Below are 72,089 nucleotides of genomic sequence, written 5' to 3'. Positions count from 1 at the left end.
ACACATGACATCACTTCTGAAGTGGAATTCTGTCGTATGGGAAAATTCGTATTAAAATAACCTCTTCACTTTCCACATCAGACTAGCATGCCACAAAAAACGGACGACAGATCGTTCGATAATCTGATCGTGTGTACGGGACTTAACTCTGCAAACTTGGAGATTTATGTAACAGTAGAACTACTTCAGGTGCTTTTGACTATAAATATAAACAGCTACTGGAAAGTCATTTGAAGATTTTAGTTAAGGTACCAATGGAGTGCTTTACAAAATCAAAAAGGCACATTAATAATATTACATTTATTTTGCAGGTGAAGTACTAGGCCTATCAATTTTCAGTTAATACTTTCTCATTTGGAGGCCCAAGTCTTCTGCCTTGGGAATGGGACAATAAGATGTTACCGAATACATAACAATAGCAATTTTCATGCCCTTGGTTGTGTCATGCTATCATGTGCTTTCACTTGTTTAGATTATTATTCAGATTAGGGAAATATGTTGGGAAGGATATAATATAGTCCAAATAAAGGCAATTACACAATGAAGATGTGAAATACTCATAGGTCTATGCGCTGTGCCATTTATATACATAAGACAAACTCACTCCAACTGGCCCATTGACTGAAAGGTAAGCAATTATTCCAGTTTGGGAGCTTGCCTGACATAGAAGGACCCCTTTACCAGTTCACTTTAGAAATACCCTTCTCCAAATATCGACTTGTTTTAACTGGTCCTAATCTGGGCTAAATCCTACTTTGGGTAATCCTTCAGTCAATATTCTCATTTTTCATTTTGTATAAGGCTGCCCGTAAGTAGGAAGATTTTCCCTTAACAATGGTTAGCAAAACATTTGCCCTTCTTTAAATGGTGTATGCATGGATTCTAGGACAATATCCCCCCGGACAATATCCCCCCGGACAATATCCCCCTGGACAATATCCCCCTGGACATAATCCCCACTGGACAACATCTTCCCAGACAATATTCTCCCTGGACAATATCCCCCTAGACAATATCCCCCCTCTAACCCTAACCCTAACCCTCTAACCCTAACGCTAGCCCTCTAACCCTAACCCTATGTCCAGGGGGATGTTTTCCGGGGGGATATTGCCCGGGGGATGTTGTCCCGGGGAGATATTATCCTGGGGGATGTTGTCCCGGGGGGGATTATATCCAGGGGGATGTTTTCCAGGGGGGATATTGCCCGGGGGATAATGTCCGGGAGGATATTGTCCGGGGGGATATTGTCCTGATACCGTATGCATGGTACTTCTTTCTTTGCATCTTCTCCATATCTCTAAGCAAGGTAGGGACAGCAAACAAGTTTACATTTTCACTCATTACCTGTATATTTTATGGATTATTCGAAAATCTCTGCATGATGGATTCAATACTATCCTCATGCTGTTCCATAGACAGAAGGAAGTAAGGGAAGTACTGACCAAATGTGTGTGCCATTTCTGTCCATCTAACAGACAACATATTATAATGTAGATGGTCCTAGTGCAAGTGAGGACAGGTAGAGGTCTCCCTAGCCTTTGTTCTCTGGGTAATATATGCCTCTCGATTGCCACCCTTAGGCAATAATACTGTGACCAAATTAGGATCTCAATAGCCATTCAGTGATCAAGCCAAACAATTGAATCCTCACACTTTGCCATGGTTGTTGACAGCTTAATGCTACTGTCATTCTATGTAAATGAAGAGGAAGACAGCTTCATTACACAATCTATTAGGTATTATAACTAATTAAATATAATGGCACGTATTTGTCTGCTTTTTACGCTGCCCTAAATATTGTAGCCACACTTGTGATTTTGGGCAAAACTGTCTAATCTGATCAAGTGGGGAATGTAGGAAGTAGTTGCACAGTGACTGCAAACTTGCGTGCATAGATACCACCATGTTTTCAAAATGCACAAGTATTTAAAATTTGAGCAGACATTTGTTGGTTGACGAATCAGGCTATGTTTTTTTATGATCTTTTTTTACACATTGGCCTAGTACTGAATGAGTTTTCCTCGGCTTATCAGATGCTTTTGTGAGATAAAAATATATAGGTTGTGAAAAGTAACTTTTAAAGCTGAACCTATCAGCTATAAAATCTTCCCAGCCTGCCTTTTGATCTGCCTAATATACAATTGTGATCATTTTGTTTTATCTGTTCAATAACTACAAAAAATAGAATATAATCTAAAATAAAAATCTAAAGTTTGCATTCAAGGATTCATTATCACAATGTAATGTGATAAAGGAATCGGTAAAATGTACTTTTAGCTACTGTGTACATGATTAAAAGCACATTTCCACACATCGCGGTCCATTTTTGTAGGCCCACAGATGCTTTCCAGCTGACCAGAAGGACCAAACTATTATTTTAGGTATTCTTTTTTTTTAATTATTTAAAATCTCTTCTCTGCTTTTGCTTTGTGCATGAGTAGCATATCTGCAGATGTTGCAGAAACAGGCAGGGGCAGACTGGCAACTTTCGGCCCAGGGGTCAAGTACAAACCAAAGGTCCATGGTGCATCGACTCGGTCCCCTCCAACTTTCCCTCACTCCCCCTCTCCATTCTCCCAATCCTCCTCTTGACCCCCATTCAAAACTGAAGCCCTGCTCCAGATACTCTCTACTTACCGGCTGAATCAGGGTTTCTGACCTGGCCAGCAGGGGAAGGTTGGGGGGGAGTTGGGACAGCTTGGTTGGGGCTGGCCAGGGCAGAAGAGTCTCCAGTGGGACATGGAACCGGCCTCTGCTCATGCCTGCCTCCAAAGACGCCCAAAAAATGCCCGATAAATGCCAGCAAAAAAAAAGGCAAGGTGGAGAGAAGCCACTACCCTGCTCAATTAATAATTATAAGAAAATGTATCTTTTTTTTCTGGTTCTGGACATGCTACAGAGCTGAAACTTCACAGGTACACTTTTTAGACCCCCCAGACACGAAATCCAAAAAAGTCATGCCTACCTCCAAAGACGCCCAAAAAATGCCCGATAAATGCCAGTAAAAAAAAAAAGGCAAGGTGGAGAGAAGCCACTACCCTGCTCTATTAATAATTATAAGAAAAATTATCTTTTTTTCTTGTTCAGGACCATTTTAATGGAAAGTCGGATCACAAGTCGGATCACAAGTTGCTTCAAATAAGATAAGGAGGCGACTTCCATTGAAGTCTATGGGACAAGTCAGATCACAAGTCGCCTCAAAGTAGTACAGGACCCTTTTCAGAAGTTGGAGCGACTTCAGTAGTGCCAATTAAGACGGCACTGATTGATTAACATTGCTTTTGCTATGTCAAGCGACTTGGGGCGACTTGAGGGCACACACGTCGCCTCACAAGTCGCGGCAGTGTGAATGGGCTCTTAAATTGAGCACATTTTTAGTCCTAGGCGCGATCACATGAGTGACAATGGTCACCACCCCCTTTTTTTCTCAATTGTATTTTGATGGTCTGAGGGTAGAGAAACCTCCCGCTGTCATAATAAATTTGGGGGGGTTCTGTGGTTGAAGGAAAGAAAATGGCCTGCCTTCATAGAGCTCTCTGATTTCTGCATGTACATTGCTGGAAGCTTTGGATGTATAGAAGAATCAAATCCATGGTAAAGGGGAAAGTAATACGAAAGGAAATAAAAAAAAAGCAAACTTTGAGCATTTGGTCAATATTTGCTAGCAGGGACCTTTCTGTAAATATTCCTTTATCCACTTTTTCACTATCTGTGGCTCTCCATTTCATTTCCTTTCTCTGTTCCTTATACTGTGAGGCTGGCTGACGTCTCCCTCTCTCAAAGACTCTATTCAGGATTTGTTTGCCCACAACTTATATACCAGTTTTTTTTTCTTTTTTTTCCACCAGCAGAGCACGAAGGAAAGAAATTGAATTTCACATAAATTATCCAGGGCCAGGAACACCTCAATCAAACCACACACAGGCATATACACCAAGCCTGAATTGACTGGAATACACAGGACTCTGAAGAGAATTTATGTGAAGGGAAGTTTTTATTTATGAATAAACCATTCACGGAGCCTGCAGGACTTTGCCGAGTGATGGGACACAGTACCCCAAATGTTCTGTAAGAGGTAAAAAAAAAGTTAACAATGACCTCCTTCATTAAAAAACCAGTAAACCTACAAAGTGACCAAACTCTTCAGGAAGCATATTTCTAGAAGTTTCAATACTATACTTTCATTGCTCACAATGTACAACGTAGTTCTCTTGCCACTGTAGAAATGACTTTGAAGAATATATCATGAATGTAAGGTGTCCATAGATAGTAGATGACTTCTGATCTGGCCAATCACGTCCCTGAAGTATAAAGCCCCGTACACACGATAAGAAAATCTGTAGGGAAAATTCGTCCGACGACCGATCTGTTGATTTTCGGATTGTTAGTATGGTGCTTTCGACAGCCGACTCCGACTTTTCGGCTGACAAAATCCTGATGTGCAGGCTATAAAATTTCTGCCGTCCATAATACAACGTCCGATTTTCGTCTGATTAGTACAGATTTTCACGGAAAAAAATCTTAAGAGCAAGACTAGACATGCTCAGAGACGAAAGAACACATACAAAGCAATCCCACACATGACATCACTTCTGAAGTAGAATTCTGTCGTACGGGAAAATTCGTATGAAAAAAACCTCTTCACTTTCCACATCAGACTAGCATGCCACAAAAAACGGACAACAGATCGGTCGATAATCTGATCGTGTGTACGGAGCTTAAGAAACAGAAAGCTGCGCGCTGAAGACATCAAAATATTTTGAGCTTTATTTCACAAAACCACAGCGAAAGGTCCCCATCAAGAGGCCATTCATTTTGACGTATGTCACCCCTTTCGACTTAGTTGTAGTCTGTCTGTATTTTTAATGTGGTATATTTGGAGAACAGATGGCTCCCTACCAGCCCAGCGCCCGACTTCCAGGATACAGCAGGAGAACAGGCTTGGGAGTGGAGGATGGTTGTTTATGTCTCTGGAGTAGTCTCAAAGAGTCCCACATATCCATCATGGGTGGGGGTAGAATCAGATACAAATACTTCTCAGACCTCTATTGTTTTCTACAATGGGACAGTCTGCTGGCAATAAAGCCACACCTCCCCCTCCACCAAAAGCTAAAGCTGGCCATAGACAGATCAAAATTCTGCCAGTTCAGCACAGTGGATAGTGTGTGGACGGTGTCAGTAGGGAAGTGGATGGTGTCAGTAGGGCAGTGGATGGTATCAGTAGAGCAGTGGATTGTGTCAGTAGAGCAGTGGATGGTGTCAGTAGAGCAGAGGATGGTATCAGTAGAGCAGTGGATGGTGTCAGTAGGGCAGTGGATAATGTCAGTAGAGCAGTGGGTGGTGTCAGTAGGGCAGTGAATGGTGTCAGTAGAGCAGTGGATGGCGTCAGCAGGGCAGTGGATGGTGTCAGTAGAGCAGTAGATGGTGTCAGTAGGGCAGTGGATGGTTTCAGTAGGGCAGTGGATGATGTCAGTAGAGCAGTGGAGGGTGTTAGTAGAGCAGTGGATGGTGTCAGTAGAGCTGTGGATGGTGTCAGTAGGGCAGTGGATGGTTTCGGTAGGGCAGTGGATGGTGTCAGTAGGGCAGTGGATGGTGTCAGTAGGGCAGTGGATGGTGTCAGTAGGGCAGTGACTGGTGTCAGAAGGCCAGTGGATGGTGTTAGTAGGGCAGAGATTGGTGTCAGTAGGGTAGTGGATGGTGTCAGTAGTTTTTTATTTTTATCATTATGTTTTTAATTATTTTTTACAATTTTTTAAAATTATTTTTTACAATTTTAATTATTTTTTTTCAAACATTTTAGGAGCCCAGTTTGGGGGCTATGGTGAAATATCAGTGGTATAAACAGACCCCCAATGTCTCAGAGAAAGAGAGTGAAGACAGGGGTTCCCCAGACCCTTTCTCTGCAACTTCAGCTGCACTAGACTGTGAATGATTGGGAAGGGCTCTGTGCTGAGCAGCTTCCTGTTCATTCACAAACTGAAAGTTGTTATGAAGCTTGAATAAAAAAAATAAAATAAATAATAACAAACATGTTCCTCCTCTTCTCTGGTCTCCTGCTGATGCTTCTGGCTCCTCCTCCCCCATGAGTGCCCCCATAGGAAGCTGCTTCCCATGGTGGCATTCGTGCGTGCTCGACCCCAAGCTGTGCTGTTGGTGTCTATTCAGACACACAGCCTGACTCGGCCCCACCACCTACTCTCTGCTCACAGGTTTTGATTGACAGCAGCAGGAGCAAACGGCTCCCGCTGCTCCCTGCCAAGCTTGTTACTTTTACAGTTGGAACCTTGGTTTACTATGTTTCAGTTATGAATGAACACAGTCAGTGATCGGTACTGATCACTGACTGAGTTCATTCAGAAATTAAAAGGGCCAGTAAATTACATTCTTAGCAGTCCTTTCCCCCATACTCCATTTGGAACCATCCCTACTGCAGCCAATGGGAGAATAGAAGGGAGAAGTTGGCAGCGCTGTGGGGGGCCAAGGGAGCACACAGGGCAGCTGGGTATCAGAGGAAAGAGGAACCTGAAGAAGAGGGGCAGCAGTGGTGGCATTTAGTGTAACTGATCAGCTGTATTTTGTTCCCTGCAGCAGCTGAAAGCTGAGAGGAGGGAGAAGAGGAGAGGGGGGCTTTCAGCTGCTGCAGGGAGGAAAATACAGCTGATCTATTCCACTAAATGCCACCCCCACTGCCCTTCCTTTTCAGGTTCCAGGGTCAGCAACCAAGGGTATGTGATGGGTAGATCAGGATTGACAGGCTGCTGACCCCCGCTCTAATGTAAACACACATTAGGTGTTTCTAAACCTTTAGAAACCAATGAGAGACAAATCATAAGTGGCAGGATGGCTAAAAAGGCTGCCCGTCTCTCCCTCAGCAGCCAAAAGCAGTGGGATGTTGCTCTGTCACTAGCAATAAAGTGAAATCTTGATACCTCAGCTACTGAGGGAGCAGTTGTAAAGGTTGTTAAAGCAGTCATAACTACAATTTTAGCACAAAATGTCATGACTGAAGTAAAAAAAAACATTGTCATTGATTAACCACTTACTGAGCGCCCGCCGCGGATATACGGCGGCAGGTTGGCGCGGCTGTGCGAACCGACGTATGGGTATGTTGGTTCGCGGGAGCACTCCTGGGGGCAAGTATGCACCCGCCCCCACTAGGCAACAGGGATGCCGATCCATGGGGCCGGCGGCCGCGATTGCTGCCGGGCACCCGCAATTGCTCCCCGCTGTGAGAGAAGGACGGTCTGCTGTTGTAAACACAGCAGACCGTTGTTCTCTCTGAAATGAACACAGAGTGCCTGTGATTCTCCTATTTAGGATCACAGGTCTCTGTGTTCATTTCACAAGTCCCTCCCCCATACAGTTAGAAAACATTCCCCTAAGCTCGCATTTAACCCTTTGAGCACTCCGGGTTAACTCCTTCCCTGGCAGTGTCATTAGTACAGTAACAGTGCATATTTTTAGCACTGATTACTGTAGATCTGAGACGCCAATATGGGAACGGAGCCTAATACTCAATTGTTTGGTAAAATATAAAAGATAATGTTACGCCAAGAAAATAGATACCAAACATGTCACGCTTTAAATTTGCATAAGCCTGTGTAACTGCTCCAAACTACGGTACCTAAAAATCTCCGTAGGCGATTATTTAAAAGCCTTTATAGGTCTGGTGCTGGAATTATTGCTCTTGCTATAATGTTTCTGATGATACCTCACATACGGATACGTCACCTATCTATGCGGGGGTGCTTTAACATTTGTTTATTTTATTAGTATTTTATTATTATTTATTTTATTTAAAAGGTTTTTTTCACATTGTCTCTTGAGTTTTTTTTTTTTGTCAACTTTATTGCTATCACAAGGGATGAACAACATCCCTTTTGAGAGCATGGGCCATGACAAGTCCTCTTTATGGAGAGATTCTGGTGTCTATTAGACCGCAGATTTCGCCTCTGGCCCCCAAAGCAGGTAACCGGCCAGTAAACATGAAACTTAACCCGGAAGTGACAACATACTCATCGCTTCCAGGTTCTAAGACCATAGAGATGATCGGAGATGTTCTAGCCCTCAATCATTTCTATGGTCCGCCGGCTGCAATCCTTGGTTCCCCAGTGGAATGGTGGAGCCCGGGAAGGCGGCGGAAGGGGGGAACACATCCCACCATCTGTAAAAGGGACTAATTAGCCGCTTCTATTAATCTGTCCAATATAGAGAGAGACAGTGGCGGGAGTCACTGCGCTCGTGCACATCGCTTGGTCAGATCGGGCTCAGGTAAGGAATAGGGGGATCTGGGGAGCAAATTTTCTTATGAAAAACCTCCAACAACTGCGACTTAGAGGCACCAGCTTTTACAGACAAATAGAAAGAATCCTTAAACAAAATAAAGAAAAGAGCTTTTAACTCATTTTATTTTCTTTATAGTTTACTTTTTAGCCCTGATGAAGGGGGAGTGCTGAGCCCCTGAAACGCGTTGGCTATTACAAAATAAAAAATCTTTTAAAAATTCTGTACAAGCTGGTGTGGCACTCTCATTCCTTCAAAACTTTAACAAAGATTCTAATGTGAGCTGAAATTCATAGTTTTCCCTGACTGAAGTACATTCTCACTATATTTTCTTTATTAGTTCTCTGCGCATCCTACGCAAACCTATACCTGGGGGAGTGGGAAAAAGACTTCTTAACAGATGACTGATTATCTATGTACACTCGACGCATTGTTTTGTGGCAGAAGTACATAGATGACATACTTATCGTGTGGGACAGTCATTCAGTCTGAATCCAAATAAAGTCATATCTGGATTGCATTAATCATATGACCTAAACTTGTTTTTTACAATGACATATGATTTTTATAGAGTTAATTTTCGGATATCTGTATTTCCAATTAACAAAATGGTGCTCTATTACGTAGGCTCTTCAGGAAGGAAACTGCCGGCAACACTTTGTTGCATGCCGACAGTTTCCACCCTGAGCCTCTAAAAAAATCTTTACCCTATAGTCAGTTTCTGTCTATCAAACGCAATTGTACCACCAATGAAGATTTCCAAAAGGAAGCTAATGAACTAACCCAAAGACTACTTATCAGGGGTTATACTAAGTCTTCTCTAAAAAAAGGCCTTCAATCAGGTCAAAAACACTGAGGGGAAAGACCTTATCTTCAAATCTAAAAAGACTAATAAACAGGACAATGCCACAAGAATTATTATGAGATACTCAAATGAACATGAGAAGGTAAAGAAAATTCTCAAGAAACATTGGTCCATCCTCACCGAAGATCCCACTTTGGTGAGTTTGGTTACTAAAAACCCCCTTATTACATACAAAAGGGCAGGATCCAATGGAGAATGTCTTACTCAAAGTGAATACAAAGGAGAATATAGAAAATACCCCTGTAAGACACGGGGGACTTTTCCATGAGGGTCATGATCTTTCTGTCTAGTAATTAGAAGTGACAAACACACAACTTCCTAACTGTAATCGATTCTACACAAAGCATTTTGCAAACTGTAAAACTAAAACATTGTATACTTAATGCAATGCCAATGTGGCTCCTATATAGGGAAGACAGACAAGAATTGGGACAAAGAGTCAGTAAACATTTGCACAGTATGAGAATTGGGAACCTATACCTACCTCTTGGCCGACATGTCCCCAAATACAACAAATACAGAATGCCAGAGGTCAAGTTTATGGTGCTAGACCAGGTCCATATTCCAATTAGGGGGGGGGGGGGGGGATTGGAACAAGATCCTTCTCCATCGTGCAATACACTGGATTAGGTACTTGAATGCTGCAACCCCTCCAGCCCTAATTAAAATTAAAGTTTTTGACCCTTTCTTGAAGGTTTCAACTCCTGTAAAACGGATTAACTGACCTCTGTGAAATCAGGGCTTTAAATTCAGGACCTAAGAATCAGAAATTGTTTTTTTTCCTTCCTCACCTCCCCCTCATATGTTGAGTGTCCACACATTGGACCTCGAATAGGTGAGAGATTAGTTTAGCGTTCATATATACACCTTTGAGTTTCTATTATATGTATCTACTTGTTTTGTAGCTGTGCATACAAGTATATGCTTGTTGTCTTTTTTCAGGTGACCAATTGTACTGGTCTGAGTGCACCCATGGGACTTTAGAATCTTTCCCTCCCTTTGCTGCAAAAAACAGTGTTTTCACCCGGCACAGAAAGGCCCACACACTGGGGTGATGGGGGCTTTCTACTCTCTGGTGCAGATGTAAATGAGTTGGGAGACTTCTGTTTTCCTTCCTCGCTTCTAGGCACCAGAGAATCTTCCTTTGTCAGCGGCTTTTATCTTCAATATGGCCGCGATCCGGTCTCTGGATGTTGTCATCATGGAGACTGGATGTGACGCAGGGGAGCGCAACATCATCACGACATGCATGCACACCAAAGTATTGGGATACTGGGGATTGCTTCCGACGCCATTTCATTCCCTCACACTTGGATGAGGGGAAATCAAACTCTGCACCAGTGTAACAGGCGCAGGGACAGCTGTTGCAGTCCCCCACCTCCCCAGTGAATGTAACGGTAGGTGTGGGAGGACTTAAGAGATGTTGTTCCCTCAGTAAGTATTGGGCATTTTTTCCTTACCCTGTACCCCTGCATGGGATTATACTATCAGCTTTTTTGTTTTTGGGTGAGGCTCGTATATATTTCCCCTTATATAATTTTTTGAAGATGGGCATCGAAATTGGACATATTCCAGCGATCCCTGTTGCAACACTATGTGTAAATCGCATGTAAGAAAAGAAACGGCCGCACATCCAGGAATTCCAATTGCCTTTTATTTCCAAAAGTGATGACACCAACATAGGGTCACGTAGACGCGTTTCACACATACATCTTGTGCTTAATTATTACCCGTTGCAACACTATGGGTAAATCGCAGCTTGGAGGTCATTAAGCCTGTGGGAGCACTCAAACCAATAGGGTCATATACATTATGTAAGCTTTTTTTAACTTCTTATGTTGATTTAATGTTGGTAAATATATATTTTATAGCATGCATCTCTAATGCATCTATTATATATTGCAGGAGTGGTAGAAAAATCCCTGAAGAAGAATTTGTTACATATTTTGAAACACGTTGGATATTCTCCTCACTGTAAAACATCTATGTTGTTACCTTTTAATCAAATTGGGGAATGCCACTCTGTCACTGACCTTGTAAGTTTTTGCTCATATTGCTTCTAATGTTTACAAATGCATATGCCTTTTAAATATTTTCTTGTTTTAAAATATTAAAAAAAATATATATATTTGTTTTTATATAAAAACCCCACCTAATGAGGATTAATATACTTTTTGATGATTAATTAGGGATGTTGGCAATAACACCCATAGCCACCTGAGTCACTCTACTTGAATCAGTCCTCTAGTGGACCAGTGATGCTTGCAATATAGAGTGACCAGTCTCTTGTACAGTGCATTCTCTGTAGGAGTACATTGTTTTATAGAGAATATACTCTGCATAGGAAAGCAAAGATCAGCTACCAAGCTCAATTTTCCAACTGACATATCTGAGTCCAATATTTCTCCCCTGCAAAGTGGCTCCTCTACGCTAGTGGCTTTTGCTGTTTACCTGCAAGAAAAAGCCTACACGAAGCTGTCATTGGTAGAAAATTCTACATCTTCCATATTGTTTTACAACATAGGGGAGCTAGACTGCATTCTCATGGGATTTGGGGTACTTGTGTGGCTTTCCCAGGAGGCTCCGTGTCATTACCAGCACCCAATGGAAGTATTTTTTTTTCCTTCTAATATTTTGTCTTTTTTTTTTTAATTAGTGGGGGATGAACCCGGTTATATGTGTACCTTGCATTTTCCTGAAAGGTCCACTTTTATTGTGGGCAACACTAATGCCTAGTACACACGATGAGAAAAATACTGCTTTCTAAGTGATTGTATTATGATCTGATCGTTAGTACACAGCTATCCAGAGCTGATAACAATTTTTCTAAAGGGATAAATCCGAAAAATTTTCTCCTACAATACCAGAACAAACTATTTGTATTAATGTTGAATGACGAAGACCATGCTTGCTCGGAAATGATAGAATACATTACAACAGAATACATCGCTTCTGAAGTTGTATTCTGTTGTACAAGAATTTTCATAACATTAGTAACCTCTTAATTTTCAATATGCGATTGGCATGCAAAACGAAAAACACACACAATCATTCATCCGATATTCTCAACGTGTGTACAAAGCTTAAGTTGTGGTGGTGGTAGATTAATAACCAGAGTCTGAGAAACAGCAATCCACTGGAAACCAATGCTGTACAGATGTGTACATATATACAGCATAAAGGTTATTATCAGAGTAGCCTGTGAGAATGAAAGGTTTTTGCATGTGCATTGTGAGAAAATGCCCAGTGGCTAGATTTTTAGAGAAGACATTGTACAAAAAAAGACTGTGGAGAATGTCAAGGGTTAGGTTCACAATGAAGGCTGAAGACCTCAGGTGTTTGTTTGTTGTTGTGTTTTTAAAACAGAGAAGGACTTGACTGACCATTCCATTGTAAAAGTTACCTGAAATAGGGTGTTGGAATGTAGTCTGCACTGGTGGTAGGTCAGTGTTGAAACATTCTTTGATGGAGGTATAGAATTTTGTTTACCATGTGAACTACATAAGAATGCGCTATCCCATTATGAGCCCAGGGCTCATAATTATAGGCCCTTACAGCCCAGGGCTACTTTGCCCTTCCCAAAAAGGCACTGGATTGCTGCCCAATGTGGCTAAAAAGGCTAAATCAGGACACTGCTGTCTAATATCTATGGGCACCTTAGAGCCCAAGTCAAGGTTAGAACACAGTTTATCAAATGGCTTGAATGCTTAGTCTTAGGGGGGGCTGCAGCACTGAAAGGCAAGCAAGGTAGGAGATATAGGGCATTAGAGAGCTCTTCTATTCCAAGAACTTTCTGCAGGAGTTTTGAAACTTGACAGGGTATCTTTAGGGAAAATAATATATTTAAATATGTGAACTAAAAATTAAGATGTATGGTGTCACTTATGTTACTTTTTTATTCCAAAATCATTTTTATTAGTATTAAAATAGGCATAAAGTAACAACGTCAATGCAGACAAAGACATACACTTATGCTGTACTTATTCAGTCAAAGGAGTAGATAAGACAATATGGCATAAACAGAAGGAAGGTATCAAACTGTTGATGACCAATGAAAGAGAGACCTAATCACAGGAATAAGTGCAAAATAACATAGCAAAGCCCATATAACTAAATACCCCAGCCTGGACCTACTGTACACCTTAGCTATCAGCTTTGTGGCAGTAAACCATACCTCATGCAAAATGGTGCGAAGATAAATGTTTTATTCTAAACTCTCAGTAGGCATAGCTAAGGATCTAGCTGAATCCCTAACATCATGAAAAAGGGTATTTGTACAACAAAAAGGAGAAAGCTGCACTACCCACTAATAAAATTCTACCATAGTGCAGTGCAAAAAAACAACAAATAAACTTTGTGTTTGTAAACATATAAATTACGATACTAACATCAAACAAAATTGTGAAAAATTGTGATACATCCACTTCTGTGTATTCAATAAACATACAAATAAAGTGCTAGTGCTAGTGTAGTAAAAGCTTTAATAAATCCACCAAAAAGGGTTTCTGCAAAATCTGAATGATTTTCTTATTTTCTGGTGCCAAGTGCTTGTGCTATTCAACACAACTGCGTTCCAGTGTCCACCGTAACCATGCCACATCATTGGTGGTAATTGAACTCACCGGATACAATTGGCCCCCTGGGCCTACACCCAGGGTAGTCAGATCGTACTAATAATCACTTGTCCTCTTTCCAGTCTCTACAGTTTTATCAGTACTCCAGGCCCATAGTAAAAATAAAGGGAGGAACTAAAAACTGTAAAAACTGTAGTACCCTTTAATAAAATATTTTCAATATACATAAAATAGTTACACTGACAAGTTCTGGTGCCCCCCTGGCACCCAGATGACTTCCAGACTCAGCTACTCTGATCCGACCCAGAGCTAGCATGCTTTCCAACTGGTGGAAGTTGTGTCACCAGAAGTTCCCACCCCTATGCGTTTCGTCACTACCTAGACGTCATCAAGAGTCACCTTCGATCCACCTATGGCTAGATTTAATTTTAGTTTTATCATCGGTAAGCAGGGGTTCAACATTTGAATGTATATAATCTTTAAGTTCCCTTAAAATATTTATATTGAGGTATCTAATTATGCTAGTCTTGCATAACAGCATACAATGTTAACTCTTAAAAGAATGGAAAACAGACCAACATAACATAACATGCATGCATCATTGTTCAGAGGGGAAACATTCATATTGTTCTTTTTATTGTTGTATTATCTCTGCTGACAACCATTTATACCAATGGGATATCAAAGACCAGTAATGCTGAACCAGTGACCTTGTAGTGCTACTTTAGCAGTGCCTTTGTCCGTGAGTAAAATAGATAAGAAATGATAAATGCAGTTCTTCACTGCCTAGTCACTTATAAATTTAGACAAGGATGGAGCTAAGGATGAAATCACAACTAAACATATGACTGAGTATTATTCCTGGCACACTTGGAACAGTTGGTCTCATTGCATCTTGAAGAAGGTAAAGGTTCTACACTTAACCCAAGTTATAAAGCTGACAAGTAATATTGTTTCTTAGTGCCATTAATAATAAGCAATATTAAAAATAATATCATGTGTGGTCATTCTGAGGTCCTGAGGCTTCCAAAATCGAAGATGTTGCCAAGCACTCCATCAGACAGTAGCCAGTGCTCAGAAAACTTTTCAACTACTGAAAGAATCTTTTCATTCTTCATACGTGCTTGGATCATGCATGTAAGACTGAGTGAGTCACAGCACTACATTTCTTCCCTGACAGTGGAAAATGGTGGGCTGCGGCACAAAAACAATTCCAGGTAATGTCTAAAAGTCATACAACAAGGATTGCATTTATTTATTTTTTAATTTAGTGTATTTCTATAGCACCAACATAGTCTCAATTTTAAACAATACATAAAATAAGTTACCACACAAGTATCATAGAAAAAATAATACAGAAACCTCAGAAAGAGGAAGATGAGTTTGAATATTTGCCTTACTGCTTTTACATTGGATTACCTGTAGTAGGTTTGTTATTTCTGATGTGGACATTTTAAGCTCAGATAGAGATATGGTTATGCCTAGGTAGAATTTGATAATACACAAGTTAACTTGGTAGTGATAGAATATCACTCTATATGCAGAATTTAGAAAAGGTATGTACCTATGGGGGTCACCTAAAACAATGTGTATGAATGATTGCCTTTGTTTCTTAAAGGGAATGTGTCACATATGAAGGTAGATCAGCTAGTAGTAGTAGTGACGGAGCACAACGTGACAATACAAAAATACCAACATTTTTTAAGTTTGTATTCATATTGTAAGTAATGAGCATCATTTTAGGCCTACAATGTATAAATCTATACCCCAGGCGTATTGCTAATTTTAGACATATGAAGTCCCTAATCTCCTGCTCAGAGTCCTAGGTCAAAAACATGATACAGGGTGTATACAAGGGTTGATCTTCACCCAACATATTTGGGTCTGCATATTTTTTTATGCTATCATAGAAAAGGTGAATGTAACAGGAGCTTTTACATTGGCCACTACCGTAATGGGGCGTTACAAGCAGTCTTGCATTCTGCCATTGGTAAAGCATCAAGGCCGGATGGAACTCCTTAAAAGGTATTTAGATAATATTGCCCCTGTCCTAAAACAGGTCTGTAAGGAAGCTTTTACCCATGGGGCATTACCAGTAAATAAGTATGACGTGACTATTGCACTGCTGTTGAGAAAAATCCTGTGGAATGCACCCATTTCTATGTTGAATCTTGATAACAAAATATTACCAAAAATATTGGCTACTAACCTAAATACTATCATACCCTCAATTTTTTTCGATGCTCAAACGGGCTTTATGCCTGAAAAGTCCAGCACAATTCATATCTGCAGGATCAAACTTGTGGCTCTACTAGCAGAATACATTCCAGAGACATGTGCCTTGGCATCTTTAGACGCTAACAATTCATTTGACTCTGTTGAGCGGCCCTTTTTAAACATTGTTTAGAAGACTTTACTTTGGCCTACAATGCCAACAATGGATTACTGTTTTCTATGCCCACCTGAAGTCTAATATATTGGTTAATAGTCTTGTTTTCCCCATCCTTCCTTCTTTTAGGAAAAAGACTCTTGTCATTACCATCCATCAAATGGAGCACGTACCCTTGGACAGGCCTTACGTTTGGGCAAATAACTGAACAAATAGGCAAGGTAAAAAAAAAAACAGTTTGCCAGCTAGCCCTATGCCAGTATTTTATCTTCTATATGTACCATGTATGGTGAAATTGTACCTAAGAGCTAGATGACATCTGGGAGAGCCCTGAGAAATCAGACCGGTATCCTGCTTTCCCTTAAAGAGCCAAATGTTCTTTTAACCTCTATATGTATACAAGGTTTTTGGTAGATTTATTAAAGTCAGGTAAAGATTAAAAACACATTATGATAAAAACAGTGCATCAATAAATTATAGTCATTCAGCCTCACTGCATTGACAGACATTGTTTATCTAGAGATTTTTTATTGAAGTACTTTCATATTTAGGTTGTAATTATTTTGTCATTTATTTATAAGTATTATTGTATACAATCTTATGGGCTACAATTATTCTTTTTGGAGATTGGTCATATGTATATATATATATATATATATATATATATATATATATATATATGTATATATGTATGTATATATATATATATATATATATATATATATATATAGTGATATTTTTGTAATTTAGCTACGGTCAATTAATGATACACAAAATTTGCACGTTATAGTTTTTTATAATGGCATTGAAAGTATGTTCATACAAATTGCGCTTAAAGGAAAAATGCGGGAAGTAAAAAACGCACATACTCACCTATATGGTTGCAGGATCTGCCCCTGCCGGCCCTGAGTCAGAGGACTGAGTGATCACATGACCACCGGTTGCTCAGTTCTCAGTCTGATCAGTCTCTGCTCTGCTGTGAAGGAGGTGAGAATTGCTGGCTCGGGCTATCAGTGGGGCGCTAAAAGGCTGAGCAAGCTGCCGGTGTGGCACCTGGGTGGATCCCAACATTATTGTCGGGATGCATCCAGAGACTGGAGCGCCATCTCTGTGATGTTAGTTGGACTAAATTTTCGTTTCTGAGTTACAGGAGTGCAGAAGTAAGTGTACCCTTGTGACCCACATGAAAAGTATGATCAAAGAAGCTTTGGCCTTACTTCTCATTTAATTTACTGGATATGTGTATTGTGAAGTGTTTTTAAGCAGCATTCTAGTGTCATATATTTAACTGAAGAGCACAAAATTTTATTTCATTATTTACCCTCAGTGTCCAACCTGTGTCCTGTGGACCGTATGCGGCCCATTAGTAGTCATTGTGTTGCCTTTGGCCAAAACCATTCCTCAGGCCAATGAGGAAAAAGTATTAATTTTACTGGTATTTGCTACCTAAATATACTTTTTTTTATCATACTTTCTTCTATTTTCCATGCTATTTATTCCTGTCTTTTCTTTTTTTTTGCATTTTTTTGTTAAATGCGGCTACAACATTTTTAAGGGGCTGCACAAATGTGAAAGCACTGATCTGCAAAGAGAATGGCAGTGATTTCTTGCAATATCTATCTATCTATCTATCTATCTATCTATCTATCTATCTATCTATCTATCTATCTATCTATCTATCTATCTATCTATCTATCTATCTATCTAAATATATATATATATATATATATATATATATATATATATATATATATATATATATATATATCTCCAGACATCATCACATTCTTTCATTTATGAAGGCAGATTTGTTGACTAAAACGATGTCTTTATTGTCGGCAGACTATTGTTCTTGTGGCAAACAGGCATAACTTAGTTAAAAGAGTCAGTTGGCCACCTTTGTAACATATACCAGGAAAACATGTCTTGGTCTGGCAGACGGTGACTGATTTGAAAAGGACCACCCCTGCCACCTGCAGTGTCTTAGCTATTCATGCTCCTCATTAAATCCTCTCAAGACTCTGCTGTGTTCAAACAAACTTTACATTCCAAACCTTCTTCTAATGAAAAGAAAACAAAAGGATCACATTATGAAAATATTACACCCCAACACGCACTACCCCCTGTTTTCCTGTCATTAACGTCTTCAGCGCCAGAGACAAATACCAACGGTGTAAAATCAGTACCATATGTGGTAAGTATCTTACTAGAACATTTTGAGGGTAAATTGTCATCAACATATGACATGTAATTGTTTAAGTATACAATCTTAATGATATTGATACATGGATCAAAATTCCCAAAAATAGACCTATGCCACAATAGGAGTCAGTATTTGATGTAAATCTTTAACGATTAAATTGAACAAAGCACAACAGTTACTTGAGTGTGAGTCTATGGGTCTCGAGGTCAAAGGTCTAATGAACAAGAATGGCATACATGTGTGTTTTTGTATATTACACCCAGCACAGCAGCAGTGTGATCGCTATTTGCGATATATATTTTTCTATGGCTGTTAATGGCTTGTAATAAAGAAGAACATCGTTATTTCTGACATACTTGTCAGATGTCGGCAGCAAGTAAATCATTTCCCTAATTGCTTCCAATCCATGTGTATAATACAGGTCCTATGTAGTGAATACCAAATTCACATATATTTGAAGGATTCTTTGTTCTGGAGTTTGAAATAGCAAAAATTAAAATAGCTATTTAGAAATGCATTGCATCAGTCAAATGTAGGCAGTGTGAAAGGCATTTCTATGGCCACAGTGGACCATGCTATTGTTATAGGGCCCTGATGTACAGGGAGCCCAGTGCAACGTAGATACACTGGCATCTTTTTTTAATTGCAAGCAGAATTTGGCACATACAATTGAATAATGAAAAATAAAGGGTATGGAGGTGTTAGATAAATAAATGTGGGAAAACAGAACTTCCAATTTTCATACTTTTTCCAGGTTAGTGATTTAGAATGTTCTGAAGTCTTTAGATTTGAATACCAGAAAGACAGAAAGACAAATATAATTTTAATAGGAAAATATGCAATTGTAGCCTACAGTACATTCTAGATTTCCTTAGCCCAACTGCTACATGTGTTTTTAATGGAGCAGTGTAGAGGAAATTTGTAAATTCTGTATAAACTTGTATTTTATTTTGTATGCTTTGCCTATGTATTGGATACTGCACTTATTGTCCACGCGGCACTAGTAATTTTTTCATTCTTTCAAGTCCTGATTAAAATTAGCCTGTCTATGTTACGCCCCTTGTTTCCATAAAAGTACAATTGTAATAATAGTGTGACACCTAAGTAATCATGTGTAAGAAGAACCTCAATAGTGTTAAATAAACAGAACAGTTATTTTGGAAGAATGCTGAGTGTATCTTTTTGTGTCTGTTCCCTACTTCAGTAGTTATTATTATTTGGAACCACTAATTAATATGATGATAGGAGTTGCTTATCTATAAAATTTCCAGAACAGCAGGAAAGGGTTAGACTGACCATACATTATACAATATTCTTGTACAATTCTCCTTTAGATTTACCAAAACCATATAATATGAGGTCAGTCCTAAACACTTTCAATTTGTATGCAATCAGGCAGGCCCTTGCACTATTGCACTACATAGTTGAAGGTAAATTTTAAAGGAAATTGAACAAGAAAATTGTATAATGTATTAGATTTTAGAGTTAAACTTTCCCTAATAGGGAAGCAAAAAGACATAAAAATCTCATAGAATTTTAACGTTTAGCTACTCTATCCAATGCCAAAAATAGCTGTAATCAGGCTTTCCTGATTTCATAAAACATGTAGGCTAATGTCCAGTACACACGATCCGAAAATCGGACGACTTTCCGTCCGTTTTTGTTTGGTTGCTAGGAACTCTCAATTATATTCGCAAATGGGAGAGGTTACTTACGATACAAATTTTCTCGGACGATGATTCAAAAGCTTCCGGTATGCGTAACCACGATGTAGCGTGAGAGCGGAAATGATGTCTACTGCTCATGCGCTGTCTACTGCTCACCATTTTTTTCGGACGAACAACATACTGATAATACGATTATCGTACGATGTGTTATAATACGATCACAATTTTTATGCTTGCACGACCGGATAATATCGGGCGAACTGTCGTGATCGCCTCTCGTAAGCTGTGTACTAACGATCAGATTATCGTCCGATCCTTTCACAAGCGTTATTTTTCGGCCGATTTTCGGATCGTGTGTACGGGCCATTAGTGTACATATGTGATTGGGAAGAGATAAAAACAGGCGGTGAGGACTGGAGGTGGTGTGATTTTTGAGGGGATAAAACGGGTGGTGGTGAGATGACATAACGTGGATCACTTTTCAGAGAACAAGCCCTTACATTTTCATCAATGGATGACCTTGGTGTAAAAATTCTATTACATAAAATGACTTGTAAATAATATTCAACAGCCCTGCCCTACAACACCAATAGAAAACTTGCCTGAATCAATCAATCTGATTGCTTTTAATACAAAAGCTGATCGGAAGCTGTGGACTGATGTAGTGAAAGCAATGGTTTCATGCTTCAATTGTTTTGTTTGTTTGAATGGAAATATTGCTGGCTATGCACCAGTAGAATTGGGTTCAAACATTCAAAAAATAATTTACAGAGCTTTGATCTTGCCGTCATTGAGTCAACTAATTTAATTAGAAAAGGCATTGGGCAGGCCATAGATGATGTGATGATGCACGAAAATGGCTTGATTCCCCTATCAACATAGTTAGCGTTAATAGTGGAATCCCACCCGTGGAGCTATTGTGTTCTCCTGGTGGGGGTACATGGGGAGCTGTCCCTGCAGGATGAACACAGTGAATATTGCTAGCGGCTATAGCCACTGGCAATAATCGCATGTAAGAATCCACCATGCTGGTTGTACCCAAGTCGATCGATGAACTGGCAGAGATTCGAACCATCTATGGCCAACTTTAAAGTTTCACCCAAACCTGCTTCTTGAATGGGACCCCAGATATATTAATAAGGTTTCTTTTGTGCTGAGCATTCTGAATGGAACCTCTTTCCATCCTTCTCCTTTTAATTTTCTTGTCACTATAGTCGAAAACAATTGTCTAATTGACCCCACTAACCATTAGAAAAAGATTTAAAAAAAACAAACATTTTGAAAATAAATTCTACTGATGTAGTTTGAGTTGTGAGGCTTGAACAGGCAAAGATCACATTTTTCCAACCTATCTCATTATTTTCCATTGGTCATTGATCAAAAGAGATTAAAATACCGCTGAAAATAAATACTATTTGCCAGAATCAATCTCAATCAAAATGATTGATTTATCAGAGGATGAAGTCAATAAGTACTGTATATGGCCAGCATTTGGCAGAGATCTTTTCTGCTTTAACTAGGAATGCCTGCTGCCATGTGACAAAACTGTGGATCCCTGTTCTGCTGGGCCATCAACCAGCGGTTAGTGGTTTACCTGCTTAGGTACTACCTAAAGACACTAAAGGAAAAATAATAATTAGGCTGACTTCTGATAGGTAAAGTGGAACTTTAGTCCGAAAATGAAGTCCTGCTCACTTCAGGTCTAGCTCTGCAAAACATAAAAAATAAGTGCCTATACTGTTTAACCACTTGCCGACCTCTCACTGAGCTGGTACTGCGGCAAAGTGGCTCGTTATCGTCCAGCGACGTAGACCTACATTGCTGGACTCGCCGCCGGAGGCTCGCTCCCGCTGTATTCAGACACAGCGGGAGTCGGGCCAGGGGAGGAGAGGCGGTGACCACCGCCGCTCTTCCCTGATCGTCGGGGATCGAGTGAGGAAATCCGCCCACTTGTGTAAACAAAGCGGGCGGATCTCCTATGTGACAGGCAGGGACAGATTACAGAATTCAGCATAGCTGAACCTGCAATCTGTGCCTGTGTCACACAATCCCCTCCCCCCACAAACGTCAGTAAGCATGAGGCATACATTTAACCCCTTAATCACCAATAAAGTTAACCCCTTCCCTGCCAGTGTCATTGTTACAGTAACAGTGCATATTTATAGCACTGATTACTTTAGTAATGTCACTGGTACCCCCAAAAGTGTAAAAAATGTCAGTTAGGGGTCCGATCTGTCCGCCGCAGTCCAGCAAAAAAAATTGCAGATCGCCGCCATTACTAGTTAAAAAAAAAAACAATAAAAATGACATAAATCTTTCCCGTAGATAGTAGCTGCGATAACTTTTGTGCAAACCAATCAAAATACGCTTATTGCAATTTTTTTTAACAAACATATGGAGCAGAAAACAAATTGACCTAAAATGTTAAAAAATGTTGATTTTTACATTTTTTTTTAAAATATTGTTATTTTTTCAAAATTGTCGCTCTTTTTTTGTTTATAGCGCAAAAAGTAAAATCGCACAGGTGATCAAATACCACCAAAAGAAAGTTCTATTTATGGGGAAAAAAAGGACATACATTTAATTTGGGTACATCGTCGAACGACCGCGCAATTGTCCGTTAAAGTAACGCAGTGCCGAATCGCAAAATATAGCCTGGTCAGGAATGGGGTAAAATCTTCCGGTCTTAAAGCGGTTAAAAATATGCTCATTGAGAATTTATTTGTCAAAGACATTTAGATAAATACATTTTGGCCTAAATATATGACAAAAATTGAATATATTGGATATTTTTTAACTGTCAAAGTAGAAAATGTAAATTTTTTCGCAAAATTTTCGCTATTTTTTTTATTAATATCGCAAAAAATGAAAAGCGCAGAGGTGATCAAATACCACCAAAAGAAAGCTCTGTTTGTGGGAAAAAAAGGACATAAATTTTGTTTGGGTACAGCGTTGCATGACCGCGCAATTGTCAGTTAAATTCGCGCAGTGCCAAGTTGCAAAAGGTGGCCTGGATGTAAAGCAGGAAAATCCTCCGGTGGTAAAGTGGTTAAAGTCTAGTAATACAGCTGCAGCATCTAGTGGGCGGAATGTCTGGGACACAATGTGGCTCAACGTTGGCTGTTATGCTGTGCTTTAGTGGTGCTCCCCGGGTGACAGAGGGACTGGGGGTGCAAGTTTTCTCCAAATCCAATAAACAATATCCTACGTATAGGCTCCTTCAGAATGTATGGGATAAGGCCAAACAGCTACAGCGGGTAACTGGCTATATAATAATAATAATAATAATATACCACATATAGCCCGATTTGGAATAACCGTACGTATCCTGAGCTCCTTAAGCTACAACACACTGGCAGGTGGCGCTCCTTTGGGGTGACACATCTTAGGCCCCTTCCAAACTAGTGCGACTTGTCCCGCGATTTTGGACCGCAAAATCGCATGACAAGTCGTTTTACATTATTTTCAATGAGCCCCATTCATATCAGCGCGACTTGAAGTCGCACCGACTTCAAGTAGTCCCTGCACTACTTTGGCACGATTTTGAGGCCAAAGACATTCAAGCCCAGTCAAAATCGCGGTAAAAGTCGCAGCAAAATCACGGTAAATCGAGCGACTTTGAAGTCGCACTAGTGTGAAAGGGGCCTTAAACACATTTTTGACAATGGGGTCCTCCTCTCTTTTGAGCAATTACAACACAGGTTTGCCATTCCCGGGACCATGCTATTCTATTATATACAACTAAAGCATGCTATACTGGCCCAGGGTTCAATGTCCTCTACTCCTGTATTTTCACTCATGCAACAGTTTAGCTCCACTTAGGGATTTATATCTAATTGTTACGCTTCCTTGTTGGGTACATATTTGGAGAAGTTTCCTATTAGGGCCTGTGAAAATGGGGAAAAGATTTTGGAGAGATCACAGAGGAGCAGTGGGAGGAAGCATTATAGAATCTGTTTGGATATGCTCTCTTAGGCTGGCCATACACTATACAATTTTCTTATTCAATTTCCTTTAGATTTACCTTCAACTATGTAGTGCAAGGGCCTGCCTGATTGCATACAAATTGAAAGTTTGTAGGTTTGACCCTATATTACATGGTTTTGGTAAATCTAAAGGAAAGTTGCACAAGAAAATTGTATAGTATATGGCCAGCCTTAATGTATCACAGCAGGTGTCACAACTTTACATCCTTCTTAGGGTTCACCACACCCCACTATGGCTTCATGGTATGGGTCTACGCCCGGATAATTTGTGCAGTAGGTGTGAGAGGGATGTGGGGGACTTGGTTCATTTACTTTGGAGATGCCCAAAACTACACTGATACTGGACGGCGGTATCCAACACGATTAATCAGGTCTTGGGATTGGAGATCCCACTGGATCCTAGACAGTGTGTGTTGGATATACTTGACTCCAATATCCAGGATAAGTTTTTGAGGGAGGCAGCAGCAAGGGCCCTCTTTCAGGCTCACTTACTTATACTCAGACACTGGGTCTCACGGGAACCACCTACATATAAGATGTGGCTGGAGCAGATGGGCACTGTCCTTCGTATGGAAAATTATATTTATCAGCATATGGGCTCCCCTTCTAAATTCCTTCAAATATGGGGTGGATGGTTAGATACTCCAGGACTGGCACCAATGGATATGGTACTAGAGAGATTAATGATTTAGGTCCTCGGGGGTTGCAGAGACCATGAGAAATTCTGTTGTATGTAATAATATTCTTGCCTAACCATGAGTTTGTATAATGCTGGTTAGGGAAGCTTTCTTGCCTAGTTATCTGATTGTATTTTGTATATTTTTTTTGGTTACGAAAAAACACTGTATGTAATGGTGTGTGACTTCTCAATAAAACAATTTCTTAATTTAAAAGAAAAAAAAAATCTAGTAATACACTGTCTCACCCTGCTCTGCACATGCTCAGTTGCTCTCCAATTTTAGGTACTGCAGATTTAGTAGAGGCCATTCTGCTGACAGCCTTAAAGCTGCTTCTGTTTGATCTGCAACTGTCACGGTGCTGCACATGTGATCAGTTATGACAACAGCCATTTGGTGGTTTGACAGTTTGGTTGAGGTAACAAGCAAATGTGACAATTAGCAATCCCCGCATTCCAGGAATGTAACTGTTTTTTAAACTGCCAAATGGAAGGGTTTTCCGCTTTATAATTAACTGCTGTTTGGGGGCTCTGGGCTTCAGCAAAATGGCAGCCTCCAGCACGAAGAAATAGGAAAAATGCTGGTGGCAATTTACTGCAGACACGTATTTTGGTAGCATAAATATCAATGTGGAGTGTATGTTTCTTGCTAAAATAACTATTATAAAGTTGTAATGGGTAAAATTCTGCTTTAAAATGTTTAATTTGAATTGTGAAAAAAAAAAAGCCCATGAAGACTCCTGGGATGTATGACATAATTTTGGTTTAGGCCAGAAACCAGGAAGCAACTGAAGAAATGTAAAAAAGTATAAATCAAGTGCAGTAAATAAATGATACCTTCCTATTTATTTACTAATGCTAGCAGCATAAGGATTGAACATTTTCAAATCTCAATGAACCCAGCTGAAAAAACTGTCACCTTTATAGGGTAAGTATACCTTTTCAAAAATAAATAAATAAATGTACATTTTTTTGCAGGTTAAAAAATGTGCATTTATTATTTTTTGTTGCAGGAGCCTGTAAAGCATTGCATCAGTGATCAGCAGATTACCAGTGCCATGCAGGTCTCCTGCAGATTGTCAGTGTATCTGCTTCATCGTACCTCCTACATGCTGACAAGAAGAATGATTAAACGAACACAACGCTCACAGCCCCGTGGTAGTTCATTGAAAATTACAAGCCGCAAAGGCTTCCAGGGCTTGTAGTTTACCATTCACAGATGTGAATGAGTGATGCAGCCAGGTGGGCGGAGGCCCACATTGCCAAGTTTTAAAACATTTTTAAAACATTTTTCGAACTGTATGGCTGAATTTGCATCGCATTCGAACCAAACTTGCGCAGGACCCTTTTTTTTTGTCTGCACGGGATCAGATCACATGGGTGTTCACACCCATGCAATCTGATTCTACAAATTGCGCTGCGTTTTAAAAACTGGTTGCACGGTATCATTAACTTAACATACACTCCACAATAAATTTGCATTAACAGGTTGTGATTTTGATGTGGTGCAGATTTGCAGTGAATTGGCTGTGAATTCTAAAAAGTGTTCAAAAAACATGATCCAGTGACTTCAGTGACCACCACCTCTAGCTGGCATGTATGCTCACCTCGAAGAAATGACCCCACTACTGTAAAGAGTCACAATCGCCTGTTAATATGTCTCTCTGGATACCACTGGAGTGCTCCTCCACAAGATGTTCACGGACCAGACTGGACTCTTCTAGGAATCTCCAAGCAATGACCCCACTAGAGTCACAATCGCCTGTTAATATGTCTCTCTGGATACCACTGGAGTGCTCCTCCACAAGATGTTCCTGGAACAGACTGGACTCTTATAGGAATCTCCAAGCAATGACTCCACTAGAGTCACAATCCCCTGTAATATGTCTCTCTGGATACCACTGGAGTGTTCCTCCACAAGATGTTCCTGGACCAGACTGGACTCTTCTAGGAATCTCCAAGCAATGACCCCACTAGAGTCACAATCCCCTGTAATATGTCTCTCTGGATACCACTGGAGTGCTCCTCCACAAGATGTTCCTGGACCAGACTGGACTCTTCTAGGAATCTCCAAGCAATGACCCCACTACAGAGTCAAAATCCCCTATAATATGTCTCTCTGGATACCACTGGTGTGTTCCTCCACAATATGTTCCCGGACCAGACTGGACTCTTCTAGGAATCTCCAAGCAATGACCCCACTACAGAGTCACAATCGCCTGTTAATATGTCTCTCTGGATACCACTGGAGTGCTCCTCCACAAGATGTTCCTGGACCAGACTGGACTCTTCTAGGAATCTCCAAGCAATGACCCCACTACAGAGTCACAATCCCCTGCAATATGTCTCTCTGGATACCACTGGAGTGCTCCTCCACAAGATGTTCCTGGACCAGATTGGACTCTTCTAGGAATCTCCAAGCAATGACCCCACTACAGAGTCACAATCGCCTGTTAATATGTCTCTCTGGATACCACTGGAGTGCTCCTCCACAAGATGTTCCTGGACCAGATTGGACTCTTCTAGGAATCTCCAAGCAATGACCCCACTACAGAGTCACAATCGCCTGTTAATATGTCTCTCTGGATACCACTGGAGTGCTCCTCCACAAGATGTTCCTGGACCAGATTGGACTCTTCTAGGAATCTCCAAGCAATGACCCCACTACAGAGTCACAATCGCCTGTTAATATGTCTCTCTGGATACCACTGGAGTGCTCCTCCACAAGATGTTCCTGGACCAGATTGGACTCTTCTAGGAATCTCCAAGCAATGACCCCACTACAGAGTCACAATCACCTGTTAATATGTCTCTCTGGATACCACTGGAGTGTTCCTCCACAAGATGTTCCCGGACCAGACTGGACTCTTCTAGGAATCTCCAAGCAATGACCTCACTACAGAGTCACAATCGCCTGTTAATATGTCTCTCTGAATACCACTGGAGTGCTCCTCCACAAGATGTTCCTGGACCAGACTGGACTCTTCTAGGAATCTCCAAGCAATGACCCCACTACAGAGTCACAATCGCCTGTTAATATGTCTCTCTGGATACCACTGGAGTGCTCCTCCACAAGATGTTCCCGGACAAGACTGGACTCTTCTAGGAATCTCCAAGCAATGACCTCACTACAGAGTCACAATCGCCTGTTAATATGTCTCTCTGAATACCACTGGAGTGCTCCTCCACAAGATGTTCCTGGACCAGACTGGACTCTTCTAGGAATCTCCAAGCAATGACCCCACTACAGAGTCACAATCGCCTGTTAATATGTCTCTCTGGATACCACTGGAGTGTTCCTCCACAATATGTTCCCGGACCAGACTGGACTCTTCTAGGAATCTCCAAGCAATGACCCCACTAGAATCACAATCGCCTGTTAATATGTCTCTCTGGATACCACTGGAGTGCTCCCCCCACAAGATGTTCCTGGACCAGACTGGACTCTTCTAGGAATCTTCAAGCAATGACCCCACTACAGAGTCACAATCACCTGTAATATGTCTCTCTGGTCTGGATACCACTGGAGTGCTCCTCCACAAGATGTTCCCGGACCTGACTGGACTCTTCTAGGAATCTCCAAGCAATGACCCCACTACAGTGTCACAATCGCCTGTTAATATGTCTCTCTGGATACCACTGGAGTGCTCCCCCACAAGATGTTCCTGGACCAGATTGGACTCTTCTAGGAATCTCAATCATTCATGTATGGCAAAAAAACAATAAGGAAAAACAATAGTGCTCTCTGCTTAAAATAATTTATTAAAACTATTCATAGGGATTAAAAAAACTCACATAAAAATGTGATACACAAGCATAACATCAGCTGATACATACACAAAAAAAAAACAAAAAACCATCCTGAATAGTGGCTCCTTACGCGTTACGCTCCTTAATGAGCTTCTTCAGCCTTTTTTTTCGGTCCGTACATACAGTTACATAATTTCCTAAGACGGAGCCCACCTGCCGCAGTAAAACGCGAGCAGCGGGCGGTCTTTAAGTGGTTAACAGGTGATTGGGACTCTGTAGTGGGGTCATTGCTTGGAGGCCATACATGAATGATTGAGATTCCTAGAAGAGTCCAGTCTGGTCCAGGAACATCTTGTGGAGGAGCACTTCAGTGGTATCCAGAGAGAAATATATAAAAAGGCTATTGTGACTCTGTAGTGGGGTCAATGCTTGGAGGTTGAGCAGACATGCCAGCTAGAGGTGGTGGTCACTGAAGTCACTGGATCATATGTTTTTTGAACACTTTTAGAATTGCACGACGGTGGAATTTTTTATTATTTTATTATTTTTCATATATATATATATATATATATATATATGAATTGGGACTTATAATATTGATTGTGCTACACTTGATTTGTTATATACCTGTCATATTTGCTTATGCTCTTAACAAAACTGTCAAACCATCAAATGGCTGGTGTCATAACTGATTACATGTGCAGAACCATGACAATTTCAGACCAACAGAGGCAAAGATGGCAGCTTCCTTGGCTGTAAAGGATAAGAGGGTTTAGTTCCTCTTTAGGATTTTTAATCTGTGTGTTAGTTTGTAAACTATTGTCTTTTTTTTAATGATATTGATGGTTTTGGGGTGCATGTGGTTCTCCCACTCCTTCCTTGCACCCCCAACAACTTAGAAATGTAAATAGATCAATGTTCTATGTTGTTACAGTACTTTTGGTGTCTTAGTTCAGAAGATGGATTTAACATTTTTAAGATTGCAAACATTTTCCATAGTAATTTTGGACCTGGTTTAATTTGAACCATTAGCCCCAGTTCACATCAGTGCAATTTGACATGCGATTTGACAGTTTAAATCACATGTTGAATCGCAGCCTATTGCCGGCAATGGGATCGTCCCAATGGGTGCATTGCCACAATGATTTCCAAAAGTAGTTCCTGTACTACTTTTGGCGACTTCAATAGACATCTGTGCATGAACCCGCACAGATGTCTTTCAAGTCGCCCCCGAAGTTTCACTAAAATGCGGCTTCAAAATTGTGCGAGTTCAAGTGAAGTCGCACGATTTCAAAGTAGTGTTCAGGTGTGAACGAGGGCTTAGTCCTGCTTTTTTGTTACTAATCAGGCTCTAATATCAGGCTTGCTGCCTAAACTGAAATTTAAAAAAAAAGAAGAAAAGTACAAGATACATATTGGAGTCACATTTTTCTATTGCCTGTTCAAATCCTGAACAGATCGCATTTGTAAATTTACATTGGTTTTGCAGTTTAGTAGGTTTGTTTATAAAAGGTTTAGTTTTTATGTTGCAGCATTTTTTTATAGGAGAGGTCAGGTTTTATTCGCCTACTATTTCAGCTACTGCTGTCAGGATTTCCATATTCTGGCCATGCTAAAAATAACTCTGAAATCCTTTCTTCTAAATTGCCTTTACCAGTTCCTGAGGATTCTCATAATAATTACAAAAAAAGAACTTTTATGGTGGTCTGATTGTGACTTTTTCACTACAGTTCTGTTAGTTTTCCACCATTTTTAGACATCGCGTATTTCCACATCAAGCTATATTTTATCATGGAATAAAAGAAGGCAAAGATATACTAGAAGTCTGCTCAAAACAGTTTTTTCCTAGTTTTGGATATATTGTGAAAGGGTTGGAACCTGCAATTTTTTTTTATTGCTGTCTTTGTCTCTTTTGATTGGATTGCATTCACTTCCTGTTCTTAAATCACACAGGAAGTGAAGAAAATCATCTCGATGGAAGCACAAAGACCAATAAAACCTGACAGAGTTTCTGACCCTACCTTACTCAATCCAAAACTAGAATAAAAGTTTTGGTTTGATCTACTACTTTGCCTATATATATATATATATATATATATATATATATATATATATATATATATATATATATATATATATATATACAGTGGGTACAGAAAGTATTCAGACCCCCTTAAATTTTTCACTCTTTGTTATATTGCAGCCATTTGCTAAAATCATTTAGGTTCATTCTTCTTCCTCATGAATGTACACATAGCACCCCATACTGACAGAAAAACACAGAATTGTTGACATTGTTGCAGATTTATTAAAAAAGAAAAACTGAAATATCACATGGTCCTAAGTATTCAGACCCTTTGCCAGGGCCGGACTGGCCTAGCGGGATACCGGGAAATTCCCCGATGGGCCGCGGGCCCTGGGGCCGCTTTAAGATAGGGCATCGCGGCAGCGCCGCTTTAAGATAGGGCATCGCGGCAGCGCCGCTTTAAGATAGGGCAGCCGGCAGCGCCGCTTTAAGTATTGGGGCCGGCCGCTCTGATGATGGCCGCTGCAGCCCCGCCCCCGGCCCCCGCTGCGCTCCAGACAGGGAGTGACGGAGCCGGAGGGTCCATCCTACTTGTCAGCCGCTGTGAGCGGCATGACATCACGGGGCGGCTGCGCGGCGGGGTGGACCGTGGAACTGACTGGCTGTGGCTGTCACGGGCGCGCAGACGCCGATCCCTCCCACTGTCCCGACAAAACACTGACGTCACGCGCCGCGCCAGCAGCCAGCAGGTGAGCCTGAAGAGTGAAGAAGATGTGAAGAAGAGTGAAGAAGATGAGAGAGAGTGAGAGGGGGGGTGCCGGGGTGGAGGAACAACAGCAAAGAGGCTTCAGTCACTGCAGCAAGAGGTTAGCATAGTTTTAAATCTTTGGAGAGTTGACACACCTATTAAAAGTATTGATGCAACTTGTACCATGCCCACCACATCTGCACCTCCTGTACCATGCCCACCACATCTGCACCTCCTGTACCATGCCCACCACATCTGCACCTCCTGTACCATGCCCACCACATCTGCACCTCCTGTACCATGCCCACCACATCTGCACCTCCTGTACCATGCCCACAGCCTCTGCACCTCCTGTACCATGCCCGCAGCCTCTGCACCTCCTGTACCATGCCCACCACCTCTGCACCTCCTGTACCATGCCCACAGCCTCTGCACCTCCTGTACCATGCCCACCACCTCTGCACCTCCTGTACCATGCCCACAGCCTCTGCACCTCCTGTACCATGCCCGCAGCCTCTGCACCTCCTGTACCATGCCCGCAGCCTCTGCACCTCCTGTACTATGTCAGCAGCCTCTGTACCTCCTGTACCATGCCCGCAGCCTCTGCACCTCCTGTACCATGCCCGCAGCCTCTGCACCTCCTGTACTATGTCAGCAGCCTCTGTACCTCCTGTACCATGCCTGCAGCTTCTGCACCCCCTGTACCATGTCCGCACAGCCCCTGTATCTCCTGTACCTTGCCTGCAGCCTCTGCATATCTTGTACCATGCCTGCAGCACTGCATCTACTGTACCATATCCACAGCCTCTGCATCTCCTGTACCATGCCCACCACCTCTGCATCTCCTGTACCATGCCCACCACCTCTGCATCTCCTGTACCATGCCCACCACCTCTGCATCTCCTGTACCATGCCCGCAGCCTCTGCATCTCCTGTACCATATCCGCAGCCTCTGCATCTCTTGTACCATGCCTGCAGTCTCTAAAATCTCTTGTGCCATGCCCGCAGCCTCTGCATCTCCTGTACCATATCCGCAGCCTCTGCATCTCCTGTACCATATCCGCAGCCTCTGCATCTCCTGTACCGTATCCGCAGCCTCTGCATCTCTTGTAAAATTCCCGCAGTCTCTAAAATCTCTTGTGCCATGTCCGCAGCCCCTGCATCTCCTGTACCATGTATGCAGCCTCTGACGTGTCCTCCTGTACCATGTCCACAGCCTCTGACGTGTCCTCCTGTACCATGCCCACAGCCCCTGCATCTCCGGTACCATGTCCGTAGCCTCTGACTTGTCATCCATTACCATGTCCACACAGCCTATGACCACCTCCTATACCATATCCGCACTTTTACCACTTTTAACCAGAATTTGCGCTTATATATATAAAGCCATATGTGCTTTCATATCTGTCTTATCTATATATAATACACTCTTCAAATGTGCTTTAAAATGCATGGTTTTCCCTTTTATGAACAAGAAAATAATGACGTTATGCTGTTGGGTCGGTATAATAATGCTATGGGGCTGGTATGAAATTATTTCCAGGGCTGAATTTTATTCCCAGTCCGGCCCTGCCCTTTGCTGTGACACTCATATATTTAACTCAGGTGCTTTCCATTTCTTCTGATCATCCTTGAGATGGTTCTACACCTTCATTTGAGTCCAGCTGTGTTTGATTATACTGATTGGACTTGATTAGGAAAGCCACACACCTGTCTATATAAGACCTTCCAGATCACAATGCATGTCAGAGCAAATGAGAATCATGAGGTCAAAGGAACTGCCTGAAGAGCTCAGAGACAGAATTGTGGCAAGGCACAGATCTGGCCAAGGTCCAAAAAGATTTCTGCTGCACTTAAGGTTCCTAAGAGCACAGTGGCCTCCATAATCCTCAAATGGAAGACGTTTGGGACGACCAGAACCCTTCCTAGAGCTGGCCGTCCGGCCAAACTGAGCTATCGGGGGAGAAGAGCCTTGGTGAGAGAGGTAAAGAAGAACCCAAAGATCACTGTGGCTGAGCTCCAGAGATGCAGTCAGGAGATAGGAGAAAGTTGTAGAAAGTCAACCATCACTGCAGCCCTCCACCAGTCGGGGCTTTATGGCAGAGTGGCCCGACGGAAGCCTCTCCTCAGTGTAAGACACATGAAAGCCCGCATGTAGTTTGCTAAAAAACACCTGAAGGACTCCAAGATGGTGAGAAATAAGATTCTCTGGTCTGATGAGACCAAAATAGAACTTTTTGGCCTTAATTCTAAGCGGTATGTGTGGAGAAAACCAGGCACTGCTCATCACCTGTCCAATACAGTCCCAACAGTGAAGCATGGTGGTGGCAGCATCATGCTGTGGGGGTGTTTTTCAGCTGCAGGGACAGGACGACTGGTTGCAATCGAGGGAAAGATGAATGCGGCCAAGTACAGGGATATCCTGGACAACAACCTTCTCCAGAGTGCTCTGGACCTCAGACTGGGCCGAAGGTTTACCTTCCAACAGAACAATGACCCTAAGCACACAGCTAAAATAACGAAGGAGTGGCTTCACAACAACTCCGCGACTGTTCTTGAATGGCCCAGCCAGAGCCCTGACTTAAACCCAATTGAGCATCTCTGGAGAGACCTAAAAATGGCTGTCCACCAACGTTTACCATCCAACCTGACAGAACTGGAGAGGATATGCAAGGAGGAATGGCAGAGGATCCCCAAATCCAGGTGTGAAAGACTTGTTGCATCTTTCCCAAAAAGACAAGAGTACAGGCTTTAAACAGCCAAGTTAATTGGATAGTTGAAAAAGTAGGGGGGGGGGGGAAATATTGGGAGTTTAAATGAGGATGTGACATGGTAGGGTCATATACCTCCATCCCTGAAGCAATTAAATGAACACACAAGGAAGTTGGGACTTTAAATGAAACCGCAGGTGCAATCCTAGGGTATTAGAAAAATGAATATGTAATATACGTATACTAATATGTAAATGTATGGGGTAATAGCACAATAAACATATTGTATAAAAATAAAAATTATCACAATTTATTCATGTAAAAGACACATGGCATACAATACAGTAATAATAGTAATCGTGATTGAGACAGCTAATTCCATATAATACATAATTGTCAACATATTTGTACAGGGCGTAACATGATTGCACATAAAATATCAATACTGACCTAAATAGCTCTCTGATCAAACAACAACAAAGAGTATAAATAATGTTAAAACATATATATGTATGTATTTCATAGAGATATACTGGTAGTAGACGTATGATGGTATGGTGTTGCATCTAGAGTAGTTCTACGCGTTTCGTGAATATATTCACTCATCAGGAGCAGATGCGAAGTGTACAAATGTATATATCTACAATAGAATATAAACCAATTAAGTTAATATGCCAGTGGGCTAAAGAGGAAAAAGAAGAAGAAACAAGGCAGAGAAAAAAGCAAAAGTATTTCCCCTACTGATACTTACAGAGCTACCAGGGTATCATAGGTAAACCATAGAATTGGATAGTTACCCACTTCCCACCGGGAGGACGTCCATGGACGTCCTAGAGTTTCAGTGGTTATACCGGGATGATGCCTGCACTTGGAGGCATCATCCCTGTATGAAAATTTTCAGCCAGAAATTCTGTTTCCAGCAGAAGTGATTTGAGTGGCTGAATAGCCACTCGATTACTTCTGCGGATGGCGGAAGGGGGTTTAGGGTTGTCACCTCATCCCTTTAAACCAGGACACATATTAATTACACAGGTTCTGAGGCTAATATAATGCACATAAGGCACTAAGTGAGATTAATTACCACCTTTGTCAGCCTCAGAACCTGTGTAAATAATGTGTGTCCTGGTTTAAAAGGATGAGGTGGCAACCCTACTCCCGTCACCTTTCCCAGGCTCTGCTGTATGATCGTGGATCCTGGGAGCAATGGCTGTCCAGAACTCATGTTCCTCTCTCTATGACCCCGGAAACAGATAGTGACGAGTATGTTTTAAAGTATATATATATATATATATATATATATATATATATATATATATTACTGAAGTTGTCACAGTGATAAAAAATAACCTTAGTGCCCCTGTTCTTAGCCTATGTGGTGCTTCTATGAACTAAGTTATATAATAGAGGATGACAACGTAATGAGTGCACATGTGCATCCTGCCTTTGAGATGCAGTCACACCATATGTGCTTATCCTATATGTCTGGTTTCATATGTGGCCCAGCAGTCCCAAGGGAGGAGATGAAATCTTTCTATAATTAGTTCCTTGACTCCCATAAATCACCTTTAGTTACTTTTCAAGAACTAATTAGGGAAACCTGTGAAATGTAACACATTTCAGTATTTATCACCTGTTTATATCTGTGTTGTGTATTAAGCTCATCTTGTATTGAATAGGTTAATTAAAGGATTATTGCTCCAACCTTTATCCTTATGCGTACCCTCCTGTCCATGCTCAAGGAGTTCTCTGCTTTGCATTATGTGCTAACTTGGCCACATTAGTTACTGTTTTTTTTTTCCTTCGTCTTCTAGCAGGGGGTGTTGGCCAGAGTAAAGTCACTATGTGATTAAGCTATTCCTCTGTGCTGTTATTCTTACTAATGGGCCAAGCTCTATTGAAATTGTAATGAGTCCCAGACAAAAGCACTAATCAGAACTAGGTGTGGTAAGCAGCTCAAGAAGGTGGGGGATGGGGTACACACTCGGCTTGACCATTATTTTAGGACACAGAAGGGGTCACTAATCTTCCAAGTTCCTTGACTGCCAACTGGATAGAAGAACACCAGATTTGTCAATTAAAAACCATGAAATGTGGTGGTGTGCACAGCGATGCCTAATGCTCCATCCAAAAAAATTGCCACAAACATTGGCCAAAGAGCCCAAATACAAAATAAAATGAGTACGTACAAAGCAGGTGCATATAAGCAGTAGCTAATTGTGCATAGTCTATTTATTAACATTTGTAGACTCGCAGTCCTGCTGTGGGGTAAGTGCTACTGCTTTTACATGCATTGTTAAAAACTGTATGACGGGGCTATTTTTCTTTCTTATATAAATATAGGGCCCATTAATCTGACATCTTGTACCTTCCAGGTGATCATAGCTGTTACATTTTAAAGCGTGCCCGCGTCATCAGCTGTGCTTGTAATTTAGTCATACATTAGACAGATGTTATAAATGACCCCTAATGGAAACAGATATTGACAGAATGTCAACTGCATGAATAAAATACACACCTAAATGTAAGGATGGGTTCACACGTTTGTGGTGTGTTTAATGCATGCACGCTGACTCATGTTTGTATGACCTGTGTTAATGTATGTTGTGTTAGAGCAGTCTGTAGTTGCCTAACGCACCAAAAAAAGGTGCATATACTTGTAATACAGTACACCCCAAAGCATTGTAGTGCACTACCAAGCATTGCCACATGTTGGCACACATCCATTGGTACACCCCAAAGCATTGTAGTGCACTATTAAGCATTGCCACATGTTGGCACACATCCATTGGCAAGGTGTACTGGGGTGCAATTAAAGCGGAGTTCCAGTCTCCTAGCCAACATTGCATTATTAGCATTGCAGAGATCGTTGTAATTCCTAATAACCATAATGGAAAATGTTGCCCATGTACACATTGTATCTACTTACAAACTGCTTCTTTTTCCCCCTCGATTCTGGCTACAGACATGAAAGATTTGGGCAGCTGAAGCCAGCCTGGCTTCATTTCCTAGATTTCGTGCAGCTGGCTACCAGGCATGCACCTCCGGATCTTGCGCCTGCGCAGTAATAAAACTGTGGTGCACTTTGTGTACATGAATAAGACGTCTGAAGACTTCTGGGGTTGACAGCATAGATGACCCAGAAGTCTATAGGCCTGGTTAATGACGTAATCGCCTAGGCAGCTACAACCAGAATTTGTGGGGTACACTACTAAAAAAAGGTACTTTCTGCAGAAATGTCAACACATCAATATCCAAACCTTAATCCACTAGCGATTTGCACTACAATGTTGGTAATTCCTAAAAATGACTGGAACTCCACTTTAACAATGAATGGCACTGCAGCACACAAATGTGTATGACATATGTTTTGTGCATTTTAGTAACGTATTACCTCAGGGTGGACCAGCCCTAAAAAAAATCTGCAGCAACTGCAAATCTAGTATTCCCACTTGATTTATAATAACATTCACCTCCAGGTACCTGTTCCTGGCCTCAACTATCCTCTAGAGCTGGGATCCCAAAAACTTTCTAAACAAGGGGCCAGTTTACTGTCCTTCAGACTTTAGGGGGGGCTGGACTGTGGCCATTGGGAGTAGAAAAGGTCCTAATATCGGTGGGAAAATGAATCTTTGGTGTCAGTGGGCGTAATTGTACCCAATCGTTGGTGTCATTGGGAGGAATTGTGCCCCATCATTGGTGTAATTGGGCCCAATAATTGGTGTCAGTGGGAGGAATTTTGCCCCATCGTTGGTGTAATTGAGACCTATCATTGGTGTCAGTGGGAGAAATTGTGCCCCATCATTCGTGTAATTGGGCCCAATCATTGGTATCAGTGGGAGGAATTGTGCCCCATCATTCGTGTAATTGGGCCTAATCATTGGTATCAGTGGGAGGAATTGTGCCCCATCATTCGTGTTAGTGGAAGGAATTTTGCCCTATCTCTGGCAACAGTTGGAGGAATTGAGCCCCTTCATTAGGGTCAGTGGTTGAAAAATTCCCCCGAGGGCCAGATTAAAAAAGGCAAAGGGACACATCTGGCCACAGTTGGGAGACCACTGCTCCAACTCTTCAGGGAAAATCTATATGGGGCATATTCTTAAAGCTGTAAATGTGGCATTCAGAACATTTACAGCAGGTAAATAAAAAAGCAATTTAATTTAAAACATTAAAGTATTACTAATGAAAAATCTCCCCAATGAGGCTAAAAGCAGATACCTGGAGGTGCCTGCTGTGACTATCAAGTAGAAGATCATCAATTTTACTAGGTAAAGTTGAATTAAAGATAATGTTTTATATGTTGTGCTCAAGCAATTAAAACTATTGAAAGGGGCCTTAGTTTTAGTTCCAATTTAGTCATTGGCAATTTTTTTAGTCGTATTTAGTCAACTAAAATTTGTAGTACATTTTAGTTGACCAAAATGCAGTACATTTTAGTTGACTAAAATGTCCTACATTTTAGTCAACTAAAATAGTTTCAGTCGACTAAAATCAAATAGGTTTAGTTAAATTGTAATACATTATTTAAGCATTTCTCTAAAATTTCCAAACTCATTATGAACTTCTGGAGTAAAAAAAAAAATCTAATATAATGTTATTATTTATGGTATTAACATTAGAACAAACTCAAATACAGATTTAGCCACTCTGGGTGGTCTGAGGAGGCCTGTAATGCACAGTGCTCTGGACGATCTGAGGAGACCTGTAGTTCTGCAAAGTGCTCGGGACAGTGGTCTGAGGAGGCCTGTAATTCACAGTGCTCTGGACGGTGGTCTGAGAAGGCCTGTAATGCTGCACAGTGCTCTGAATGGTGGTCTGAGGAGGCCTGTAATGCACAGTCCTCTGGACGGTGGTCTGAGGAGGCCTTTAATTCACAGTACTCTGGATGGTGGTCTGAGGAGGCCAGTAATTCACTGTGCTCTGGATGGTGGTCTGAGGAGGCCAGCAATTCACTGTGCTCTTGATGGTGGTCTGATGAGGCCAGTAATTCACAGTGCTCTGGACAGTGGTCTGAGGAGGCTTGTAATCCACACAGTGCTCTGGATCGTGGTCTGAGGAGGCTTGTAATGCACACAGTGCTCTGAATGGTGGTCTGAGGAGGCCTGTAATGCAGACAGTGCTCTGGACGGTGGTTTGAGGAGGCCTGTAATGCACAGTGCTCTGGATGGTGGTCTGAGGACGCATTTAATATTGCACAGTGCTCTGGACAGTGGTCTGAAGAGGCCTGTAATTCTTAGAGCTCTGGACGGTCTGAGCAGGCCTGTAATGCTACACAGTGCTCTGGACTGTGGTCTGAGGGGGGCCTGTAATGCACACAGTGCTCTGGACATGGACAATGTGAGGAGGAGGCCTGTAATGCATTGCACACAGTGCTCTGGATGGTCTGAGGAGGTTAGTAATGCACACAGTGATCTGGACAGTGGTCTGGGGAGGCCTGTAATGTATACACTCACAGTGCTCTGTACTGGGCGGTCATGAGTCGGGACTCTCGTTGCGAGGCTTGTAATGCACAGTGCTGCTCTGGATGGCCATCTAGGGAGGCCTGTATTACTGCACAGGTCTGACTGTTAAGTACGCTACAGACAAACTTGCATACTGGAAGCGGAAGCTCTAACAGACGGAAGTTCACATGGTTCAACGTCCCTCCCTCATATTTTCATTTTGTTTTCGTTCGTTTTTGTATACTACACATTGAAGGACTGTTCACTTTCAATGCAAGTTTATCTGTAAATCAACAGACAATTTATGTGGATTATTGATCTTATCACAGCAGTAATTTAACATGGTTGATAACTGCACTACCTGATTTACAGATTTCCACAAGAGGGGGAATTTGCAAATCTGTATATGAAATACATTCATCAAAATATGAAACATTAGGGAACTTTCAGTTCTACTTTAAAGCGGACATAGAACATTTTAATGTTTCTTAGGCCAGCCATAGACAGTTCGAATCAATAATGAGCAGGCTGAATTACCAAGTTGATTGATCGATCAACTTGGGTACAACCAACCTGCCAGGGTTGCTTTTTGATTATCGCAAGCTGGTACTATAGCTGCTAGCGATAATCACTGTTTTCTCCTGGTGGGAATTCCCATTTGGCATCCTTTGACTGAAAACTCGAAGTAGCTGGGAGAAAAACTGCCAGCTGAACAGCTACTGCATCCAAAAAGCAGCCGCTATTTGGGTTATTTGACAGCTGACAGGGCTGGCTGTCAGAATACAATAGCTACAGCAGTATATTCGGCCATCTGTGCCGAGTAGTGGTGGATGAAGGATTCTATCAGACTTTTTTTGCAGGCTGAATGGAAAAATCTATGTGTGTATAGCCAGGTTAATGCCTAGTACACATGATGAGAAAATCAGACATAAAATACTGTTTTCGGAGCAGTCGTCTGATAATCTGATCATTAGTACACAGCTTTTGAGAGACAATCAAGACAGTTCATGCAAAAATATCAGAATTGACAAGCACAAACATTTTTCCCATACGATAACGATTCACCCGGACGTTAATTTGGCTACAGCATCATACGTCTATGCAATTGTCAGTTAAAGTAGCGCAGTGCCGTATCACAAAAAATGGCCTGGTCATTAAGGGGGTAAAACCTGCCGGTCCAGAAGTGGTTAAAGACAACTGTGTTAGAGTATTGTCATGTCTAATCAAATGGTCAAGGAACACTTATGGAACCAGTCAGCCAAGTAGTTTAAACTGAAAATAGGTCATTTAGATACCTAATGGGAGTCAGGGTGCCATTGTCTAGCCTGTAGAGGTCTGTGTGTCCCTCTATGGACATGCCTTCCCAGACCATGACTGATCCACCACCAAACCGGTTATGCTAAACAATGTTACAGGCAGCATACCTTTCTCTACGGCTTCTCCAGACCCTTTCACATCTGTCACATGTGCTCCGGGTGAACCTGCTCTCATCTGTGAAAAGCACAGGGCGCCAGTGGAGGACCTGCCAATTCTGGTGTCGTATGGCAAAAGCCAATCCAGCTCCACGGTGCCGAGCAGTGAGCACAGGGCCCAGTAGAGGATGTTGGGCTCTCAGGCCACCCTCATGAAGTCTGTTTCTGATTGTTTGGTCAGAGACATTCACACCATTGGCCCTGCTGAAGATCATATTCTAGGGCTCTGGCAATGCTCATCCTGATCCTCCTTGCACAAAGGAGCAGATACCAGTCCTGCTGATGGGTTAAGGACCTTCTACGGGCCTGTCCAGCTCTCCTAGAGTAACTGCCTGTCTCATGGAATCCCCTCCATGCTCTGGAAGACACAGCAAACCTTCTTTTCAAAGGCACGTGTTGAGGGGTCATCCTGGAGAAATTGGACTGCCTGTGCAACCTCAGAAAAGCTGAGTAGGGAAAAAAATGTAATTGGCCTCCACCTGTAAAACCATTCCTGTTTTGGGGGTCATCTCATTGTTGCCCATCTAGTGCACCTGTTGTTAATTGCATTAACAGCAAAGCAGCTGAAACTGATTAACAACCCCCTCTGCTTCTTAACTGACCAGATAAATATCCAAGGAGTGTAATTGACTTGATGCTATACTCTGATTAAAAAGTGTTCCTTTCATTTTTTTGAGCAGTGTGTATGTGTGTGTATATCTATATATATATACATATAAAACTATCTATATATATATATCTATATATATATATATATGTATATATATATATATATATATATATATATATATATATATATATAGATAGTTTTATATGTATATATATATATATATATCTATATATAGATATATCTATATATAGATATATAGATATATATGGCATTCCTACTCTTAACAGGGAGACAGGACTTGTGGTAAAGTATTGTTTTTTGCTGTTCTATCTTATGTGCATGCCAACAAATATTTCCAGTATTGCTTAAACAGGTATTTTAGTCAAGTGTATGATCAGGGACGGTATTTGCATGTAAAAAGAATATAATAATGTAATTCCATCAACAGTGTGGGCTGTTTAATGCTGATGAGTGCTAACACTTAAAAAAGGCGTGTTCTGTCTAGGACCAGGGACAAGACTCCTCAAACAGTACACAGAAAAAATCGTCTGATTAGTACAATAAATCGTCTGAGATAATAGAAAACACTAATCCCCTAACGATCAGTGGATTGTAATCCAAACACTCTGTTGACTAATTAGCTATATATTTTGAATACATATGGCTATAGTCTTGTAATTCCTTCCCATCTTTCTATTGTTTTTTCTTATTGAAGTGACTCCACCGCTAAAAATTGAATTACAAATAAAAAAACCTGAAATATTTACTGCACGCCATTTTAAATTGATCACCCATATCTTTATGGAGGCCAAAAGAGTGGTAGCTAGAGCTTAGAAGTCCCACGTCATTTATAGAAGTCACATACAGTATCTCAAGTCACGTTTTTAACACTCATAGCAATGCAAACTGATACGGGGAGCTGTGGATTTAGTTCTATCATCCCCCTACCTTTCGTAGAGACTCTCTGACAATTTAAACTTTTTTGATTGAGATAGGAAAATAAAAACTTATTGAACCAAAGAACAAAACAAAAAACAAACAAAGAAAATAGTATGCCCTCCAAAAAGGAAAGTGAACATCTCTCCTTTTGCCTACCACTGTAACGAAGGAAAATTTTCTATTAAAGCCTTAATACTCACTTTTTTCATCCTCTGTTGCATATCAGCACTGCTGATCTTCTGCAACCTCTTAGCAACCACTTCCTGTCTACATGCATGACATGCAACTGCTTCATGTCATTTCGCAGGCAGGTTAACTTTTAAAATCACATTCACCTGGTAGAGCTTGAGATTTTTTTAGTTTTTTATCGAGTTTAACAACACAGTACAATAGTAAAACATAAAATAGAAAATATAGAAACATAGAAAAAAGGGGGCAGCATGCGGAAAAGCACCATGTACCAGAACAGTGCATATCAAAACATGACTCATAACAGTATTGGCAACTAGGAAATCAGGTATAAAAAGGTAAACAGCAAAATACATCAAGTCCCAAAACCAAGTCTCCTCAATAGGAGGTACATCAAGAGTCCAGAAGACTCACCAAGCTCCATTAATAGACCGGCCAGCAGGGCCCCCCCCCATCCCAGACACCCCGAATGGGCACAATCTGTGTCCACGAAAGGGTGAATCCCCCCCCAGCCCTCCTCCCCCAAAAGAGGAAGCCAATGGGCTCCCACCAGCGGTCAAATAATATATAACAACCCAGACCCACAGCAAGAAACCCAAACCAGAGCTCTGAGGTCAGAGCTAAGAACGCCTTTCCGGCATCCGGACCCCCAAAAGAGCTAATAGACGAGAAAGAAAAAAGACCAGAAAAAAAGAAAGGAAGAATAGCCCACACCACTATGGGCGGAGAAAGAGAAAGGACAAGGAGAGAGAAGGGAAGAACGGAAGAAAAAAAGAAAAGAACAAGAAAGAAAAGGAGGCCAAGGCAAAAGCAAATGGAAAACAAAGTAAAATAGTCACATGTCCCCCCCACGCCGGACCCCAAGCCACCCAGTCGCAACTACGGGGCCTGCAAATATTCTATCCAGGGGCTCCACACGTGGTCAAATCTACGCTGTCTATCTAAACGAATACTGGCTAACTGCTGGTTAAGCATAATCCACGACATTTTGGTTTTCACATGCAATATGTTTAGTGTAGGCGTTTTCCAAGTACGCGCTACAGTAATTTTTGCTGCCAGGGGAATAAAGAATATAAGGGAACGGGTATTTTTGGGAATCTCAACCGGCAAGTTAGAGAACAACACCGTCTTAGCGTCTCTATCAATCCTCTGGCCCGTCGCCGAGTGGATCAGGTTAATTATGCGAATCCAATATCGCCGAACCTTCGGACAACTCCACCACACATGGTACATATCCCCGTGCTGCCCACATTGTCGGAAACACATGGGGGAGGTGCCAGCCTCGTTGGCACCAAGTACCACCGAGATAGCACCTTATAGTTTGCCTCCACCAGAGTGGTGTTGAGTATACCCCTGTGTACCATGGCCGACCACCGGTCCCAGTCCTCCTCGTCAATAGTCTCCCCCAAGTCCGTCTCCCACGCCAGCTGATAGGAAGGTTTAGCAGTAGCGTCGGCAAATAATCTGTACAGATCCGAGATTCCTCCACCCGTCCCAGGCCTTCCCATGCACCTATTCTCGTACAGAGTTCTAGTCGTGATATCGGTGTGATCGTCCCTAAGGGTCCTAAGAAAATGGGTAATCTGGAGGAGGCGATAGGACTCCTCAGGGGGCATCTTTAGTGTCTCTCTGAAATAGGTAGGTGGTCGAACCCCTTTGTGATTTATGAAGTGACCTATTCGGTAAAGTCCCTTGTTTATCCACCACTGAAATTGAGAAGCCTGAAGCCCCGGGGGGAAGTGAGGGTTATTAAAGAGGGGAGCCACCGGTGCGTGGGGGGACCGAAGAGGGTATAAGAGCTTGAGATTTTAGTGATTGGGTTTCTATCTATATTTTTAAGGCTGCTGCTGCTCTAAACACTGACCAATAATAATGCCCTTATAGTAAATACAACCCTGTCTACATACTCTGTAAAATGCATTTGGTTGATAATCCCTAAATTATTATTATTATTATACAGGATTTATATAGTGCCAACAGTTTGCTCAGCGTTTTAAAAATGAAGACAGGCATTACAGTTACAATACAAATTGGTACAAGTGAAATCAGAGGGCCCTGCTCATTGGAGCTTACAATCTAAGATCTAAGAGGGAGGGTAATATGAGAAATATATATATATATATATATATATATATATATATATATATATATATATATATATATTAGGGATCGCACGATTATCGGCAAAGCTGATTATCGGAGGGCTGATATTCACTTTTCCCGATATACCGGTATCGGCCTTCGGAACCGATATTGTTGTGACGTCATTGCGTATGTTGCGCCACGCGTCTCCGCGCACTGGGCCTAACCTTCTGTCTTCTTAGGCTGCCTCCCTCATCTTGGACAGCCTCGTCTGGAGTCGGGAGTCTCTCGGGAGTGTATAACACAGCCATACACCCACCCACAGCAGCCCGGTGCCAGCCACACACACCCACAGGCCCTGTACCAGCCAGCCTCAGGCAATGTACCAGACAGCCAGCCACCCACAGGCCCTGTACCTGCCAGACAGCCACAGGCACTGTACCAGCCAGCCAGCCCCCCCACAGGCCCTGTACCAGCCAGCCAGACACATCCCCTGTGCCAGCCACCCACCCACCACAGGGTGCCAGCCAGCCATCCATCCACCACAGGGTGCCAGCCAGCCACCAACCACAGGGTGCCAGCAAGCCAGCCATCCACCAGAGGGTGCCAGCAAGCCAGCCATCCACCACAGGGTGCCAGACAGCCAGCCATCCACCACAGGGTGCCAGACAGCCAGCCATCCACCACAGGGTGCCAGACAGCTAGCCATCCACAACAGGGTGTCAGCCAGCCAGCCATCCACCACAGGGTGCAAGCCAGCCAGCCCTCCACCACAGGGTGCCAGCAAGTCAGCCACCCACCACAGGGTGCCAGCAAGCCAGCCACCCACAACAGGGTGCCAGACAGCCAGACACCCACCACAGGGTGCCAGCAAGCCAGCCACTCACCACAGGGTGCCAGCTAGCCAGCCACCCGCCACAGGGTGCCAGATAGCCAGCCGCCCACCACAGGGTGCCAGCCAGCCATCTTGAAGAGGAGGATGCTGCAAAAGGAGAAAAATGTCCAAAAAGATAACGGACAGAAGAGAAACTTCATTGTGGTCGAATAGATGCCATGTTCAGTGTTGGGGCATCATGCAGAGGATTCTTCTAAATCTGCAATAATGAACCTGGATGATGAACTTCATCTCTATTTGAAGGAACCAGTAATTGACAGAAGAAGTGGCAATCCTCTTCAGTGGTGGAAAGAAAATAAGGCACGCTACAAAAGACTTGCTTCTCATGCTAGAAGATACCTCTCTGCTTCTCCTTCCTCAGTACCAAGCGAGCGTGTTTTTAGTGAAGTGGCAGCAATATGTGAAAAAAACAGAAGATGATTAACTGGTGAACATGCTGAAATGTTCTGCTTTCTGGCTATAATATTGTTCTACTTAACTGGGAGCAGTGGCGGCCCGTGCATAGGGGGCACCAGGGCGCCGCCCCCCTACCCCTAAAAAAAACGAAAAAAAAAAAAGAAAAAAAAAAAAACAAAACGAACAAATAAAGTTGTTCAAAAAAAAAAATTGGGTTCGCCGGCCTGAACCCAAGGAACTGGTGGCTGGGGGGGGGGGGGTGGGGTTACGTCCCAGAAGAGGCGCCGATTGGCTGCCTTCTGGGGGGGTAGGGGGGTATCCTGGGCGCAAGTCTTTGCGGGTTGGACACCCCCACTTTCTGATATCCAGGCTGTGATTGGTCCAGTCTACAGCCTGGACCAATCATCATCCAGGATATCGCTGACGTCGCAATGGGGGCGGTGCCGGTGCGTGCGTCAGTCACTCACCGTCACCGCCGCTCAGAGAAGAGGAGAGGCCGCCCGCCCGCCGGTTCCCGCCGCCGAGACGACGAGGGAGAAGGACCCGCCGCAGAAGAGGAGGAAGAAGCTGAGCCGCGCCGCCGCCAGGTAAGTTTGAAGGGAGCACGCACGCTGGCACTCTGCAATCATTGGGGGACAATGCTGTGGGCACTGCAATCATTGGGGGACAATGCTGTGGGCACTGCAATCATTGGGGGACAATGCTGGCGCTCTGCAATCATTGGGGGACAAAGCTGTGGCACTCTGCAATCATTGGGGTACAATGCTGTGGCGCTCTGCAATCATTGGGGGACAATGCTGGCGCTCTGCAATCATTGGGGGACAATGCTGTGGCGCTCTGCAATCATTGGGGGACAATGCTGGCGCTCTGCAATCATTGTGGGACAATGCTGGCGCTCTGCAATCATTGGGGGACAATGCTGTGGCGCTCTGCAATTATTGGGGGACAATGCTGGCGCTCTGCAATCATTGGGGGACAATGCTGGCGCTCTGCAATCATTGGGGGACAATGCTGGCGCTCTGCAATCATTGGGGTACAATGCTGTGGCACTCTGCAATCATTGGGGGACAATGCTGGCGCTCTGCAATCATTGGGGGACAATGCTGTGGCGCTCTGCAATCATTGGGGGACAATGCTGGCGCTCTGCAATCATTGGGGGACAATGCTGGCACTCTGCAATCATTGGGGGACAATGCTGGCACTCTGCAATCATTGGGGGACAATGCTGTGGGCACTCTGCAATCATTGGGGGACAATGCTGTGGCACTCTGCAATCATTGGGGGACAATGCTGTGGCGCTCTGCAATCATTGGGGGACAAAGCTGTGGCGCTCTGCAATCATTGGGGGACAATGCTGTGGCGCTCTGCAATCATTGGGGGACAATGCTGTGGCGCTCTGCAATCATTGGGGGACAATGCTGGCGCTCTGCAATCATTGTGGGACAATGCTGGCGCTCTGCAATCATTGGGGGACAATGCTGTGGCGCTCTGCAATTATTGGGGGACAATGCTGGCGCTCTGCAATCATTGGGGGACAATGCTGGCGCTCTGCAATCATTGGGGGACAATGCTGGCGCTCTGCAATCATTGGGGTACAATGCTGTGGCACTCTGCAATCATTGGGGGACAATGCTGGCGCTCTGCAATCATTGGGGGACAATGCTGTGGCGCTCTGCAATCATTGGGGGACAATGCTGGCGCTCTGCAATCATTGGGGGACAATGCTGGCGCTCTGCAATCATTGGGGGACAATGCTGGCACTCTGCAATCATTGGGGGACAATGCTGTGGGCACTCTGCAATCATTGGGGGACAATGCTGTGGCACTCTGCAATCATTGGGGGACAATGCTGTGGCGCTCTGCAATCATTGGGGGACAAAGCTGTGGCGCTCTGCAATCATTGGGGGACAATGCTGTGGCGCTCTGCAATCATTGGGGGACAATGCTGTGGCGCTCTGCAATCATTGGGGTACAATGCTGTGGCGCTCTGCAATCATTGGGGACAATGCTGTGGCGCTCTGCAGTGATTGGGGACAATGCTGTGGCGCTCTGCATTGAAAGGGGCTCGCACGCTGAACTCTGCATTGATGGGGGCACGGAACAGTTGCATTGAAGGGGGCACGCACACTGAACTCTGCACAGTGTTTATTGCATTGAAGGGGGCACAGCACAGTTGCATTGAAGGGGGCATGCACGCTGAACTCTGCATTGTGGGGGCACAGCACAGTGTTCATTGCATTGAAGGGGGCACAGTGTTTATTGCATTGAAGGGGGCACAGCACAGTTGCATTGAAGGGGGCACGCACGCTGAACTCTGCATTGTGGGGGCACAGCACAGTGTTCATTGCATTGAAGGGGGCACAGTGTTTATTGCATTGAAGGGGGCACAGCACAGTGTTTATTGCATTGAAGGGGGCACAGCACAGTGTTTATTGCATTGAAGGGGGCACAGCACAGTGTTTATTGCATTGAAGGGGGCACAGCACAGTGTTGCATTGAAGGGGGCATGCACGCTGAACTCTGCATTGTTGGGGCACAGCACAGTGTTCATTGCATTGAAGGGGGCATAGCACAGTGTTTATTGCATTGAAGGGGGCACAGCACAGTGTTTATTGCATTGAAGGGGGCATAGCACAGTGTTTATTGCATTGAAGGGGGCACAGCACAATGTTCATTGCATTGAAGGGGGCACGCACCCTGAACTCTGCATTGAAGGGGGCATGTACACTGGTCTCTGCATTGAAAGGGGGCATATACCATCTCCTGTACCATGACCTGTGACATGCCTATTCCATATCTGTGCCATGCCTATACCATCACCTGTGCCATGCCTGTACCATGACTTCAAAGTCACGCAATTTTTTACTGCGTTTTTTGACGCGAAGCAATACCCATTACATTTTTCTTTTTGCGCCCCCCCAAAAATTTTGAGCACCAGCCGCCACTGACTGGGAGTATTGAAAGTGAGGAGTACTAGTGTCCAATCCACTGTCTTTTGTACTGCAGCTACTAGATTTAATCATTGCAGACAGTGAGTGCACTACTGCAGCAGTTTATGTCAATTTTGTTTTGGGAAGCCTTTAGTTATTATTTTCCCAGCACTTTATTTTTCACAGTTGTCTACAGTTGTCTACTCTTCTAGGACTCGTTCGTTCACATGATGTGAAAGTAATGTACCTGCAAGTGAAAGCTGTGCGGTTTTCATGCAGGTAAGGGGTGAAGAACGAGCCTTTCATGTTAAAAATGTTAATAAACAAAAATTAACATGTTCAGTACCAGATTTGTGTCAAAAATTGTCTTTATTTTTCAAAACTTTAAATGTACAAAATATCGGCCCATATCGTATGTGACCAAAATATCGGTATCGGCCCTGAAAAAAACATATCGGTCTATCCCTAATATATATATATATATATATATATATATATATATATATATATATATATACACACACACACACTGTATATACATAATAAATAAAAAAAAAAATAATACATCCATCAAAAATATTCAGTAAAGCGTGTGTTTCAGGCTTTGCGGTGCAAAATCAAAATACTATTACCCCAAGCCTTTTTATTTTCTTTTTAATCTTACACATGGAACTGGTTGGTGCATTTCAAATTACTACAACATTATTATCATCTTTCCTGGTCCATATTACCTTTTCTGTCTTACTCAATGCAGCATTTTCCGGTTTGGCTTTAGCAGTATTATAGGTTATACTGAGTTTTGTGCGTCTGTAAGGGTCCATACACACTGGGCCTAAGAAAATGCCAGTTCTTTTGGCAGAAAAGCCAAAAACATAAATGTAACATACAGTATAACCAACTTAACAGTTTTTAGCTGTGGTGACTGAATTCTTTTTTTTTTTTTTTTTATAATTTCCTTTATTTTCACCTGGTGATTCTGCAATTATCACACTTCCAGTCCTGGAAGGACAACATTCACTCACCCTACTATGTCAGGAAAATTGAAACAAGATAGGACTACAGGGATTTATACCTCTCCCCCTCACCACAACATACAGAATATGGGCATGATTCTGTAGTCGTCAGAGATAAAACAAAAACGTAACTGATAACAGCCAGCAAAGGCATAGGGCACAGGAAGGTATCAGTTCACAAGAGTTCTGGTAATATCTATAGGCATTTTTTACATTTATCATGCAGATATAATAAAACACGTTCAATGGTGTATTTAACAGACCAAAAGGGATCAAATAAGAGAAGATGTAGCAACAGACATAAGGGGTGCCCAGCTACAGTAACTATAGGGAATTTTAGGAATACTGACTAAGTGCATGGGCATAGTTAGTGGAGAGAATTGCTCCAAAGATTTGCTAGTTTGGATAGGAAAGAACAAATAATGGGCAGCACAATGGCTAAGTGGTTAGCACTTCTGCCTGACAGCATTAGAGTTGCCTGTTCGAATTCTAACCACAACACTATCTTCCTGGAATCTGCATGCTCTCCCTGTATCTGCGTGGGTTTCCTCTGGATACTCTGGTTTCCTCCCACACTCTAAAGACATGCTGGAAGGTTAAGTGGCTCCTGTGTAAATTGGCCCTGATATATGTATGAATGTCAGTTTAAGGACCTTATATTGTAAGCTACTTGAGGACAGTGACTGATGTGAATGTACAATGTATAAATTGATAGTGCTATATACGGTAAGTACCTGTAATAAATAAAATACAGTTAGCCAGTTTCAGTCATTTCTGGCAAAAAAATGTGATATTTATCACCATTAACATTGACTTCTTCGATCAAACCTGCTGGCTTAAAGTGGAGTTCCGGGCAAAAAATTTTTTTGAGATAAAAATACCCCTAGGACAGTCAGGGCTAGTGCATTTAAGCAACGATAGCCTCTGAACTGTCCCCTGTTTAGCTTAGCTGCAGGATGAAATGCTTACCTTGTAAATTTCTTGTCCAGCGCTGCCATCTCCGGTGTGGGCAGCTGAAGCCGGAGCGTCCCTCATTGCGTCCCTCTTCCTGGATGTCGGAGTCCCAGAAGGCCATGCTCGTCACTTCCAGGGCAGGCGCGTCATCCCAAAGCTGGTTCTGCGCATGCCCAGAAGCTGTTCTAATGCATTCAGCAGGGAATGACACGCCTACCCCGGAAGTGACGAGGGACACCGGTGCAGGCGCATTGACTCCTGGGATTGATGACGCTCGTCTCCCAGGAGTCAATGCAAAGGAGGAAATGACGTTGGGGGCCACGGCCGCAGAGGGAGGAAGTGGAAGGAAGGTAAGTTAATTTTCAGAAAAAATCAGGTAAGTGAAAAACAAAAAAAAAATAACTATCCAATTCTTTTTTAGGTTGTTTTCATCTAACGGAAACTGCAAAGTGGAAACATTTAACATAACTAGGTAACAGCTGGGTTTCAAATTGGCCACAACACCCAATCAGGCTTCTATATATAAATTCTGCAGTCCCTATTTGACAGCTATAGAATAAAATTATTTTTTTTCAACTATTTCAAACCATCCTTTTTAGCTCTAATGGGCACTACAGCAAAAGCTCCCTGTCCTGCTCTGTTAGCTGAATAATTTACTCATTATATAATTGAAGAATTTACTGTCCAGTGGAATTTTGTTTGCCTAAGGTTGATTAAAATTGCAGTTCACAGCAAGTACGGAGTTGATTATGTTGGGGGGGGGGGGGTATTTTGCTAATATACTGTATTTGCTAAACCATACCACCCAACATTTTAAGAAGGGAAAAGGAGACATCGTTAGTAAAAGAGTGTAGGCAAAGAGCATACCCCATGTTACGCAGGCAACAAAAAATTGGTAATATAACATAAGAAAATGACTGGTAAACCCTATGAATGCTTTTTGCACCACTATTTTCCTTTTATACTGACTATTCAAAATTGCAGATGTGGTTAGTTAGAAATTGGATAAAAGGTTTACTTTAGTGTAACACTTTAGTAGTTACATTTTGCGCTTTTATAAAGGTCTATATATTAAACCAAAAATAGGGACATCGAAGAAAAAATCAGGTACAGGGGAATTTGGTTTTAAAAGAGGGACAGCCCCCTAAAAATGAGGGGCACATCAGAGCTATGGGTAAACTTTGTATCTTGGGTTGGACCTGTAATATGAGGTTCAGTCACAATAACCACCCAGAAATGAGAGAAATACTTTGGATCATATTTTTTTTTAGAAATTTTTTGTTCCTGCAACTTTACATGCCAGCTTTCTTTCCACAAATCTTTAGAAAAGACCTTCCCATAAAACTTCCAGACAGAAGTAAAAGGGTCAACAAAGCATTCAGTTAATCTATTGGAGTGTTGGGTCCTAATGTCTCTTGTTTTGCAATCCCAATCTCAAAGATGTATTTGTCTCACATTACAAAATTCCTAAAAGTGAATATGCTGTTGTGTAGAGAGCTAAGATTCTTCCAGTACTCTATTACAAGTGTCACCTCAGGTAGCAAAATGGCCACCTCCTGCCTGGTCAGAGGTTTATTAGTGCCTTAACGAAATTGAGTAATTACAGGTGAAGCTTTTGCTTTTCAACAGGTAATTAAGTTTAATTTTGGGGGTAACTTTTACTGCCTTTCTACAGGAAACATAGTTAGTTCAGTGAGCCTGTAATTATTCCTCTTAAAACTTGTCCTGCAGGGGGTACTTGGAAGAGGGAGGGAAGAGACCTGCTTTTGGAGTAAAATGAACATCTGGAAAGATCAGAGGACTGAAAATAACCTACCTAAGCCTGAACACAGACCCCCTTCCTCCTCCACAGATGAAAATTCATTATTAACTGATAACATATTTAAGACAATTACTTGATCTGGCTATGCTTTTGCAGACCTCTGCAGTAGTATTCTAGAAATAAATGTTTAAAGTGGGACCAGTATTTAGTCGCACTTGAATGGGAACGCGACTGCCTGCATTAAATAATGTAACCTGTTGTATTAGCTAGAATGTATGTTTAGTAGGTTGATGTGCACTGCCCCTTTAAAATCTTCCGCCATACCCAGGTGGCCAGGTAAAGTGCCCAAACAGGTGTGGTGGAAAATTCTGGAATGCAGGGGGTTCATTATATAAGGGTCTGAGTCCCTGTCACAGGTGCCTGCCATCAATCAGCAAGTGAACTTCCCTTTCTCCCCTCCTGTCGCAAGCACTTGTTTATGGCACATCACCCCCGGATCCAGAGGGGGACTTTGGTAGTATATAATATTTGACTTCGCTTGAGTTTATTGATAACTAAGCACTTACTATTGTTTTGGTTTAAAGCATGGTTATTTTAAAATTTGTCTAAAACACCAAAAAAATGCAGTGGCCAAAATGTTTACGCCAACTCTGGTGTGGAGTGTATTTCTTTTTTTATTATTCTAATTATTGTCTTTGGGGATTATACATTTGGTTAACAGATAATGTGCAGCCTGCATTCCCATGTTGACAGCAAAAATGTTTTGTTTAACCTACAAAAAGAAGATACAGCATCACCTAAAATGTGCTAGTTCTACATCTAAAATCCAAATTATCTAGGAAATCTGAACATAAAAAAATATATATGTAAACCCAATCATGAAAATCTTACATAACCTTTACCACATTAATGTCAAATCAAAAGTTGATTTTATTCTTCTTGCATATGGTTATCCTGCCATGAAGGTTTTTTTAGGCAATCCCAGTAACTTTTTTTTTTTAATTCTTTTTATTGAAAAGTTTCAAGTACAAAACAAAGCCTTAGGGGACATATTCCGGCCAAACAAACACAACCTTAATCACTAACACCATTAAAGACACAGAAAAGAACAGAGTGGAGGTCGAAACGATAACCTCCCAAACACATACTGCTCAACGCCCAATAATCGGAAACAGTAAATGGAGAAACATATAAAATACAATGTCAGGAGACCATAATTTCTCTCCCCTCCTGTCCCACCATAAATTCCCACCAGGCCCGAAACCCGAAAGCAATGCCAGGAGTGGCACAAACCCAGGCCGCATCCATCAGCACCTCATGCGTGTAAGAGGGATACCTGTCATGTAAATATCTGTACCTCAGGGTGTTCCAGTCTCAGAGTCCCGGTCATTCACCATCAATGTAGATGTTACCCATAGTAGCATCTATCGTCGACCGCCCCGGTCGTCAGTGGCGGAGCTAGACTTTTAAAACAGGGGTGGCAAAGGGGTGGCAAGGTATTATTTTGGGGGGTCAATATACATGCGTGTGTGTATATATATATATATATATGTACACACACACACACACACATATACATATACATACACTTTTATAAATAAATGTAAACAAACATCCTAAGCGGTATTAAAACATTTTTAATTAAATAAACAATTATCAAAGTAAACATTATTCTTTTAAGGCCGCACACTGATCACAGGGCTCTGCTCTAAAGGGGATCTATGGGGACCCTGCTCTAAAGGGGGATCTATTGCATAGATCCCCTTTAGAGCAGGATCCCCATATATCTCCCTTTAGGGCAGGCTAGGGCAGGTCCCCCATAGATCCTCCTTTACAGCAGGCCAGGGTGAGGTGAGGTCCCCTATATAGATCCCCTCTTACAGCAGGCCAGGGTCCTCCCCCAGACAGTCCCTATCAGTCTCCGCACTGACAGGATTGGGTTCGGGAGCTGAGCAGCAAGAGGCAGAGAGCAGCAGACAGAGCGGCAGCGGCCATGGCGGAAGCACTGCATGAGGGTGATTAGGGTGTGCCTAGGCACACCCGGCACACCCCGTGCGCATGCCTATGAGTAGGGCTGCACAATATTGCCCCCCATCAATGTAGTGACCAGCATGCCCCCCCATCAATTGACAATGTAGTAACCAGCGTACCAACCCATCAATGTAGTGACCAGCGTACCAACCCATCAATGTAGTGACCAGCGTACCAACCCATCAATGTAGTGACCAGCGTACCAACCCATCAATGTAGTGACCACCAGCGTACCAACCCATCAATGTAGTGACCAGCATGATTGCCAACCTATCAATGTAGTGACCAGCGTGATTGCCAACCCATCAATGTAGTGACCAGCGTGATTGCCAACCCATCAATGTAGTGACCAGCATGATTGCCAACCTATCAATGTAGTGACCAGCGTGATTGCCAACCCATCAATGTAGTGACCAGCGTGATTGCCAACCTATCAATGTAGTGACCAGCATGATTGCCAACCTATCAATGTAGTGACCAGCGTGATTGCCAACCTATCAATGTAGTGACCAGCGGGATTGCCAACCTATCAATGTAGTGACCAGCGGGATTGCCAACCTATCAATGTAGTGACCAGCGGGATTGCCAACCCATCAATGCAGCGACCAGCGTGCTGTGTCCCCTTCAATCATGCAGAGACCAGAGAGAGACTTACCTAAGGTTACAGGTAGAAGAAGTGAACGAGAGGGCCCCTGTGTAGCTAGTTCTCTGTGACTGTCTGTGACTGAGCGCGGTGAGCAGCAGTGGCGCCGTGATTTGCTGCCCAGCTAACCAATCACGCGTGCCTGCACACCTGATTGGTTCGCTGTGCCGCTACTCACCGTGAGTAGCGGTACAGCGAACCAATCAGGTGTGTAGGCACGCGTGATTGGTTAGCTGTGCAGCGAATCACGGCGCCGCTCCTGCTCAGCTCACCGCACTCAGTCAGAGTCACAGAGAACAAGCTACACAGGCGTCCTCTCGTTCAGGTTCAGCTATGCTATGTAATGTTATACGCATAAGCGAGCGTGAGCGGCAGGGGCATTTGATAACCCCTCCCACAAGTCCCGCCCAAGATCCACCCAATACCCGCCCCCTCACCCCTGCCCAATGCCCCACCATAAAATGACTCACCCTTCGCAGCTATAACAGGCACAGATGTTGGATGAGAAGCCCTGACATCACAAATGTGCTTCTGGAAGAATAGAATCAGAATAGTCAGGGAGGGAGAGAGGGATAAAGAGAGAGAGAGAGAGAAATAAAGAGAGAGAGGGAGAGAGCGGGAAAGAGGGAGAGAGAGGGGGGTAGGGAGGGATAGAAGGAGAGGGAGGGAGAGAGAGGAATAGAAGGAGAGAGGGATACAGGGATAGAAGAAGAGAGAGAGGTAGTGAGAGAGTGGGAGAAGGGGTAGTAGTGAGAGAGGGGGGAGGGGGGTAGTGGTGAGAGAGGGGGAGGGGGGGAAGTGGTGAGAGAGGGGTAGGGGGGTAGTAGTGAGAGAGGGGGGTAGTAGTGAGAGAGGGGGGAGGGGGGTAGTAGTGAGAGAGGGGGTAGTAGTGAGAGAGGGGGGAGGGGGTAGTGGTGAGAGAGGGGGAGGGGGGTAGTGGTGAGAGAGGGGGGGTAGTAGTGAGAGAGGGGGGTAGTGGTGAGTGAGGGGGGAGGGGGGTAGTGGTGAGAGAGGGGTAGGGGGGTAGTAGTGAGAGAGGGGGGTAGTAGTGAGAGAGGGGGGAGGGGGGTAGTAGTGAGAGAGGGGGAGGGGGGTAGTAGTGAGAGAGGGGGAGGGGGGTAGTAGTGAGAGAGGGGGGAGGGGGTAGTAGTGAGAGAGGGGGGAGGGGGTAGTAGTGAGAGAGGGGGGGGTAGTAGTGAGAGAGGGGGAGGGGGTAGTGGTGAGAGAGGGGGGGTAGTGGTGAGAGAGGGGGGTAGTAGTGAGAGAGGGGGAGGGGGGAAGTGGTGAGAGAGGGGGGTAGTAGTGAGAGAGGGGGAGGGGGGTAGTAGTGAGAGAGGGGGGAGGGGGGTAGTGGTGAGAGAGGGGGGGTAGTGGTGAGAGAGGGGGAGGGGGGTAGTGGTGAGAGAGGGGGGTAGTAGTGAGAGAGGGGGAGGGGGGAAGTGGTGAGAGAGGGGGGTAGTAGTGAGAGAGGGGGAGGGGGGTAGTAGTGAGAGAGGGGGGAGGGGGGTAGTAGTGAGAGAGGGGGAGGGGGTAGTAGTGAGAGAGGGGGAGGGGGGTAGTAGTGAGAGAGGGGGAGGGGGGTAGTAGTGAGAGAGGGGGGTAGTAGTGAGAGAGGGGGAGGGGGGTAGTAGTGAGAGAGGGGGGAGGGGGGTAGTAGTGAGAGAGGGGGAGGGGGTAGTAGTGAGAGAGGGGGAGGGGGGTAGTAGTGAGAGAGGGGGGAGGGGGGTAGTAGTGAGAGAGGGGGAGGGGGGGTAGTAGTGAGAGAGGGGGGTAGTAGTGAGAGAGGGGGAGGGGGGTAGTAGTGAGAGAGGGGGGTAGTAGTGAGAGAGGGGGAGGGGGTAGTAGTGAGAGAGGGGGGTAGTAGTGAGAGAGGGGGAAGGAGTGGTGAGCGAGGGGGGGTAGTGGTGAGAGAGGGGGAGGGGGTATTGGTGAGAGAAGGGGGTAGTGGTGAGAGAGGGGGAGGGGGGTAGTGGTGAGAGAGGGGGGTAGTAGTGAGAGAGGGGGAGGGGGGAAGTGGTGAGAGAGGGGGGTAGTAGTGAGAGAGGGGGAGGGGGGTAGTAGTGAGAGAGGGGGGTAGTAGTGAGAGAGGGGGAGGGGGTAGTAGTGAGAGAGGGGGGTAGTAGTGAGAGAGGGGGAAGGAGTGGTGAGAGAGGGGGAGGGGGTATTGGTGAGAGAAGGGGGTAGTGGTGAGAGAGGGGGAGGGGGGTAGTGGTGAGAGAGGGGGGTAGTAGTGAGAGAGGGGGAGGGGGGAAGTGGTGAGAGAGGGGGGTAGTAGTGAGAGAGGGGGAGGGGGGTAGTAGTGAGAGAGGGGGGAGGGGGGTAGTAGTGAGAGAGGGGGGAGGGGGTAGTAGTGAGAGAGGGGGGAGGGGGGTAGTAGTGAGAGAGGGGAAGGGGGGTAGTAGTGAGAGAGGGGGGAGGGGGGTAGTAGTGAGAGAGGGGGAGGGGGTAGTAGTGAGAGAGGGGGAGGGGGGTAGTAGTGAGAGAGGGGGGAGGGGGGTAGTAGTGAGAGAGGGGGAGGGGGGAAGTGGTGAGAGAGGGGGGTAGTAGTGAGAGAGGGGGGAGGGGGGTAGTAGTGAGAGAGGGGGAGGGGGGTAGTGGTGAGAGAGGGGGAGGGGGGAAGTGGTGAGAGAGGGGGGAAGGGGGGAAGTAGTGAGAGAGGGGGGAGGGGGTGGTAGTGAGAGGGGAGGGGGGTAGTGAGGGGGGGTAGTAGTGAGAGAGAGGGGGTGGTAGTGGGGGGTAGTGGTGAGAGAGAGGGGGGCAGAGCCAGCAACACTTACCAAGTCCAGGAACTGGCGCTGACACCATCCATCCATCCCGCGGCTGAATCCTTCCTGCCCCATCCAGCTTCAGTCAGTTTCTCTCTCTGATGGTGGCAGGGAGGTGGGTGGAGCCAAATTCAGGCGCGGAGGATGAAATGAAAATCCTCCTGGCTCTGAATGCTGGGGGAGGATGGGAAGCTCTGTGTGCCCATACAGCAGCTACAATTGGTCCCGCCCCCTGCCAGCTTCCTTCCCAGCCAGCTTCTGTTTCTCCACGGAGCAAGGGGGCGGAGCCCCGGCCCCGCATACGGCCCCGCCCACACCCGACATCAATGCCTAAATTTGACAGCTGCAATCACATTGCAGCTGGCCCCCTCCCCCGCCGAATCGACCATTTATCACTTGCTGTGCTAGTGTGCTGCCTGTTAAAGTGTTGATATGTAGCCCCGAGTTCCCGGTCAAACCCCTCCTGCCCTGAGCAGGGTGGCAACAGGGGTGGCAAGGATTTTGTCTGGGGTGGCAATTGACACCCCAGCTAGCCCTCTGGCTCCGCCACTGCCGGTCGTAAGGGGCAGCAAAGCCTAGCCATAACGGATGCCAAGTGTGAGTACGAGTTCCGGGATTGAGGCACCCTGAGGACCGGGTTCTGAGCACAGGAGTGGGGTGCTGAATAGCACTTATCTTTCTTTTTAGATGTTACCCATGCCTGCCAGACCTTTTCATATTTTTGGGGGCAATTCCTAGAAATGTAGGTCACCTTGTACAGTGGCACCACAGTGTTAACCAGTCCCTTCCAGAAACCAAGGGTCAGGGGGAGGTCCGACCTCCACTTCGGGGCTATTGCCTTCCTGGCATAAAAAATAGGATACAGATCAGGGTCGCCTTGGCCGTCGCCAACTGGTCTACCAGGCCAAGGAGACAAACCCTCCCAGTAACTTTGGTTGGCAAGGCATTTTATTGAGCATATGGTCTACATGTATACCCAGAAACTTCTTAAAGTGGTTCTAAAGGCAGAATTTTTTATTTTTTTTTACCTTAATGCATTCTCTGCATTAGGCTAGCCATAGACGGTGCAATTTTACCTTTGGTTGCAGGAAAGAAAATCGCTCATTGACTGTGTTGATGGAGGAATCCCTCCCATGCAGCTATTGTGTTCTTTCGGCCGGGAGAACACACTGTGAATATTGCTAGTGGCTATATAATTGCAATAATTGCATTAAAAAATCTGACATGTTGGTTGTACCCAAGCTCATCAATCAATCAGCTTGGGTATAATCAGCCTGCCCATACATGATTCAAATCTCGGCTGGTTCAGCAGGAATCGGCCGAGATTCGAACCATGTATGGGCGGGCTGATTTGTCTATGGAAGGCTTTAAGGTACAAAATCAGTGTGCAGCTCCCCGTCTCTCTCCGCTCTTTTCCTCCTCACAAGACAGATTGATAGCAGCGGGAGCTATTGGATCCTGCTGATGTCAATCAAATCCTGTGACAAGGGGGTGTGGGGGGTCCCATGCTGTCTGTGTCTATGGATGCAGGAAGTGTGGCTCTGGATAGAGCCCACAGTTGTGCCACCATTGGAAGCGTTTTCCTGTGGTGGCACACCAAGAAGAGGAGGGGCCAGGAGCGCCAGTGGGGCACCCTAGAAGAGAAGAATTGGGGCTTCTCAGTGAAAAACCATTGCACAGAGCAGGTAAGTATAACATGTTTATTATTTTAAAAAATGTACCCTATGCAATCATTTTAATCATAAAAAACAGTTTTACCAGAGATAAATGAATATCTTTACTAATTATGCTTTTTTTTTTTTATCAATAAATCTTCTTTTTAGGGTGTCTGCCAATACTTTCATGTTATTAAGAAGTACTTATTCTTTCACTATATTTAGAGGTACCACAGGTTGAAGGAAGGAAAATTGCTTGATTCTCCCATTAACACAGTTAGTGTTGATGGGGGAAATCCTTCCATCTGTAAAAATAAACCTGACCGGCTGGTTGTATTGAAGTCAATCCTTCGGTTCCTGCTGAATTTTGATCCGTCTATGGCCAGCCTAAGAGGTTTAATCTCTGCTTCATCGAAGATTCAACATACAGTTGCTAATGACTATATTTAATCTGCTAAAACTTGATCAATTTGCTAAACAATAAATTAATGCTAAAAAACTGGTAAAACTGGCCTAAAGCTGTAAATACACTAGTAGAATTGTGTTTTCATTTTCAGAATGTTCATTTAATTTTGTATTGGACAGTGGGGTCAAATTAACAAACTTTTTTAATACAGTGATGAGAAAATTAAAACATTTTTTCTCAAAAATGGAATTCTAACTGTAAATATGGTTTTCATTTGGGAAAAATCAAACATACTATAATGGTCACGAAAGAAAACCATTTGTTATTTCTGGAATTCTATTCAAGTGGCAATGAAATTTGAAGGGCTTTCTAAATAAATGAGTTGACTTAGTTAGATCCAATTCTTTGATGAACAATTTTTCAGAATTTCCATACAAATGTTCAAACAAGATTCTACTGGTGTATGGCCAGCCAGACAGCAGATGACAGTGTTTTTATCCTGCTGATTTTAGATCATTTAGGCAACCAGTCTGATGTCTATGTGATACCCGCAGGCTTCTTGGGGGTAACAGGGATCCCACATAGTAGAAAATTTAGCCCAATCATTATTGTTTTACCCGTAATAAGGCAAGGTCTATAGTGTGTCTCCACTGCCTTCCACATTGACTAAGCAGGAGTGGTCAATGGAGGGAACTGTTTATGTTTAAGGACTCATCAGCTGGCTCAGATGAATGATTGCAGTGAGATCATGCCACATGTTCAACTTTTGTCCACAGTCAGCGTTTGATTTATTGTAAAGCCTTGTACACACGGGTCGAAAATCAACTGCTTCTGCAGGAACTGGCTGACTTTCGGCCTGTATGTATCATGACCCGCTTCTGTCAAATGAACATGCAAAACCATTGCACAGAGCAGGAAAGTATAACATGTTCATTATTTTGAAAACGTTACCCTTTACAATCACTTTAATCGTAGAAAGCTCAGTTTTACCAAAGACAGAAGCATATCTTTGACCGTAATAACTTTTTAATAAGACTACCTACAGCGCTTGCTGAAGTTATTGTACCTTGGTTATCATATATGTATATTTAAACTATATAAAAAGTGCTAAATTAAATATATACGTGTGTTAAGCCAATATTACTAGGCTCTTAGACCATAATTAAAAGTGCTAAGTGCAATAAATAAAACCGTGATATTAAACCAACAATAATCAATTGGGTATACAAACACAAGAATATATCACTCAATGTCAAACAGTTCAAAGAATAATCCTTGTGCAGGTATGCTCATCCAAAAAACTCAAGGTGCAGGTGCTCAATGTGGATTATATTCAATTTTCCTTTGTGACATAGATCTCTCCACCGCGGTAAGGGTAAATTGGGTGACTTACCAGAAATAGTGGGTCCTATATGCTTTATGGCATTAAGACCACTTACACTTGAATGGCCCCCCAGGGCCTAGATAGATTTCCCCTTGGCTCTCTGGTAGGGTAGTGGGGTGGTGTAGGATTCCTCCTCTCCTCCTCTCCTCTCACCTCTCACAGGGTATGGGTCAAAGTATATAAGGAAAATAAATGTTCCGGATGGTGTAATATTGTTTAAAAAGAGATCTGATGACGTCACAGGAAGTGATGAAATGCGTTAGATTGGAACGCACACACGTCAGGTGGAGCGCAAACTGGAACCTCCGCTCGCCACTCTGCAGAGAGGACGTACAGCCTGTCAGTTAGACTGCTCTGCATCGTTTTATGCTATGTTTTATGCCATTTACCCATGGATTGGAAATAAAGCTTTTTAAACAATATTACATCATCCGGAGCATTTCTTTTCCTTATATACCTTGGCTCATACCCTGTGAGAGGTGAGAGGAGAGGAGGAGAGGAGGAATCCTACACCACCCCACTACTCTACCAGAGAGCCAAGGGGGAAACTATCTCGGCCCTGGGGGCCATTCAAGCGTAAATGGTCTTAATGCCATAAGGCATATAGGACCCACTATTTCTGGTAAGTCACCCAATTTATCCTTACCACGGTGGAGAGATCTATGTCACAAAGGAAACTTGAATATAATCCACATTGAGCACCTGCACCTTGAGTTTATTGGATGAGCATACCTACACAAGGATTATTCTTTGAATTGTTTGATCACTCCAGTCACTTTATATGGACTTGATTTAATAAACCTTATGGTTCACGTAAAGTTTTAACCAACACCACAGTGTAATTTTTATTAATTTATATACCATTGAGTGTGATATATTCTTGTGTTTGTATACCCAATTGATGATTATTGTTTTAATATTACGGTTTTATTTAGTGCACTTAGCACTTTTAATTATGGTCTAAGAGCCTAGTAATATTGGCTTAACACACGTAAATATTTAATTTAGCACTTTTTATATGGTTTAAATATACATATATGATAACCAAGGTACAATAACTTCAGCAAGCGCTGTAGGTAGTCTTATTATAAGGCTATTACAGTCACTTATCATCATCATTCTATAGCTGCTGCTGCACCACCCCTAATTTTATATTTCACATTACTCACCACTCTCACACACCTCCAGGCGCGGGGGAATATACCTTGGTATACTTTCTTTTAGAAGCATATCTTTACTAATTATGCATTTTTTTCAATAAATCTTCTTTTCAAGGTGTCTTCTAAAACATTCACAATATTTAGAAGTACTTATTCTTTAACTATATTTAGAGGTACCACAGGTTGAGAGAAAGAAAACTGCTTGATTAACCATTAACATAGTCAGTGTCGATGGGGGAATCCCCCCTTCTGCGAATAAAAACCTGACAGGCCGGTTGTACTGAAGTCACGCGAGGATTGACTTCAGTACAACCAGCCTGCCCATAGACGGATTGAAATTTAGCCAGTTCCTGCTGAATTTTGATCCATTTATGGCCAACCTTAGAGGTTTAATAATTCATCTGAAATTCAACATACAGTTGCTAATGACTACATTAAATCAGCTAAAACTTGATCTATTAGATAAACAATAAATGAATAATAGAAAACTGGTAAAATTGGCCTAAAACTGTCCATACATTGATAGAATATTGTCTGCATTTTCAGAATGTTCATTCAATTTTCTATTGGGTATTGAGTCAAATTTACAATATTTTTTAATGCAGTGATGAAAAAATTAGAATTATTTTTCTCAGAAATGAAATTCTGAATGTAAATGTTGTTTTCATTTGGGAAAATAAATATACTGCAATGGTCATAAAAGAAACCCAGTTATTATGTCTGGAATTCTATTCAAGTGGCAGGCCTGGATGAAATATGAAGGGCTTTCAAAAGAAATGAGTTGACAGTCCTTTGATCCTGCTGACTTTAGATGATTTAGGCATAGTCTAATGTCTTTGTGGCACCTCCTGGCAAAAGCTTCTTGGAGATGACAGGGAAACGACATAGTAGAAAATATAGCCCAATCATTATTCTTTTACCCATAATAAGGCAGGGTCTTTAGTGTGCCTTCCTAATTTCACTAAACATGAGTGGTCAATGGAGGCAACTGTTCATGTTTAAGGCTCAGATGAATGATTGCAGTGAGATCATGCTACATGTCTAACCTTTGTCCATGGCCAACATTTAATTTATTATAAAGCCTTGTACACACAGGCCAAAAATCAACTGTTTTAGCAGGAACTGGCTGACTCTTGGCCTGTGTGTATCATGACCGGCTTCTCTCAAATGGGCATGCTGGAAAGCCAGCACCTGATCAGTGTGTTCTGGCGGGGGCACAGTCCCTCTGTAAGAATACAAAAGCACAGCTGGGGAGATTGCAGCACTAACATCACCTGTGTTAGTATGACAATCTCTTTTTTTTTTTTTTTTCTTGTTCAGCCCACTGGGATGAAGGAAAGAAGAACTTCTAGAATGTACCAGGCCTAAGGAAGAAGTTGTATGAGCAGGGGAGGATAGTTTTCACTGAAGGCCTGGTATAGGCAAAGTAATAATGCATTTTGACTCAAGATAGAGGATTCACGATAATATTAACAATAACAGTATTTTTTCTATTAATGAACCTGGCTTTCATCTAGCTTTGAATGGTTAAATAAATATGCAGATATCAATTTTTTTCAAGTAACAAATGTATATTTAAACATGATACACAAACACGGCACTAAAATTTGGTAAATCATTGACTTCAGCATGAATAGGTGATTATTGATCTTCAACATATGCTTGTTATGTTAAGTGCTCCATTAATTACTTTTAGTTTTAATGGCACTGCCCGGTGCTATGGACAGCTGCAGTACTTTCTAGTGTGTGAGTGCCTTAAATAAATAGAAAAACTTATATAGTTTGTCATGAAAGTTGGGGGTGGGGAGAAGACATCTAGTGTCATAATAAATCACAGGGTCACTTTCATCGTTTGCTGCTTTTGCTAATTGCTCAGGTAATTAACTGAGACTTTGCACAGCAAATGTCATAAAATGGTGCTGAATCTCATTAGGAGTCATTTATTACACCTAATAAAAACCTTGTGTATACAGTGAACATACTAGCCAATACCTTTTATACCAAGTGGGGAAGGTAGAAGCAGACTAGTGACAGTTAGCCCTCCTCACCGTTCTCACTAGGACCTCTGTGCAGGCTCCAAACTGGCTTAGTCAGAGTGAAATGTTTATAGGGTCTTACACAACACAACAGGTTCAGAGTTCTGTGAGATGACTAGCCTTCTCAAGGTCGTAGACTTGGCTTACTATGAGTTGCCGTCTGATAATCATTTAACTGATAACCTGCCTTGATGAGCAATATTTGGGATGAATAAACAAGCGTTATTTTAGGGCATAATCACACATGCAGCTTTTAAACTGTGTAATCTCCGTTGTCCACACATCATCAGTGTTACACATTGAATTAAAAAGAAAGCAGGAATAAAGTATCCATATCATCACAATTAAAAAATCAGTTGAAGGCCCCTTTTACCCTTGTGCAACTTGTCATGCAACTTTGGACATTAGAGTTGCACGACATGTTGTTCCCCATGTTTTCCAATGATACCTATTCATATAAGCGCGACTTAAAGTTGCAGCAACTTCAAAGTAGTTCATGCGGGCCATAGACTTCAATGTTAACTATCAAAAGTTGCATGAAAGTCATACCCGAATGTTTTACAATGCAACAGTGCAACAGTTGTCCATTAAAACTGGTCAAAGCCAAAGTCCTATCCAAGTTGCACCCATCCAAAGTTGCATTAAAGTTGCACCAAAGTTGCCCTCCAAAGTCAGCGCAACTTTTGAGTTGTACACATTTTTTTTTTTTTAAGGCCGTGGTGTGTGAACACACTCAGACTAACACCCGGTGCATAAAAAAGTGCACACACGCAAACGTGAAGAACACAAAAAGTGCACAGGGTGTGCAAAATGATCCTCCTCTAAAGAGGGTGGACCCTTACCTTGATCCCCCGGGGCGCAAGACTCCTGACGGGGATTGCAGCACTCACTATGGCCTGCCCAGCCGAAACCAGGCAGACCCCGTTCTCTGGGAGGACTCCCGAAACAGCCCACCCCAAGTACTAGGTGGGGCTCCCCCGAAGGGAGACCCCATGAGAGAGGGAAAACTAAGCCAGAAGGCCATATCCACCCCCTCCCAAGACATTCAAGGTAGGCCCGAGAACCCACACCCTTCTCATCATGAAAAAGTGAGATAGGAAAGTGACAAACTACAAATAAAAAGACACACAGCACACAAGAGTGGGGAAGGGGAAGGGGAAGTGGAGAAGTGCAGGTAGTGTCAAGGTGCAGTATGGATTTTAAAAGATGCCAAAAAAATATTTCTCTTAGTCTTACAACCTTGATTATACTTGTTTGTAAATGTAAGTGCTCTTATTTTGCATTCTTCTGACAGCCTTAAGCTTGGTACCCTATTATCTTTTTTCTTAGTTGAACGAAAAAAAAAACCTGTCAGCAGTCGGTGCCGTTGTACTAACGCTAGTACAGCGATCTCCACCGCTGAGCTGTTGTGTTCTGACAGCCGGATGCCCCCCCTCCACCCTCCACCAGAACAGACCGATCAGCACTCTCAGCCAAATGATCTGGAGCCACTCGACTGCTGGTTTTCCAGCATGCTCGTCCGGCAGAAGCCATACGCCCGGGCTGAATGTCAGCCAGTTTTTATTGAACTGGCCGATGTCCCCCCGCTTTCGGCCTGTGTGTACGGGGTTTTAGGATGGCCGTACGTTATACAACTTTCTTGTACACTTTTCCTTTAGATTTACCAAAACCTAAACACTTTCAATTTGTATGCAATCAGGCAGGCCCTTGCACTACATAATTTAAGGTAAATCTAAAGGATATTTAATAAGAAAATTGTATAATGTATTGCCAGCTTCAATGTGTATCTGTAGTCTGCTCAAAGGAGCAGAGGTAAACATATATCCTTTTAGAGGACAGTGAAAGTTTTCCAAAAGTATTTTGTCTTCCTTTATTGCATGCCAGTATGTTTTATAAGAGATCCTGCAAAATCCAAGCCAATTTTATTTTGTGATGCCTGAATAGCCAATCTTCAATCAACAGTGCTGTCATGTGAAATGGGAGTGAGTCACATGATTGCCATGCCTGGAAGTAACAAGTATTTTTCTTTGATCTCAGTGGCTGAGCAGAATAGTGGGGGAACAAAGGGAAGGTAAGTATAAGCAACTGGGAGGGGCTGCATTTAAAATAAACGCTTCTCTTTACCCTTCACGGTCAAAGCACCGGTTCACCTTATAGGAAAGATATGTAAGTCAATGATACTGTAATACTGATTTCAAAAGGTACAAATGCCTGTTGGAGGTCCTTTTAAAACTGGAGACTATAATTATAAGTGATAGATACTGGGAATATAGTTGCAGAAAATGTCTGACATACATGTTATACTAGCTACTGTATGTAAGGTGAATAAAAGATCCTTTGTGGATCTGTTTCTCCAATGTCTTATCACCTGCTTACACTATACATAGCTTATCGTTAGAATCTATAGTAGTATGTAAGAGACCGGCAGGGATTAGTGTGTAATGCCTCGTACACACGATCAGATAACCGGATGACTTATCGTTCGCATTTTGTTGCATGATACTAGTATCGAAATCAACAATGCGTACTAAATGTATGATTTTCTTTGTACGATTCTGGAAAAGCTTCCTGGTTGTGTAGCTACGTATCGAATAGTGCAAAACAAAAACAATGGCAGCCAGGCTTTTTCTGGGTTATTTTCGGGTTTCTGATCATGCGTAGTCTTTGTCTATCGATTTTTAGCGAACGCATACTGTACTGATTAAACGATTGTCGTTCGCTAGGCTATCGTACGACAAAAGTTTTTGTGTTTGTCCCTTCGGATTTTGTTGGACGAAATATCATGATCGGCTGTCGAAAGCTGTGTACTAACGATCAGATTATCGTGCGATCAATTCGAAAAGTAATTTTTTTCGTACAATTATCTGATCGTGTATACGAGGCATTATTGTGTAAGATACAAGGATTTCAAAGTTTAGGCACTCTTAAAACATGGCACATAACTGTGCATTTTGCATGTGTGTGTACCATTTTCTGCCTGATCTATAAAGAGTGCTTGATGTCCTTGAAGTTTGATGGCAGAATGTATGGGACTGTAAACACAGATTCCAGGCTCATATCCATACTCACAATGGGGGACAGTGTGGGATTGGATGTAAACTAACAACAAATCTGGGAAACTTTAGTTCACTGGAAAATAACTGTAGGAAGACTCAAGGCTCAATTTTTCCTGCTTAGCCATATAAAAAAGTTAAGGACAACCGTAAAAGTCACACATAGGAGGTGGATTCCTACATTTACTATAATACCGTATAGCTTCCTCTCAGAGCTTTATACCTGTCTGGTACATACACAACTTTGTTTCTGCAATACACATAGCATTTAATAGGTCAATGTAAATGTTTATTCAGTATCAAATAAAGATTTGACATCTACCAATCCATGGAAAGCTGCTCGAAGATGGCACAGCTCTACTTCCCAATATAGACATTTGGTTTATAAATCTCAAATACATTGTATTCATGTAAAAAAAAAAAAAATACATTAAAAACAAAACGCTGTATGTATGCCGGTACACAAGCTCTTCCAAGCACTGGCTCATGTTGCTAAATTTTTTTAAAGACCTGGGTGACCAATGGGCATCTTGAAGAGAGGAAAGTACCAAACAGTACATGTGATCACATCTCACTGAACAGTGGGCATGGTTTTAAAGGTTATAATTTATATGCCACAATCTTAGTATCCGCAAAATAGGTAATACTCCATATGCAAGTGGTGTACTTTCTTCTTCCATTGGTCATTGGAGTGGTGTCCTGCATTATTGGCATTGTTGATTGAATGAACTGCGCATCACTTCTCCTGGCACTACCTACATGTTAGCTGGGTCTGGGTGTTGCTAAACTCAGGGAACCCAGCTGCAAAATCTGGGTATTTGCCTTAAGAGAGGGCTATTATTTTACAGATAGAGGTAAGAGCCAGGTTACCTATAGTAAAACACTTAACCTGACCATGCATGCTCAATTCCCCTATCGACTCTATACAGTGCAGATGGAACAATCTCCCCACCGGCTATATTATTCTGAAAGCTAGCACCCCTAGCTGCCTGAATGGTATCTGCAAATGATTGCTGCAGTCACTGTTCAGTCAAATTTGTTGTGCTTGACACTTTCAATATCATAATCAAAGTTTGTCGAGCCATGTAGTGTCATCAGGGCAACCCTTGACTTGAACTTTAGCCAAAGTTTGAGCACTGTATCTGCAGCTTTACATGCAGAGAGGAAACCTCACCATTTGTAGAAATATTGTGATGTGTGTCCTTTTTTCTGGGTTCAACAGGTACGTAAACATTGATCTATATTAATAAATGGTCCATGCTGCAGACCCTGTTCATATCACAGCAGACAGTCTTGACTTTTGTAGCCTCTAAACCATTGATTATCACCTAGGATACTTAAATCTCTTGCCAAAATAAGATGATATTGATGTATTGAAAGCATTATAAATATTAACTTTTATAATGTAGATAGTGCTATTATATTCTGCAATACTTTATAAAACAAACAGATTATCTATATCAGTCCCTCCACCAGTGGATCTTGAAATCTATTGCTCTTACAGTTGTAGCACCCCATTACTCCTAGGTAGTGGTGGAGGACTCCCAGGTGGCTCAATGAGCTAGCATTTCACCTCTGGGTGGATTGATTTACTTTTTCTGGGGTAAAGGAAATTGGGCAGCAGTCGCTTTTGGAGGTTTATAAAACACCAGGGATTAGGACACAGGATATTTGAAAATGACCAAAAATGCAGACTCTAGACTCTACTTACAATCAATTCAGAAAAAGGGCCTTTAGGCCTGAACCTGCACTTTGTACTCTTCCGAGTGGGAAACAGTTTTGAAGCAGGACACAAACTACTTGGATGAACCTTCAGAACTTCCTTCAATGTCCACAGCTTGTAACATTCTTCAGCAGACAAAGTCCTACCCTTGGTGTTTCAATCCAGGTAGTCACCTTCCTGCTCTACTTCCCCTAGATGTACCTTCCAGAAAAAGAACAGGAAGTTGCAGGCCTTAAGCCAGCCTTAGATGATTTGAATCTCAGCCGGTTCAGAAGGAACCAAATGAGATTCAGTCCATCTACCAGCCTGTTGGATTTTTTAGCTATAGCAGCCAGCAATGATCATTGTGTTCTGCCAGCAGGGGAGGCTTCCTGCTGGTAGAACATAATAGTGCTGCGGCAGGGATTCCCCCATTAACATTGACTGTGTTGATGGGGAAATAGAGCAATTTTCTTTCCTTCCATCTGTGGTGGAAGGAAAGAAAATTGCATAATCTCTAGGCTGCTTTAGGCTTGAGCCACCCTATATCACAGCACACCTCCCCCTTCCCCTCAGGCAGGGGGCCTTGAAAAAAGAGAATACAGACCCATGTAACTCCTCACCAGGCAATGCCTAGGAAGCAGATGAACTTCCAAAAAGTAACCCCAAATATTTATACCCTCCCTATTATGACCACCAGTAATAAATGCCCTAGTAGTTGGCCAGGGAGGCATAAATATTCATAGCTCAAGATTATTGTATCCTATCATACTATTGCCAGGGCCACTCCTCAGCTGAAGGTAACAGACAATGACACAGAGTTTAAGGAAAACTGGAGCAAGGCACAATTAGAGCTCAGACTGACAAAAGCCCTGAAGCACGATATTTAGGTTGGGGACACTTCTGCTAAGGCCAGGATCCCTACAGAATAACAGCGGAACACATTCTATGGCCAGTGTGGGTGAAAGCTGCTTAAGATGTCAGTATGTTTTAGGTCTGTGAAACAAAGTGGTGGCATCCATGGGAAATCCATATGAATACAGGAGGCACATTAAAAAACTCCACTGTCCCTGTTGAGAACTGAATCCAACATCACATTTTTTGCACGGCAAGAGCACTAACCACTAAACTACCAATTGAGTAAAACAAAAAGCCAGTAGTATTTTCATCCCAACCTGTTTTTTCCATGTTTTCTTATTGTACATGTTTCCTAATTTTACTGCACAATATGTACAATCAGTTTTGACAGTATTCTTTATGTACAGGTTAATTCACAAAGAATATATGAAGAATGTATGGAAATCTTCTAGAGAGGAAGCATATGGCTAAATATAGAAATGATTTGTCACAATTTGCAGTGGGATCAGGGAATGATTATGCGTCGACGTGTATGTCTGACAGGTGCAGACACCCCTGGACTAAATCTTGGGAGAAGAACTAGATTTGCACTTGCTTGATTAAGACTAGTAGGTGCTTGAGGTGTCCCAGGCATAGATATACACATGTGGTCATTATAGGCATGTGTGTTTATACCAGTTTCATTGCAGAAAACAATTGTTTGGTTACTGTCGTCTCATGTCTATTGGCCAAGCTATGTCTGTGTATGTAATTGTAGGGCTAAAAACAAGCCTGAGTATGTCTCTTGCCATTTAAATTGTCAGCGGCATGACATTCTATATGTGGCTGGAAGAAGATCTGAGAAAAGTATGTCACTTCATACTATTTGTGTGGTAGTCCCCAGCACTCATAAATCTTTGTTAAACTCTTTTTCTCATGTGAGCTTATTAACATAACTAAATCGATGAAAAACTATAATCTGTGTTTGGCAGTCAGTCTCATAAAATGAATAGAAAAAAAGCACATAATTTCTTTTTAATGCAAAAAATGCTTCTCTAATCTGTATATGTGGCAAGGAAGCCAATCCTATTCTTGCAATTAAGTACATCTTAAAGTGGAGTTCCGGCCTATTTTGCAACTTTAGTGATTCCTAGAGTGCTCGCTTTGCTGATCAACAATTGGGCATTTTCAATTTTTTTCGGGGGTCCCTTACCTTATTTTCAGGGCATTTTTGATTGTACTTCCTCCTTCTCCCCCCATTGTGGCCGTGGCCACCGACATCACTTCCGTCTTTGCATTGCATCCTGGGAGCTGTTTGTCACCACTCCCAGGAGGCTGGAATCAGGAAGAACTCCCAGAACACTCCCTGGAATCTGGAAGAAGGACACAGCAGATTACACTGCGGCTTCAGATGCCCACATCCAAGATGGCCGCGCCCAGACAGCATTTTTAAAAGTAAGATTTTGACTAAAGCATGAGAAGTATGAGAATTGTGGTAAGTATGAGAATTGTGGTTCTGTAAAGGGCGATGGATTCGTATTATTGGGGTATTTTTAGTTAAAAAAAGGTATTTGAGGCTGGAACTCCGCTTTAAGTAGACACATTATTACTTTTAGGGATGTATCGATACCAGTTTTCTAAGACTGAGTACGAGTACTGATACTTTTTCTTAAGTGCTTGCGAATACCAATTACCATCACAGTTTTTTAAGGGCTTGTTCACTCCATAAATGCCTGAAAACTGATGGGAAAACCTCACAGATTTCATTTGCAGAGACATCAGCTTCACATCAGTTTTCATGTGCGTTTCACTGAGTTCTTACAGCCTGTTCACATATGTGCGGGCCAGCCACAGTGCGA

This window comes from Pelophylax lessonae (genome assembly GCF_965119305.1).
Source record: "Pelophylax lessonae genome assembly, chromosome: 4".
NCBI classification, from domain to species: Eukaryota; Metazoa; Chordata; class Amphibia; order Anura; family Ranidae; genus Pelophylax; species Pelophylax lessonae.
The sequence above is the reverse complement of the archived record's forward strand: the minus strand, read 5'-3'. Positions refer to the sequence as shown.